The sequence below is a fragment of the Haliotis asinina genome, chromosome 1 (genome assembly GCF_037392515.1).
Source record: "Haliotis asinina isolate JCU_RB_2024 chromosome 1, JCU_Hal_asi_v2, whole genome shotgun sequence".
Lineage (NCBI taxonomy): Eukaryota > Metazoa > Mollusca > Gastropoda > Lepetellida > Haliotidae > Haliotis > Haliotis asinina.
In genome coordinates, this window is record NC_090280.1 from 82,532,971 (window position 1) to 82,605,059 (window position 72,089).

At 40.2% G+C, this 72,089-nt stretch overlaps 2 protein-coding genes and 1 pseudogene across 5 annotated transcripts; 1 reads left to right on the forward strand and 2 right to left on the reverse strand.

Moving 5' to 3' along the window:
- Window positions 1-7,114: 7,114 nt before the first annotated feature.
- On the reverse strand, window positions 7,115-14,512 carry LOC137276317 (acyl-coenzyme A thioesterase 1-like; annotated as a pseudogene).
- Window positions 14,513-21,857: 7,345 nt separating this feature from the next.
- Window positions 21,858-39,219, forward strand: LOC137298101 (acyl-coenzyme A thioesterase 1-like). Of its 3 annotated transcripts, none has more exons than XM_067830182.1 (9): window positions 21,858-21,971; window positions 24,177-24,445; window positions 26,340-26,603; window positions 27,199-27,368; window positions 28,012-28,125; window positions 32,735-32,823; window positions 33,915-33,999; window positions 34,833-35,034; window positions 36,394-39,219. In XM_067830182.1, coding segments are annotated over exons 1-9 (1,323 nt in total). In that variant the 5' UTR covers window positions 21,858-21,969; the 3' UTR covers window positions 36,522-39,219. The 3 variants fall into 3 exon arrangements, with proteins under 3 accessions (XP_067686283.1, XP_067686302.1, XP_067686291.1); XM_067830201.1 differs by having other exon boundaries at window positions 21,868-21,971; window positions 24,144-24,445; XM_067830190.1 differs by having other exon boundaries at window positions 21,870-21,971; window positions 24,167-24,445.
- Window positions 39,220-40,758: 1,539 nt separating this feature from the next.
- LOC137283511 (matrix metalloproteinase-19-like) lies at window positions 40,759-54,307 on the reverse strand. 2 transcript variants are annotated; one of them, XM_067815063.1, is made up of 12 exons: window positions 54,227-54,307; window positions 52,112-52,217; window positions 50,439-50,521; window positions 49,465-49,631; window positions 48,880-48,955; window positions 46,757-46,902; window positions 46,054-46,311; window positions 45,327-45,467; window positions 44,160-44,330; window positions 43,559-43,683; window positions 42,739-42,890; window positions 40,765-42,193 (listed from the first exon to the last, which is right to left on the reverse strand). In XM_067815063.1, exons 2-12 carry the CDS (start codon window positions 52,205-52,207, stop codon window positions 42,094-42,096), a joined length of 1,515 nt encoding a protein of 504 aa, XP_067671164.1. In that variant the 5' UTR covers window positions 52,208-52,217; window positions 54,227-54,307; the 3' UTR covers window positions 40,765-42,093. The 2 variants fall into 2 exon arrangements, with proteins under 2 accessions (XP_067671156.1, XP_067671164.1); XM_067815055.1 differs by lacking the exon at window positions 54,227-54,307 and having other exon boundaries at window positions 40,759-42,193; window positions 52,112-52,573.
- Between the last annotated feature and the right edge of the window lie 17,782 nt (window positions 54,308-72,089).

Sequence of the window (72,089 nt, forward strand, 5' to 3'; positions counted from 1 at the left end):
ATAAGGATTTATAATTGCTATATTTATGTTTCAGTTGATTATATTCTTGTTTATACTGTAATTCATTGGTTTCTGATTTTTTAAATGTCGTTAATGTTAGGTCAACTTGTGGCCTAACCATCTGCCAAGGAGGAGAAGAAAGAAGACGGGAAGTTATGTTTTCCAGCTCAATGCTGGCAGCAGAAATAAGTGGTTTTATTCTTAAACCAAGAGAAGATTTCTTATTGTATAAATCCTCATACAGGGGATTGAAAACACAGTTATATGCAGGGTTTGACTCATTTGAATATAGTTTTGTTACATACTGTAAAGCTAATTTTATACGTCGCTGCTCAAGAGATGGTTCATCAGCCTCGACATACAGGCTGTCAACAGGTGAAGTTCTAAAGGAGCCAAGACAAAGTCTTAGACCTTGATGATGGACTGAATCTAATAGTTTTAAGTTGCTTGGCAGGCTCCACCATAGACAATGGAGCCATAATCAAGTTTAGAACGCACGAGAGATCGATATAGATGGAGAAGGGTAGCTTGATCCCCTCCCTATTTTGAATTTGAAACCACTTTCAACAAGTCAAGTGCTTTCAGGCATTTAGCTTTAAGTGATTTAATATGCGGTAAAAACGTTAAGTGTGAGTCAAAAATAAGACCCAAGAACTTAGCTTCCTTCACAACTTGAATTGGTGTGCCATCTAGAGATAGTTCAGGGTCTTTATGTGCTTTATATTTACGACAAAAATGTATACAGTTAGTTTTCGATTTAACACAACTGTAGTTGTCGACCTCGCAAACCGAAAGCATGTAAATCTCTCAGAATGCCATACTTCCAGGTTGTGTCATATGCCTTCTCAAGATAAAAAAAGATAGACACAGCATGTTGTTTATTAATCAGCGCGTTTTTCACAAATGATTCTAAACGCACTAAATGATCGACAGTACTTCTGTTTTTACGGAAACCACATTGTATATATGTGATAAGGTTATTTGTTTCCAAGTACCAAACACGTCGATTATTTATCATGTGTTCCATGGTCTTGCAAACACGGCTAGTTAATGAAATCGGAAGATAATTGGATGGATCCGTATGATCACGTCCAGGTTTAGGTATTGGTACTACTATAGCATCACGCCATGAAGAAGGAACTTTCCCGGAAGTCCAAATATCATAAACAATTGACAAGAGCGTCTCTAAACAGGATTCTGGTAAGTGCTTCAGGAGCTGATAATGGATGTTATCAGGTCCAGTAGCAGTGCCATGAGCTTGATCAAGAGCAGTATGGAGTTCATGAATAGAAAAAGTTTCATTATAATCTTCCCCATTATCAGAATTGAAATTAATAGTTTTCTTTTCTTGTTGTTTTTGATATTGCTGAAATTTAGGTGTATAATTCGAAGAGGAAGAGTGTTCAGCGAGAGTTTCGCCCAGTTTATTCACAATATCTAATTTATCAGTAAGTAATTGATCTCCATGTTTAAGATGATGGACAGTAGATTTAGTACCTTTACCTTTGATTTTCTGGACCATGTTCCATACCTTGGACATGGTTGTCCGAGAATTTATTTTGGACACAAAATTTTGCCAAGATTGCCGTTTGTTCTGTTTAAAAGTACGCCGCGCTTTAGCATTTAAAATTTTAAATTTATTCAAATTATGCACCATGGGATGGCGACGGAAATAATGTTCTGCCTTTTTCCTGGCCTTCCTAGCTTGTTTGCACTCATCGTTGAACCATGGTTTTCTTATGTTTGGAACTGCATAGGAATTTTGTATGCACTCATCAGCTATGGAGTTCAGTTGATCAGAAAAGCATTTAATAGCATCAGGAACGTCAATAAAACGTTCAGGTTTAAGTTTCTTAGCACCCGGTGTTTCATATAAAGCCCAGTTAGCCTTTTTAAAATTTCGCCTTGGTGATGGAGGAACATCAGATGGAGTTACGGCTTTTAATACAGTAGGAAAATGGTCACTTCCACAGAGATCATCGTGGACTGACCATTCGAATTCATTTAGTAGTTCTGAATTTGTCAATGACAAGTCAAGAGCAGGATAGGTCCCTGTCCCAGCGTGTAAATATGTGCTGGAACCATCATTATAAATACATAAATCATTGTCAGAACAAAAGTCCTCCAACAACTTACCTCTAGTGTTTGTAGTTATACTACCCCAGAGTGGGTTATGCCCATTTAAATCTCCCATTATAATACAGGGCTTCGGGAGTTGGTCATACAGGGCTTGAAGATCAGTTTGGGCAAATGTTGAAGACGGCGAAATATAGAGTGAGCATAGCGTAAACGCTACATGTAAAGTAATTCTCACAGCAATAGCTTGCATATTAGTATTTAGTGAAACAGGGCTTTGAATAACGTTTTGTCTGACTAGAACGGATGACCCGCCAGTGGCTCTATCACCCGGAGGTGAAAAACAATGATATGCATTAAAATGACGAAGGTCAAATGTATCTGTTTGTTTTAAATATGTCTCTTGGAGACATATCGCTGAAGGTGTAACATCTTGGACTAATAGCTAATTCAGGTAAATTCTCAATCCTCTGCAGTTCCACTGTACAATGTTATTGGAATAAACTATCTTTTGGGAGGATTTATTGGGGATCTACCTCGCACTCTTTTGGAGGGCGACAAGCTATGAGCCCTAGAATGGACGTTTTCAGAAACGTCCATATCTTCAAGAGACCCATAATTATTGTACAATTGAATTTTATTTTGTGATCCTTTAGGAGCTCTGCCACTTTGTTGTTTTGTTTTTGTTGTTTACTTTTCACCGTTTGTTGACTATCAGCTGTAGATTGAGACTTTGAGTGTGACTGAGATGCTGATTTGTGATCAGAAGAAGTCTTTGAGGTATTAGGAAGTGATTCCTCAGTCTGTGATGACATAGCAGTGCACAAATGCTGTGGAGAGTCGCAATTGACCCAAGTCAAGGTAGTTTGACAGCCTGTGGTTGACGTTGTTTTAGAACTAGACCCCAATGATGTTTTTGCTACTGTAGCATAACTTTCTGAAAGTTCAGATCTCTTTACCAGTTTTTTTGGCCTCAGAAAAGGAGATATTTTGTGTAAATTTTATTTTATTGATCTCCATTTGCTCTTTCCAAATTGGACACTGTTTAGAAAAGGACAAATGGTCGCCTGAGCAATTGGTGCATTTTTTATAATCACTGTCACAATCTTCTGTTCACAGTGAGCACACACAACAGACAATGTGCAAGTATTTACACCGTGTCCATATTTCTGGCATTTAAAACACCTGAGCGGGTTGGGGATGTACGTATCAACTGGAATGTTAAAGTAGTCTGCCTTCATTGGTTTGGGTGCATTTGGAGATGAAAAAGTAAACAGGTACGTATTCGTTTTGATGGTTTCGTTGTTTCTCCGCGTTGAAAAGCGCTTGACATAGAGCACACCTTGATCCTTCATTTCAGATCCTATATCAAGTTCCGACATATCATCCAACAATCGATCACGATCTCTCACAATACCTTTACTTGTATTCAAGGTCTTGTGAGCAGAGACCGTGACCGGTCATGTTCATGAGGTTCGTTGCTTGTTGCTTTTTCCCACATTCAACAAGCAGGGCACCCGAACGCAAGCGTCTAATGTTTGTCACCTCCCCAGCAATACCTTGAATACCCTTGGACACAGCAAAGGGGTTCAATTTTATTGGTGTCTTGTCAGGTGTCTAAATCACAATGAAACGTGGCCAATATTCAATCGATGCAGATGGTCTCTCGTCAGGATCAACAGGGTCAATATCAAGTGGACGTTTTGTTTTTTTAAGTGGTATTTCGTAAGCCATGGTTAGTGTAATATGGTTCATCATCCGAGCTCCCCACCCACCACGGAGTATCACAAGGACAATGCTAAAGCAAGCGGACCTCCAGCTTGCAGCACCAAGGATACCCGGATGATATACTCCAGCAGAAAAATTAAAAGATTAATAATTCTACCAGATTGGCCGATGAGCCACCGCCTTCTGGCACTGGACTCTAGGCAAATTACAGAACAACATATTTCAAATTCAAAAATGTTTTAGATTATAAAGCCAAGACCAAATTTACAGCAATTCCAAATGATTTATGTGCATTGATAAATATAATAATACCCCATGCAAAGGGCTTGGCATGACCAGCTGATTGGTCGAACCGGCCCATTCGACCACCCGTCTAGGCGAAATCAGGGCCAAAGTGGTGTATTGAGCAACAGGAACACGGTTGCAAGCTCCTGTTGCCCTCAACCACCAGGATCCCTTCCTCTGCCAACACAGGGCTGCAACCCACGGCAAACGGGTTGGTGGACCACATATCCCCCCCCGGGTCCACTACGGGGGTGTCGGCGAGCTCTTAGCGTTACCCAGCACCCACCACGAGGAGGTGGCTCGCCACGGGTGCCTACAGGAATACGAACGTAAAAGCCTACACAATCACACGGGGTATCCTGGAATGGACAGAACTTAGTCACTGTTGAAGGGTTTGAGTTTGCGGGCCAGCCCATGTATGAGATGCAGTCTTGTGTTAGACGCTTGAGGAGGAAGTATCTTCCAAAAAGACGTCATCTTGTTAACATCGAGACAACACCACCAGTAGAGTTGGTGTGTACTGATTCTCTTTCACTGGCACCCAAGGACGGTCAGCAATATGTATTGGTTGTCACCGATCACTGTATCAAGTATGCTCAAGTTTACCCTTGTAAGAACACCTCAACAAAGACCACAGCGATTTTTTAAACAGTTTTATGACACAATAAGGGAAACCAAGAAGAACCCATTCAGACAAAGGACAGAGGTTTGTAAACTGCTAGGCATCGACAAGTCGTCTACTAACCCACACCACCCAGTAGGTAATGGCATGTGTGAAAGGTTTAATACGACGATAGTTGCAAACAGTAGAACCGAAAGACCAGAAATATTGGAAGAAGCAAGTAGCTCCCTTAGTGCAAGCTTATAATTGCACAAGACACGAAACCACCAAGCACCCACCATTGGTCGACCCCCAAGGTTATATATAGACCTTGTCTTTGGTGTTTATATGTAAGTTCTACATATGGTTGCTGCAGAAAAGGTGGCAAAGTCTCGGACTTGAACATTACAAAATTCTTCACCAGAATCTTCTATTGCCATTCGGATCACTACCTCGAGATGTTCAGGAAGCACAGAAGATATGTCGTGAAAACCCAGTACCCGAGCCGCGTGAAGCTTTTCCTTCACATGCTACTCGTAAGTTGTCGTCACCCAGAAGACAGAAAGGACAAAACCTGAAGATAGTACTTGACGATTTGGCTGTTGTCCCCATCAGGGCATGCCACGGTCAGTTTCGAGTACACATGTGCACGAAGGGCCAACTGATGTTATGGCAGAAGAGAATGGAGATACTTCCGCGATGGATGCTGATGATGTAGAGGAAGAGTGAGTTTTTTTACACCGCACTAAGCAATATTCCAGCTATACGGCGGCGGTCTGTAAATAATCGAGTCTGGACCGGACAATCCAGTGATCAACATCATGAGTGTCGATCTGCGCAATTGCGAAACGATGACATGTGTCAATCAAGTCAGCGAGCCTCACCATCCGATCCCGTTAGTCGCCTCTCACGACATATATAGTCGCCTTCTGTGGCAAGCATGGGTTGCTGAAGGCCTATTCTACCGAGGGACCTTCACGGGTCACAGAGAGAAGAACCTACATCAGATCAAGAGCAGGTTAACGAGTCATCATCAGAGCTGGAAACACTGCAGAGGAAGATTCAGGTGTAGCTGAAGATTCCTCAACTGTTAGTACCCAGCCCCCTAAGAGATCCACTCATGGATCACGACATCAGTGAATGAGCACCGGAGACTGTGTGATGCCAGCTTCAGCCAGTACGAATTGGATCAGACGTCCAGTCGTTGATTGGCAGGCACCAGCGTGGTGGATGATGTGACTGCCAGAAATGCTTCAGTTAATTTCTGGGACCTGTAAATGGTGGGGACATCATGTCAATGCAGGTGGAGAATGTAATAGGGTATAAAAGTATTAAAATGTCCATTTTAAGATACCTACTACAGTTGTAAGATTATTCCAATTAATATTTGACAAAACAAAATTGACAAAAAAAACCACCCTCGTTTTTGTCTTGTGAGACCAACCCTACAGAACCCCACATGCCCCCCCACAGCCATAGCGGAAACTCTGGCAGTTTACCTGGAACCTCACTTTTCATGCTGACTAAACGGTCGCGTATAGTCCATTTTTAAGACAAGTCTTCGCCTACACCTACAAGCTATATTGAGTGAGTTAAGTTTTTAGTCACACTGGCAATATTTCAGCCGTGTCGTGACTGAAACATGTTACTGGTTTATGAAACAACTAGACTATCGCAGATACACATTTTAAGACTAGTAATGAAATTTAATACATTTTAACCATACGTGACCGGACAATATAAACAACAGGCTGTACATCGCCAACGACTGAAGGTAGAACATAATACTAGAACCATGGGGAGCAGTAAAACGATGATGGTACTGTCGCCCATGTGGAAACTAAGCCCTCAGCTCCAAGTACAAACAGCTATTTTCGATCCAGAGGCATTCGACGCGCAGTCGATCTCTCCAGCGGATGAATACGCTGGTGGTCATCCTAGGAATAAAGGCAGCCATAATATTCAGTGCCAACTTTAGGGAGTCGGTTTGCCATTAATTCCTGTAAGTGAATTATGCACCCAAAGGGTGCCAAACAAACACTGAATGTCATATCGTATGCTTCTGTTATCTAGAGTTACTTCTAAGAAAATCCACTCGTAAAGTTCGGGTTGGAACTGATCTTCAGTAACCCATACATAAGACGCGACTGGTGTGATCGGGTGGTCAGGCTTGCTTACTTGTTTAACAAGTGTCATTGTATCTCAACTGTGTAGACTAATGCCAATGCTGTTGATCACTGGATTGTCTGGTCCGGACAGGATTATTCACAGACCACCACCATATGTTTGGAATATTGCTGGGTGCGGCCTAAAACAACCCATTCACTCACTAAGTGTACTCTACCCGAACAGGTTCGTTAGGATGTTCTGAATATGAGATTTAAGCTAAGAACAAAGTCTTTGTAGGGAACAGTGTTGTGTCGGTTACAGTCGACAGAGTGGGAGATGCTCCTCTGACAGGTGCTTGTGGAGGAAGTGGAGAAGTCGTGTCCAGGCATCTTCTTGGGCTGCGGCATGAGCTTCAACTTGTCCACCCATCACTAGCGTTATGCCTGATGACGAAATCATTCCAAAGTGAAAATGAAAAGTAGAAAATGTCCATGATGACGATTCCTGTTTCATTGAAATCAGCTAATTTATAATGAAAACCATGTTCTCGTGTGCCATCAGATCTGGCAATGCTTATATCACCAACTGACTCGCCAAGCAGGATAGGATAGTCGTTCTGGGAATACTATTTGATAATAATTTATGAACATATAATTTGTCTGAATTATACCATGGACTCTACCTTTATTAGGGATTTAACAAGAAGATAAAGTCATCAATATCCCCCGCAATGGTCAAAAAATCTTCATGAACATGTCTACCAGTTATGATTATGTCAAATGTATTTTGTGTATATAGCAAAGTGGAAGGAGAGCATTGATAGGTATTTAAGTTCTGCTCCATTGAGAAGCAACACAAAATTCATTCGAGTAATACTTGTTGCAGTGGAAACACACACAAGAATATTTTGTTCAGAATTCCCAAAACTACCAAAAGGCACCTGTGCCCCACCAGACCTATCCATGTGCCAGATTTGGTGTAAGTTTTTTGCTCCGGAAAAGACGAATGTGCACTGACGGACACATGGACGGAGGGCATTTTAATACTACCCGCAAAACATGTTGCGGTGGATAACAAAGGGTGTCATCGGTAGGTGTCATGGTATTAAACATACATGGACTGCCCCCCTTCCTTTTGACACCTAAGACCTATCATAACCGATACAGCCGTTATCATCCGCTTTTGGAAGCGTAGGCATTGGTAACCCAACGTTGGATTGCTGATGGCGTATAGCTCCTGTTTTAAAAAGTCGGATTTTATGTTGAATCGGAATCACAGAGATGTTACTAATGATTTATCTGTGTATGGCAGTAAACCATTTTCACAGTAAACTATTGTCATAGCTACATAGCTGATTCAATGCCGACACGATCGTGCTGCGTTTATAACTCAACTATTTTTTCTGCATGCACAGATTTTTCCCTGATAAACCGCAAAAGAAACGTTACCCAATCCAATATTGTGCAATATATGATTCATCGTAATTTTAATAATTTTTTTCACTCTTATATGTTAACTAGAACCGGTTCGTAGCCAATGTTCAAGAAAATTTGGTTGTATTTGATAAAAAAACATGTCCAAACGTCCAGTTACTACAGTGATGATGGGCTGAGGCGTTTGTGCGTTGTTCATGAAAATGACAAACCTCTCCCCTATGAGGAGAGCCACCGAACATCATTCACTGTTCGACAATAGCAAAATGCCACGATTATCAAGGAACAGAGGGACCAAGCTTTAGGAAGACTGAATGCTGGCCAGACATGTTGCAAATCATATTTTTCTGTTCAATACACCGACTTCGTCAACGAATCCAAGCCACTGGAAGCACAGCCGACCATCCTCGCTGCGGAAGACCATCTGTGACAACGCTGAGGCAAAATCGGCAGACTGTCCGTGATCACCAGCAAAATCGTATCGCTAGGGCTGCGGTAACTGCAGGGACAACCATTGGCAATCACCAATCACCACATGCATCCAAACACTTCCATGGCCTGCCCTCAGCCCAGACCTAAACCCGATAAGACACTTGTGGGACGAGATTCAGAGGAAACTAAATGATGTGCGACCAACGCCGTCAGCTGCAACTGCACTCTCTCAAGGCGTAATACCGAGTCTGGGCGGAAAGTTCCTCTGGCCTTCATCAATCTTCTCATTCACTCCATGCACAGACAATGCAACGCTGTTGTCAAATCTCGTGCAGGCCATACACGTTTTTGGATCGTTTTCGTTTTCGGACTTTCGCATCGCACTGTCGCACCACCTGTTGTCATTTGACTTGTAATTGTCTGAAATTCGGCTTTAAGTATTGGTGATCAAACATGTCAATTTTGAAATCTTTCCGATAATTACTATGTTATTTACATGTTTTCAAATCAAACTGAATCAGAATACCAATTTCAAAAAGTGAGTTGAGTCTGCACCGGACAATCCAGTGACCAACAGCATGAGCATCGATCTGCGCAATTCGGAACCGATAACATGTGTCAGCGAGCCTGACCACTCCATCGCGTTAGTCACCTCTAATGACAAGCCTTTTGTGGCAAGCATGGGTTGCTTAAGGCTTATTCTACACCGGGCCTTCATGGGTTTCCAATTTCTAAAGGGGGTGACGTTTCACTTGCGGTTCAGTGTATACACAAGGTGTTGCGTCTAAAATTGAAGATATTTACACAGCTTTATTGTTTACCTGAAAGATTTGTAAAATGTAACGAGCGCTTCAATGACACTGGAAAAGTCATGGACTTGCTCACCTGCAACCTTATGGAACGCTGCTCTACAGAGAGGCATATATGGTGGTTCAATGAGGTGACCTGCTCCTGGATAGATGACAAGTTCAATGTTTTTCCTCTTTTCTTCAGGACACATCTTTACGAATGTTCTTGCGTGATCAGTCGACCATGTCTCATCATCGTCACCACACAAGTACAATATCTGGGCATTATTCATCCACGCCTGCATGCATAAAATGTACAAATTATCTTCCATTCGTATTTTGAAATTCGGCGGTGCACTTTTGAATCACAGGTAACTGTTGATGTTTTTGTTATGTTTCATGGCTGTGATTTCAATCAAAAACAGTTAAATCATCACCAATTAAATCTGTTTTTGCTAAACACTAATTCGTCAATTTCAAATGTATGAAGGCTACCATTTTAATAACTGACAACGTAATTGTTAGGATTTGTCTCTACTGAACACTCATTGCCACAACAGTATGTTTCCAGAAAGGTTCAGCATACCCCAGAATCAGGGAGAAAGCAACAAACATGCTAACCGGAATGACCTCGCTGTCACAGACCAGACCGTTTTTGTGGTGCACACCTTCATCAGAATGTTTTACTTTATTGGTGTCAACCCTTGAAAAGAGAAACATGGAATTATCCAGTGGTATGTCAAAGGACAAATCAAAATGAAATTGTAGTTTTGAAGGCGTGCAAGTCCTATTACAGGATAAACGTAAGAAATCATTGAAGCATATGGTCTCAGAATGCATCCCTTTTATCACACCTCTTCAATTCCCATTTTTGGTAATATCCAAGCAATAACACAAAGACACCAGAATAGAACTTCACAATCTATACCCAAACGAAGGATCGAACGTAAGTCATCAGTGACAGCGAACACTAGACTACATTCCCAGTCTACTCTTTTTGTCACTTTCCTTTGTTCATATAGTACTCAGTAATAATGCAATCATAAAAGTGACTGTTATGCAAAGTGCCATGCGTGGAAAGTCTCTTTGTAATGCAATGGGCATTCCACAGACAAATTGGGCATCTGTGTTAGGTAACAGCAACTGCATGTTTTGGTGTTCCATGGGACAGCAAGGAGGCTCTGCTGAAATACGCTTTTCTGACCGAGAAATATTTCATTGCCACGTGCAACCAGAACTTACTTCACTGCTTTCCAATAGATCTGTCCAGAGTTCTTGATATCGTATTGCAGTACAGATGGAAGACAGTTGATGCTCACCAAAGCCTTCACCTTTTGAAGGTTTTAACGCTAATTTGATTACATGATTAATATATAGCATCAGAAACAGGTTGTATGGGAGGAAAACGAACCTATGAAGCCATGAGTCAAACTATATAAAATACTGTTAACTGATGGCTGGTATTGTAACGATAGCAATAACGATATTGTTAGATGGTGACATGCACCATTAAAACAAGCAGGGGATATTCCATTTTCCGAGCATACCACTGGCCACTGCCAACACATATATGCAAAAGTAATATAGAAAAAGCAATTAAATAAATTGTCACATTAATTTCTTTTAATTTGTCCTCCTCATCAGTTTCCTCCTTGACTTCATCATTGGCATTTTATCAACCTTGTAAAACCAATATCCCCCTTCTTAAATTGTATATAAGCTTTTTCGGAAAACACTATTGATTATTTTGGGAATACAAATAATGTTTTTACTGTTTTAACCAACTCAGAACATTATAATACGAAAATAGTTTACTGATTTTTATAACAATGCTTACCTTATTAGTGGCCATTCCCAGCAGGAAGGCTGGTTGAGCTCCCTTTGAGACTCCAACAATTCCAATACCTGAACCCCGTACCAGTGGATGAGAGGATATCCAGTCAACAGCATTCTAACCAAAATCATACGGTTAGTCATGCCAGTTCAAACGGTTTATTGTACAAAAGACATCCGGCCTATATACAAGCGAGAGAGTGAATTTAGTTTTACGCTGCACTCAGCAATATTCCAGCTAAAATGGCGGCGGTCTGTAAATAATCGAGTCTGGACCAGACAATCCAGTGATCACAATATACAAAAGAGTATGTACATTTCATACTGTTTCACACGTGAGGTATCACGGTCTTTAAACATTCCATTTCCAGTGCATGTTTGGTAAATAGTGAAAGGTTTAAATATGAGATTCGTTCTCAGTTTTTCCAATATGTACGAAAGCTTGCAGTGGCGGCATCCTTTATCGAATGATCTTTAATATATTCCTTTCGAAGGTCACCATAAAATGGACAGACGAACACAAAGTGAAATACATTCTCTATTTCTATATCACATAACTGACAAATTCGTTTCGAATGGAAAGTTTTCGTACCTCATTTTCAACAAAGTCTAATACACCTAGCCGATATTTAATAAAATGGTTCCTTAAAGTTTAATGGTTATTTAGAATGCTGCAGTGTAAGGATGATATAGTAGTATATTTCTTCAGTGACTCATTTGTAACACAAATATGCAGAGCACCTCTCACATTAGAACACTTTGTTTTGTTCGTTACAATATCCATTAGACTGCCTAATCGTCATCAGTGTTAAAAGGGAATTAAAGATTCGGAATCTTACGAAAAATATGAATGTAAAATATTTAGCAAAAGCAAGCAAATATCAATACAATGTATACATGTATACAACACATTTAGGCATGGGCAGCCTTGGAACTGTATTCCTCTATTCCTCCAAAGAAACTCAAGCATACTGAAAGTGGAACAACTTACAAGAAAGTAATTAATATCAAGGTCGGACAACGAGCTTGGGAGATCATCGCATCCAAAGTAGGCAAGGGTAAAGACCGCAAACCCCCTAGAAGCCAACAATGCAGCACGAAACTCTACCAATCCTCCAGTACCAAACATGTCGATCACTCCAGGAAAAGGTCCGGCACCTTTGAATAACCATTCATGAAAAATGTCTACAATGTCTGTATCACACATGCGTTACCGAAAGCTAATACCTTCTCTGGTATACTGAGTACTGAAGTAGTGAAGTTTCAGCAGTACACGATTGCCCCAAACGTTAAACCTCAAGGAAAGCAATAGTCCTTGATCCGTTGGGCAATTGTTGGTAAACGCGGTAACCATACGGAAAGTTAATGTCACCTATAAGTAAATGAAATGAGGACTTCTGAAAAAAAATATGAAATGATCATCATCCTGGTGTTGAAATTTAGGGATAGGACACATGACAAGAGGTTCACAGCCTCATGAAAACCGAGGTCCGAATATTCTTGCTGACCTCTCTTGAGTTTCGTAAATTTTGTCTTAAACTAGAAGTATTAAAACACAGGAAGGTTGTCAGGAAGATTAATTAGAGGTTTTATTGTTGTTCGTGAATAGGTTAGCAATCGTCAATAATCTATAGCCTCTCCCTTCTGAACTAGAGGAAAATGACGCCTATAAAACGTCATCAGCTCCAAGTAACAGTATTGATATAAGTGGAATGACATATTTTGAGTGTCAGAGTGTTTTTAAAGACGTCATCATTGTTGTGGGTGCGTGTACTACTTTCCACGTTTTCATGATGAAGGTGGTTTCGTTCGCACTTGATTAACGTACGGAAAGCAACGTGTATAGTCTGGTAACTGCCATATATTACGACGCAGGTGTACGCCTGAACAGATTATAATCATCAACCGATCAAATGATGTGACAAAACAGTGACAGTGATGTCTCTTTAGTACTTGTGTGTCCCTGGTGTCCCTAATTGTGTCAGCATCTGCATATTCTACAGAGATCTACACCTCGTGATTTTCTTAAAATAGTTATGAGGATATTAGGGCGTACCTGCGGGCAAGAAGAGACTTCCTCTTAGGGAAGCTTCGCATATTACGCTCCTACTGACACTCGAATGTTTGTACCATCTTTTTTTAACTCGCCTGCCGTCAGCACATTTGTCTTTTGAAGGTGGAGATTGGACAAAGAGATGTGGCCATCTATGACAGAGATATAGAAGACCAGATTTGTTGTCACATCCATCTGTATAAGACGAGGGCTCATTGACACCCCTGGAACAGACTTCATACTCCAGAACAGGCCCATGCTGTCAACGCCTGAGAACGAAAAATACATAAAGCTAAGAAAAGAATGAATGTGAAGGAGATACTCAGTACTATCCAACACAGAAATTGTGTCTGAAACACACAAACGAGAATGTGATCAGCTGCAGCAGCGGTAAGCGGTATTTTCAGTAATATACACATCTATGCTTTGTGATAATCAACCATTGTCTTTTCCTTCCATTGTACCGACACATATGCATCGGCATGCCAAACGAACAACATGAAACGTTTCCGCTATGCCACAATGTATGATTAACACTGGTACCTATGAGCACATATCATCCTTAAAACACCAGTGGCACATAAGAAGCAGAGTCATTCACTCGTGTAAAGATTACCGATATACCTACTGAACAGTTGATTGGCCAAATGTAACGTCCATTTAGACAAACAGATTCATGGAAAAGAATTCCAAAAGATGTTAACAGTTTGCATTGGTTGAATGGATTTCAGGATTAATTGTACAGTATCTCGTCACAATTAACGTCCACGCACAACTGACCTAAAATGCATACAATCTGTGCATTTGACAAGTTGTTCACGCTATTCGATCTTTGAAGACCAAGACAGCAGGTGAAGTCGCTCATTAACAATTTCAATAGCGTATGTTGGGCAAAACAATTACCTACCTAGTGCGAGAAAGCCGGCCAATTAATGTGTTGAGTCTTTATCGAAAATGTTGTTCACACTGGTTTACCTTTGTATGTTCCTCCCATAGAAGCATGTTGGGTAGGATCGACATGTCCGTCCTTGTCTGCTAGGAAATGTGCACAGGAGCTGAACACCGCCTTTCCTTCCACAACAAGTGCTTGCACCGTCACGTGGTGTAGGGGACGAAGACCAGTGACTGTGATAGAAACTCTTTCGTCGATCAGAGCCTCATCTGGATTGATGTTGAGACATGCCATGGTGGTATGGGTTTGATCTTTACTGACGACCTAAACATGCGTGTACAAATGTTTGTTTAAATCTATTCTGAAAACATTTAAGACAAATATTGTATCTATTAGCCGAGTCTTTTTTCTTTTTTCTTTTATGTGCTGCAAAATGGCAGATGACAAAGTCTAGTACTAGGGTAAAAAGTAATATGTATTGTATATCACACAGTTAGCTATAGCATATGTGTGGCGAAATGCATGATGACAAAGCATGATGCTAGACTAAAGAGTAATATTGTATATCTCACAGTTCACAATTGCCTATATACCTTTGCTATGTCAGGAAAACCTGTGCGAGGAAGCTGCATGTTGCACAGAATTAATATCATTTTTCAGAAAATACCTTGTATCGCAAAGTGGTATTATAGTGCTTCATGAAAAAGAGTGAGAGAGTTCATATTTAACGTCACATCGGCAATACTTCAGCCATATCGTGACGAGAACATATTTGACATTGAAATTTAAGATGTTTATATTACATATGATGTAAAAACCTGTCGTCAAAGGACAGTAAAACAACTAGGATATCACAATTAAAACTAAACCTAGTATGGAAAGTTAAAACAAGCAGCACTATTTGGCCAACACAATATAAACACTGGCTATAGATGGCCAGCAACTGAAGGTACATCACCACACTAGGGACCATGGGGACTTACAGTGCTTTTGCTTTCTGCATGGAGCCAAGCTGGATTTATATCAACTCTTCAAAACCGCTGGCAATTGTGGTCAAATTTCGCTCAAATTAAAATGACAAAAATACTACATTTAAATGGTAAACTTCAATTTTCCTTTGAATGTTTCTGGACTTACGTACCCTCTCGGAAGGACAATAATTTTACAATACTGCAACCCCTTTTGAGGGTACAGCCACGAACAATCCCAGTTACTAATCTAAACTGCCAAGAACAAAATAGTTATATATTCACAAGTCGTTTGACAAACCTATGTCTTTTAAAGTGAGTGAGTGAGTTACGATTTAAATCACTTTGACAATATTTCAGTCATAACGTGAGTAAAACTAGTTCTAAATTCATAATACAGACATAGAATAAAAATTATATAAAAACCTGTCGACGAAGGACAGTAAAACCTCTAAATTTTCACAGATTGAGTTAACACTAGCATGCAATAAGTAAATGAGAGCTGATATTGTCAAAAAGATCCTTCATAGTTCGTGATTTGATATAGCTGTCCCTCATTAATGATGGCGGTTTTATTAACGTTCCAAAATGACTCATCGGAGTTTTGTCACAAGCACACTTCGTGTAACGACAAAACATAAAACATATGTCATTTTTTGCCCCGACAGTAGTCAGTGGAATACGAGAACAGGAACAAGTGTTGAGGTAAATCAAGGAAGCTCCTATTTACGCAATATATGAGCTTCATGTCATTTCCATGAACATGCATGGGCCATTTTGGAGGTCCCAACCGTCCTCTACCAGCAAACAAACATCTGCTCGTCCTTTGAAAGAAGGGCATTCATCATCTCAAGCAACCCTAGGGGCACAAGTCGGGTCACTGAGAGCCTGATATGCAGAGTGCATCAGGAACCAGTAATGCATGTGACCATTCATATTTTCTGTTTACAGAACTGATGAACTCTGATTTATGTTTTCCTACTGTTTAGTATTGTCGCGATATGTATGAAATGTTGCTATATTGACATTGTAGCTCACTCACTGTCTACATGAATAAACACAGAACTGGCGAAGTTGTTACCTGCAGAAATAACATCGAATATTCATGGAGATCAAAACACTATGAACCTTTAGTGCTGTGTGAGACATTAGTTGGAATATTGTTTCAGGAAGTGGGGTTTGCGACCAAACTTGATCAATGCTGTAAAGTGGTCGTGACCACTAACATCATCATATTGTGTCCAGCAAATAGTTGAATAACTATACAATGACTGCAAAACACTACAACATGCGCATATTACAAAGAGGAATCAGTTTGAAAAACATGGAGGAAGTGACTCGACACCTGCCTTATTTTATTCTCCAAAACCCATTAATACTGTCGGGTTTCTGATGGTTTCGTTGTGGTATCTGTATATAGTGGTCTGATTCAGTCTCTAGTCTCGCTTCTGATTAGTTTGCTTAAATGATGTCAAGAAAACAATAGTGCTATATTTGAGACAACCATTTGGCTTCTGAGGTGTGTTTATAGAAAATTGTAATGTGAGAACTGTACACAAATGGTTCGTGTGTGATCGTTCCCAACAGCACGTATACAAGACGCAAATTTGTAGGATTCCATGGACCACGTTTGGTAATTACACCTCGTTATGTCAAAAGGGCAACCACAGCAAAGGATGATCCTCATAGGAAACTTATAAAGTAACGTAAATTGTCAACCAAAGAGTAGGAAAAGATGTTATGCAAAGGATATTCCGTCTTAAGTGTATCAAGCGATACCACCACAGTCGTCACGCACAGGTTGAATGCATGCAAAATAGTTATATGGCATTCTACTTCTAGTAATGACATAGTCCACTAAAGCCTTTTACTTTCACATTTACTTGGGTGATTTTGTGTTTAACTATCGGGGAATTGTGACTTGTTTAAACCTAGGTGCCACATGAATCATTCCGCTTGACATGAAATCCATCGTTGAAAGGTTTGTCATTCTGTTGGTTCCATTTCTAAGAACGAGCATGGAAAGTGTATTAAAACACATTATTCCTGTTTAGCGCATCATGGTACAGATGCGTGATTTTCTCCTACTTTCAACTTCATTCTATGATATTAGAATATGCAGAAAGCAAAAGCACTGTAATACATTAGCCAGTGTGTTGTTGCTTTCTCATGCAGGTGTGATGTTTTCTTTTGGGGGAAAATGTTACGAAAAGGCGATATTAGGACTCTTCGCTGGGGAAAAGCCAAGGATATTCCAGCATGGTTTGTGTGAATGTCAGCCTTGTGTGGCACTTGTTGACGAAAAAGTCTCCATTTCCCTCAGAGGTCTTCGTCCACAACAGCGAGTGACGATACAGTTATGGGTGGAGAAAGGAAAGTCAGTGTTCAGCTCCTGTGGCCATTTTCTGGCAGATCAACAGGGACAGGTCAACGTTTCTCTAAGTGGAACGTACAGATATGCAAACATGGTTCCATCACTGAACACCTTGGTAGCCGTTATGATACACAGCTTTAGATACGAATCAGCAAGTCTGATAATTAACATCTTGACGATTGACCTTCGATAAACATTGCACATATTTTCATTTATGTGTACAGTACTTAAGTTGTTCGCATTAACTTCTCTCTTTCACGATGACGTCTACTGATACCGCTTTGTATTAAATCTGGAGTCTTATTACTATGTGCAAATAGTTTCAGATGATGGCAAAATTGATGATCTCAAATCATCACACTAAAACTAGTTTTTGTTCAAACACACACTCCAACACACTGTCCAGTCTATATGACGTCTTTCCCAGCCCGCGTCGAGGAGTGAATTGGGTGTTTGTAATAATGATAATGATAATGATAATGATAGGTGTTACTGTGTAGTAAGAGGTCGGGCCTCAACAAACAGGTTTAATCGACCATTTCACTTTGAACACAGTCTTAGAATTGTTTTCGAACTGAAATTCGAACTTTGCAAACGACTCATCCAAAAAGACTGAGATAATGATGTTAAATTTTGACGTGCACGTTTCTCGTCTGTGAATTGTATCTGTTGTTGTCTTGACTAAATTGGGAATTAAAACTGATACTTTGAAATATTTTATGCAAAGGCCCCATTGAGCCTTAGAAAACTGAAACTGCATGGACGTATATTCAGATGACCTGCACAAGACGTACTGAGAAAATCTCTCACTGTATATGTGAGAGGTTTTGTAGCCAGGATAACTTCCTGTGCTGTACAAATGCACAGGCCATTTTCATTCCTTCCCTCAAATACACCATTATGTCTCAATATGCAGGTGTTGACAGCACGGCAGTTTGTAGCCTGTCCCAGGGACATCAAAGGAGCCACTTCTCAGAAAGATGTTACGACACCTCTAGTCTTCAGACTCTCAGTCTTTGCTCTTGCCTACTTTAGATATGATGATCTGCCCTCTTCGCAAGCTTATATTGACTAGGGCTACTTTCTTGTAAGTTGTTCTATACTGACTATGCCTAATTGGTAAGTCTGACATAGGAGTTATAGATGTTGTTAATCAGTTATGGATTATTTTGAAACTCTTCACCATATTTTACTAGTACGTTTGCTGAGGTAGGGTGAAACCAATCTTACCTGTAGACAGTCTCCGAAAGAGACAGGTCACGTAACCTCTAACTTACTGTGCTGCGCGCCTTGCATGCATAATGTCTGACGTATATAATCTGCAGGTTGTTGTAAGTTTCCTTTATGTTCATTTCATGTGTTGATTGATTGCTGAACAGTGTGGTACAAACGTTTCAGTATTTTTGTATGAACCCGCAATAGGCCTGTTTACCCCCAGACATGCATTATGTTAAAAATAATTGTTGTTAGCCTTACGTATTGACTATAATCGCCAGGGGCTGAAGGGATGGGGTAAATCCAGCCAGGGCTCGGGCTGGTAGCAAAGGTACTGTAAGTCTCCATGGTCCCTAATATGGTGATCTGTGACCTGCTCTTTATTGTATCGTCCTCTGTAGTTAAAGTGAGTTCGTGAGTTAATATTTAACGTTACATCGGTAATCATTCAGCCATATCGTCCCAATCCTCTATAGTTAAACTTGTTAGATTTTAAAATTGTTAATTAAATCTAAAAAATAAACAAACTAAAAAAACTCTGCGATAATCCAGCTGTTTTAATATTCTTCCTGGACACGTGTTTGTATTTTGCTTTTAATAGTTACTAATCTATAACTTGATTTAGTCGCGATGTGGCTGGAATATTGCCGATGTGACTAAAACCGTAACTTACTCATTCACTCACTCACTTGGGTTTTGGAAAATCTATACATTACATAGACAAAATTATGTGTTAGAATTTAGCGTTGCTTTCACGAAAATTTAAAACTTGAGACTAATTAATTTCAGACGCTCTTAACTGAAAAAGTCGCTAAAACTACTGTACAACTCACTGTAATTCACAGGTATGTCGGATTTTCAAGAAAATGAATTCCTGTATCATATACATGTACATGTTAATTTACGATGCTGGCTGTTGTCTCATCCCAGTGTCCAGCCCGGGTGTATTGGAGTGGTCGGTACGTGCAAGGGAGGTGAACAGGCCTCTTGCTTGGATGGTAAACTGATCAAGTGACTCGGATTCAAAACTGAATCACTTTTCAATTACAAATTCTGAGATACAAAAACGTAAATTTCGATCACCCTTCTTCAGTTTTCCGAACTTACATGCACGGATTTTGTGAACGGGATTAAAGGCTATGCAAGAAATTATGTGTCTAATAATGTTTTCTTAGTGTCAGGTTTCGTAAATTTAAATAAATATGTAAATATTTCGTCATGAATGAACGGTTTTTAGAATGTTTTTTTCTGTTTAATGGTTAATGTTCCCAAGTATAATCTACAGACTCGTGCCAGTTATATTCGGACACTATTTCAAAATGGCGGTTAGCACTCGACTCAAATGTTTAAACATAGATTGTGTGAAAAGTAGTCAGTGCTTACTTCTAATATTTTGTCAAGTGGCTGTCCACACTCAGAACTTCTCGAATCCTCCTAGGAATGCTCTCGTAGGGACTTTGAACGTACTCCGCAGATATATTTTTCCAGGTGCGGTGAAGTTCATCAAAAAGTTCGCCTGTGGTGTTGATATCGCGATTGCAGTTTTCAAGTGCTCTTTTCAATTTAGCCAAATATTTTCAATAATATTCAAATCAGGTGATTGTGCAGGCCATTCTAGGAAATTGATTTCATTTTCTTGCATAAAAGCCTTGGTGATACGAGCCCGGTGAATGGGGGCATTGTCATCTTGGAATATGAAGTCATTTCCAGGGAAATGCCGAGCTACCACAGGTTGGAATCGACATTGTTGATATATTTAGCAGCATTTATGTTGCCATCAACAGCCACAAGTGTCCCTACACTGTGAATAGTAATGCAACCCCACACCATAACTTTGACCACTCGTCCACTTGGTGGGCACACGCATTCTGGCCTGTATTTCTCGTCCGCTTTTCTCTATAAACAAATTCGTTTATTTTCGTCAATTGCCACCTGTGACTCATATAACAGTACTCCAAAAGTTGTCAACAGTCTTTCTTTTCATTTTGCGACACCAAATTCTGCGTGTTTTACGATTTACTTCTTTTACCACCATTTTCTCCTTTGCGACCCTTCTAAAATACCCCTTTGAATGCAAAAGGACAAGGACACATCCTTTCCGGAGTTATAGTCATTAGTTATATCTCTCAAGTTCTTTGTACGATTTTTTTCATGAGTTTCAAAAGTGTTGCACAATCCCTTTCATCCAGTGATTTTCTCCTCGATTTTCTGGGTCGATTTTCGACTGAGCCCGTCGTTTCAAACGTTTTTAAAATAGACTGAACGGTAGACCTGGGTATTCCCAAAACCTCACAGATTTTTCGAACAGTGGGTCCATTATTTCTTAATATGACAATGCTTTCCTTGACCCCACTCGCTAATTCTTCGCTTTTCCACACCATTCCATGAACGTGGATGCGTAGCCAATGTAAACAAGCAGACGACACTTTCAGTCCATCACGTGATTAATTTTGCATCTAAGGGAGCTAACTGTGACGTTTTATTGAGAATCTCGATAGCTTTTACGAGCGCTTCAAAGTTTAGCCTCATAACGTGTCTACGAGCGCTTCAAAGTTTAGCCTCATAACGCGTCATCAAGTGAAACCCGGAAGTGTCCGAATATAACTGGCACGAATCTGTACATCCAGATACAGTCTCGATCCCGGATTTTACAAAATCAAAACTGAAGTATTGCAACCAACTGTTCAGAGAAAACATTGCTTAAATGTTTCAAGAACCGTACAAATCCACATGGATTAAACATATTTTGAAACTATTTACTAACCATTTAAAAACGGTAATTTTAAAACAGTCAAATGTTTACGAACATGTAGAACGTCTTTTGAACCACGGAAACTTACGTGAATAAAACTTTCCGAAAAAAACAGCACTTTTCGAACATTTCATGAAACTGTTTTTGATGTTTTCATTATCCCAATTTTGACAAGAAAACGTTTCTATGTTTTGAGAGGTGTTGAAAGTAAAATTGTAATGTTTATTTAATTTCTAATGTATGAATACAGTCCTGCGGTTTTAACAGGATAAATGGCCTGACCCAGTGTTTTTTTTTTTTCACGGCTTGATAAACAACAAGCGGTTAGAGTTGTGTCCCTTAGACAACACTACTTATGATCGCTCGAAACCAAGATCCGAAGTTAGGGATGTGACTCAGTGACGGCAATTCTTTTTGCAAGAATATAAAGATGTAAGTAGACAGTTACTCAGCGTTCTTTCGTACCTATGTCTAGAAATATGTAAACAAGTTGGATCGACCTAGTATAAAACATTTGTGGGGTGAAAGGTTGACTTGCGACTCCATTGGCATTGACCCGAGGACGCCAAAACACCTGGAAGTAAAGTAGATTTAAAACCAGCAATTGAAAATCATGAATTGTTCGATAAATGAATACTGGGATCAGAGTTCCACTTCAGAATTCCGTTCGTACGTGCAGCGTTGTTTTTTGTTTTGTTTTCTATTTTTTTTTTTTTTTGTGGGGTGGACTTCAGACTCAGCCAGTGGGTTTGGGTTCTCGGCGTCCGTCTCAGCAGAGACCATATAATAGATCTATTATATGGTCTCTGGTCTCAGCTAATTTCGAATTGCCCTAGATATAATTTATGTTTTTAGTTAATAAAAATAATATACATATCAGCATTCCTTAACTTATTTTATGAACAAATATTGCTGATGCCATATGAACTGCAACAGCGTGAAGATCAAATGTTGTTATTATTTCTTCTTTTTTATGTTTGATACTTTTTGGTGATGTCTTACCTCAGTATTTCAGTGATGTGTCCCTACGATCGTATTATTTATGCACACGCCTAGGGATCTATACTAATGCTTAGACAGATATAGTAACAAACCAATTTAAATTGAAAGGAACCCCGATGACATTGGAGATACACCCTGAGTAAATCTAGGCTTACTTCATTTGGAGCTTTAGCATTGCAGGGATGGCCAGGCAGTAGACAAAATAATGTGGTTCTGGGACTGTGATACAGACTACTTGCGATCAAGAAATACAAATTCCTATTATAATTAAACTCTCTCACTCACTCACTCAAACACATCACATACTCTCTGAAGTTTGCTCATCATGCTGAAGTACTACGTTTGATTACCCTCATGGATACTATGTGTCCCCCCACCATGATCTTGCTGGAATATTGCTAAAAAGCAGAGTGAAACTAAACTCACTCACTCAGTGATGTCGCATTTATTGAACACAAACTTTGCAGATGACATCATGCAGTGATGATACAAAATATGTTTCAGTGTGCAATAATATTTCAAGTTTTGTTGATCAGCTACAATGCAAAAGAGTAAATGAACTTTGATTTCAGCATGTGAGTAAGTTTACTTTTGCTCCACTTTTAGCAATATTTTACCAAAATCAAGACAGGGGACATCAGAAATGAATGGGCCTTACAGATTGTACCCATTTGAGGAATCAAAGCCAGTTCTTCAGCATGACGAGCAAACGCTTCAACCACTTGGCTTCCCCACTGCCCTGTTTCCAGGATGGAAGTTTTACAGATCATAGACACATTTTGTGCTCAGGACCTGTTCACATCATCTGTGCATGTTTATGTAATGATTTACATCAATCATTTAAGTATTCTGCCTGAATTTATGACATGTATTGTATCAAAGGTTCCAAATCACAGTAACCACCTTTGATGACAAATTGTCCAAAGCCAGGTGGAAATGCAGTGTCAGTGTATATTTAGGGCTTTTTTCTCAAGTAAATTTGAAAATTTGACAATAAACTAAAAAGTAAAAGCTTTTAAGTCCCCCGACTTGACCATGTGAACTAATATTTATTGTAAAATAGTTCTTTCTCTGTCCCTTTTGGTGAACTTTTATCCAAATATGTGTTTTGGTTCTCAGAAACCCATACTTGTTGTAAGAGGCGACTGACAGCATTAAGTGTTTTGGTTCTCAGAAACCCATACTTGTTGTAAGAGGTAACTGACAGCATTTGGTGGTCAGATTTTTGCAGACTAGGTGACCGAAGTAAACATATTCCCACAGCATAGATTGATGCTCATTATATTGATCTCTGGATTGTCTGGTCCAGACACGATTATTTACAGACTGCTGCCATATAGCTGGAATATTGCCTAGTGCAGAGTAAAACAATATCGGCTTCCTTTGACTTGACCATGTGATCTAATATTCATCATTAAATATACTGAACAGGAAAGAGCAACACAACACTAACTTTTTGTCAAGTTTCTAAATAGAAGACATAAACATGAAAGCTTTTGTAAGATTTCATTTCTTTGCAACTTGCATTTCTTTTGATGTTTAGTATGGTGCTTCATCAGTCCCTCCTGGTGAACATTTTCGAGTAATGATGCACATTTATAGGTTGCCAGGTATGATGCTTGCAGTGTTGCACAGGTCCAGCACCAGACTAATGGCGACACAGTTTACTAGTGGAGGCCAGACATGTCCAAGCAGGCCTTGTGTCAATGTCAGCCCTGGTGTGGCATTGATCGATGAGAGGATTGCCATCACAGTCAGCAGCCTTCGTCCACTACAGCGAGTGACCGTACAAGCATGGGTGGAAGAAAGAAAGGCTGTGTTCAGCTCATGTGGACATTTTGTAGCAGACCAGCAAGGACAGGTTGATATTTCCCAGCTTGCATCCTTAGGAGGAACATACAAAGGTAGGTGTGGTATAATAAAGGGGTGGGCAATAATAACAGCTAACCGGTATATTGGAATTTGAACTTCACAATACAATAAATTGCAGTTCACCCAATACCATCATCAATTTCGGTGACTATGATGGGTAATTTTAATGATGTAGTCCAAAATACTTACAGCATTTAATTTCCCTTTATGTTATTATACATTAATAGTTTGAGAATGTTTATTAGTCATATAGTTGTGTTTGCTTGACTTTTAAACCGTGTAAATAGAAAAAATAGATTGTTAAAATCACAAACCAAACATTGTTGCAGGTGCTTTTGCTCGAGTTTCAAACTTTGGTGTGAAGTCTTCAGTTGGGAAAAAGTTTCAATTCATCTCTTGTATAATCACAAATGAGTCTTGACAATGGTCAGTGACATTGTTTCAAAAGAAAGGAAACTGTAATTTCAATACTAAACAGTGATGGTGAGAGATGTATTTAAAAGGTTATCTAATCATGTCCCACCAACAGCACATCTTAAGAACATGCAAGGGTACGTCACTTGTTTATCTGAAACATGAGAGCATATCTTACAAGTGAAATATGAATGTTACGTACATGTCTGTAGTCAACCGTTTTTGAAAGTATTACTGTAGGCTTTGATTTTGTAACTCTGCACAAATGCTGACCAATGTAAGAGTCGTCTGTCACCATTCGAAACCTTCTCAGAAACAATTGTGTCACACAAAACCAAAGCATCACAGCGTCTAGGGTTACTGAGTGACTTTAAATATGACAAGGATCTCACATGCATCAGTATACGACCCAAGCTTCTTTAAATCTTGTGGTCCAGAAATCAATACCTTCAATCCTGAGGTACAGAAATGTGCTTCACACATTGTACCCATATGGGGAATGGAAGCCAGATCTCCCACGTGAAGAGTGATTGCTTTAAACACTAGGCTACCTCACAACCCCTTTCCCTAAGCATTAAGGAGCAGAATGTTTGGCATGGTCCATCTGTTGTCCTTTCCTTTTAGATGAGATGTCAGATCTTTTACAAATGGAGGTATGGATCTTTACCCAGTTTAAGCTGTAATGGCACATGCTATACATTTGAACAAATGTACCCAACAGTTTGAGCCAAAAGACCAGTACCAAATTCCATCCATGCATACTTAAGCAAAACTTATAAACCTACAGTTCTTAGGGGACACTTTTTCAGGAAATATCCCTCAAATCTGATACAATCTCACTTCCTCGGGCAGTTATCTAAATAATGTCTTCCCGCTGTGGGGATTATCTTAACAATGTCCCTCTGCTCTGGGATTTTCAGAGGAATAGCCCTTAATTTATTTTGTGTTGTGAACATTGATACAACTTTGTTTTGTCAGCACTGAATGCAATCTTATAATGTGACATTATTGACAATTTCCAATATGTAGTGCTGACCCTTGGCTTTCAAACTTCCAAACCTTCACTTACAAACTTGGCGGTTTTATCCACTAGGCTAAATGATCATTGTGTAGAATGAAATTGTTTGTTGGCATGAAGGCAGGCAGACAGTGCTCGTGCAGGGCACGGGTCGTACACGCAGAGCACATGCATTGTGAGGTGTCGGCTGCCTGTCTCATCCTGGTTGATTTCAACAGTAAATATTGAAATTATATCTAAAGTATAAATCTTCGGTCAGTTTATAATTTGAATATAAAACGAACTGTAGGTATTATTGAAAAGTAAGCCAGCTTCAAGCTTCCCAAGTGCCAAGATTTCTTCAAATGAGGACAGGGGTGGTGGGGCAGCATTCTCTCATCACATCAAAAGCAGGGTTAAGATTTTCCACATGGCTATGACATTGCTGGAATATTGCTGAAGGCAGTGTAAAACCCAACTCACTCACTTACATGAGTCCATGTGTTTCCATACAGGTGTCGACAGTATGGGACTGTTCTGGAGCCTGAAGCCAGTTCCAGGAGCATCCACAAAGACACGTATTATTGCATCAGATGTGACGACACCTCTGGTGTTCAAGCTGTCTGTGATAGATGACCACATTCCCTTTGATGACCTCCAGCTGCCCACAACAGTGGTGCTGGCAACAGGGGAGGTAAAGCGCTGGTACAAACACAGCTCCGTGAGGAGGATTGTTGTGCGGGAAGGTTCTCTCAGAGGAACTTTATTCCTGCCTGCTGGTGAGGAGTTATGTCATGTAGGATTATACATTTACTAGATAAACATATTGTGTTGGAAGATCAGAGGTATTTACCGAAATTATAATAGCTCTAAATTTGATTTAAAACTGAACTTATTATAGCTCTAAATTTAAGTTAAAACTGAACAAGCTGTGTGAGGTTTTAAATGAAAAAAATTAGAGCTATTCTAATTTCGTTATATACCTCTGATTTTCCAATACATTAATTTCCATTCTGCCATAACTGTGTTATTCAGATTTGAAACATCTTATGAACGCACCACCATTTCCCTCTGTTACCACCCGTAAACACAACACATGATATGCATGTGCACAACGTAGTAGCCCCATACATGTGCATGTTGTCCCATTCTTGATTTTGATGTTTTTGTAAAAATATCTAGTCTCTAAATATGTTATTTCCTGTGATTTTGAATCTTATTGGATAAAATTTACTTCCAAAAATATACAGGGAGATACATTCCTACACACAACATAGAATTGCAACTGATAATTTATTTCAACAAAGGGGTAAACATCTACGATATGCTTCATTTTAGTATTTCATCACTTAGAGTAATGTTTCACCTGTCCAGGTGTGGGCCCCTTTCCTGGAGTGATTGACTTGTTTGGTTCCACTGGAGGACTTCTGGAGTTCCGAGCTGCACTGTTAGCTTCTAAAGGGTTTGCTTCCTTTGCACTTGGCTATTTTGGTTATGACGACCTTCCCAAAACATTGGATGACCTTGAACTGGATTACTTTCTTGTGAGTTTTTTGTTTGAAATTTAGCAGAGTCTGTATTGCACACTGGCATGTATATTAGTTTCAGGTTTATGACTGGAAGTGAAATATTGATTGATGAGTAATAAAACAAATTTAGTTTTGTTGTTGATATTTATATTTGTCCAGGGAATGAACTTAATTCCTGATATGTAATCACTGAATTTTAATCTGTTGCAAATCATATGCATATTCATTACAATAGCCATTTTAAAGATTTTTATTGATTCTGCGCATTGAAGACATGTAATACCATTTAGAAAGCATTTTTCCTTGCACAATATGCTCAGTGCTCGGAGTGTTGAAACAATATGTCTGTTAATATTGTCCCAGATAACCCAAGCTGCCTGTTAGGTGCTAGAACTTCTAGAAGGTTATGTTCTCATGACTTTATCCCACCGGGTACCCATTTTCAGACTCAGTTTTGAATAAACTCACTTGCCTTAAGATGAGACCACACGTATCATATGTGGTTTGTTGTGGGGCTGGACTGAAGTCCTAGAAACACACAGGAGTCAAGCTAACAAACATGGTCTCCCATGTTGCATAACTTCACGTGATATGCTACTTGCTCCATGCACGGGACCACATGCCACCATGCGTTATTTGTTTGTTCCATTTTGTTCAGGATGCAGTAGATTGGCTAGCTTCTCATCCCAGTGTCCAACCTGGAGGTATTGGAGTGGTCGGTACGTCCAAGGGAGGCGAACTGGCCTTTGTGATGGGAATGTTCAGTGATAAGGTGAGCTTTCCTTAATTCAGTTGAACCAAATTGTTTTCATTCACAAGGTGAAAAAGATAAAGAATAATGTAAACATTTAAAACACACTCCAGAAGAATGCTTCAATAACCAGAGGTGATATCATGGCTTGAGGTAATTAGTTTGACTCAAATAATTCCCCATCGCCCTCGTTGACAACGGACAAGTTAACATTAAATGCCTTGTGTGTCACATCAGCACAAGTCACCAGCAGAGGAGGGATAATTGTGGACACATATTTCCTTGTATCGCTTAAGTTGGTACTAAGTTGATGTAACATGTGTTCTGATTGGATTGAAATAAGGGAGATAATTCGTGTTGCAATTTTTTTTAACATACTGTTTGTATATTGAAATACTTGGGGAAATTTTCTCATGGGTTGCCACATATGCAGGATGCATCTGTGTTTAAGCCTATTGTATTACCAGTGCAATCAGTCATTGCCACATATGCAGGATGCATCTGTGTTTAAGCCTATTGTATTACCAGTGCAATCAGTCATTGCCACATATGCAGGATGCATCTGTGTTTAAGCCTATTGTATTACCAGTGCAATCAGTCATTGCCACATATGCAGGATGCATCTGTGTTTAAGCCTATTGTATTACCAGTGCAATCAGTCATTGCCACATATGCAGGATGCATCTGTGTTTAAGCCTATTGTATTACCAGTGCAATCAGTCATTGCCACATATGCAGGATGCATCTGTGTTTAAGCCTATTGTATTACCAGTGCAATCAGTCATTGCCACATATGCAGGATGCATCTGTGTTTAAGCCTATTGTATTACCAGTGCAATCAGTCATTGCCACATATGCAGGATGCATCTGTGTTTAAGCCTATTGTATTACCAGTGCAATCAGTCATTGCCACATATGCAGGATGCATCTGTGTTTAAGCCTATTGTATTACCAGTGCAATCAGTCATTGCCACATATGCAGGATGCATCTGTGTTTAAGCCTATTGTATTACCAGTGCAATCAGTCATTGCCACATATGCAGGATGCATCTGTGTTTAAGCCTATTGTATTATCAGTGCAATCAGTCACATCACATGGGTTATAAGTCATACTTAAACTATGACTTAAAACTAAATATCTGACAAAGGTCATTAAGGAACCACTGACTCATTGCTCTTTTGCAAAACTAAAATGATGCTGTTTTATACAATGTTGGCCTGTACTTATACCATGTACAGAAATTCATGAACTCCAGGACAGTGAGTTGAAAGGCTGTTTTGCGCACCTACTAAATACAATGTCAGTCTGACTGTGTTATGAACGAGGGCCTCTTCACTGAAGAAATACTGTCTGTCTGTCTGTCTGTCTGTCTGTCTGTCTGTCTGTCTGTCTGTCTGTCTGTCAAACAGGAAGCAGGAAATAATATTTGTATAGAATCTTACACTTATAATGACATTGGAGATGAATTCAGCACCTGTCTTTTCACTCCCCACATGTGGAATTCAACAGTGTGCCACTTGTGTCATTACTGTCAAGTTGGATGGGTCAAGATTAGATTTCTGTAGTGAGTTAACTCCCTTGCTTTGATATATTGCCTAGGAAACCAAGTATCTTTTAAAGATATATTTGTTAAGGTTAGTTCAACATATGTCATGTTTTTGGCCTTGCCATGATAAAAGGACTTGCTATTGTCAATACTTTTGTAGACAGAATGTTGTCTGGTGTGTTGAAGGACCTTTTGTCTCTTTTGTCTATCTGTTTTGCATGAGAGAAGGTGGGATAGCCAAATGATTGTTGTATCTTCTCGTCATGCGTAAGACCTATGGTTCATTCCCACATTGCTTATAATTTGTGAAGCCCATTGCTGGTGTACTCAACCTTTGTTGGAGTACTGCTCTCTTAGCAACCTAAAACTGTACACTCATTTTCAAGGTCTGTTTTAGCAACATTCCAGGAATATTATGGCAGGGGACACCAGAAATGGGCACATATTGTACCTATATGGAGAATCAAACTCAGGATGAGCAAATGATTTAAACACTGGGCTATCCCATCTTGTAAAAGTAGTTCTCTGTTATTCCCAACACGAAAGATCAACTTCCACAATGCCAGACCTGTGATGGTCCCAGGGTAGAATAGGCCTTCAGCAACGCATGTTTGCCATAAAAGGCGACTATGCTTGTTGTAAGAGGTGACTAACGGGATGGGGTGGTCAGACTACCTGACTAGGTTGACACATGTCATCGGTTCCCAGTTGTGCAGATCGACGATGCTCATATTGTTCATCACTGGATTGTCTGGTCCAGACTTGATTATTTCAGACCACAGCCATATAGCTGGAATATTGCTGAGTGCGGTGTAAACTTAAACTCACTCACTTATTCCCAACACAAAAGATGTAGTTTGAATGTGAAACTAACCCAGTGGTGTATGTTGTTACTCAACTTTCAAGGTAAGCAGATATGATTATGGATCTTATGCAACAGTAGTGGTTATCATGCTGGCCTCTCATGCCAAAGGCCAGGGTTTGAATGCAGGCGGAGACACCAAAATTTGTGACCTGGGTTTCATAGTGTTTTGTGTCCCTGGGCAAGGTGATTCATCCACATTGTACTCAGTCCATCCAGCTGTTTAAAATGGGTGCCTGAAAAAGCAGATGTACAGACCAATACAGTCATGCTTAGCACGTAGTAGCAGCTTTGAAAATACAATTCCATCAGGGTGATAATGTGTAGCGCATTGAGCACACTTGATGTGTGGACTATTGCACACTATACGCATCCACATTATGTTTTACAGATTAAGATAGATATGCAGCAGAGAGGGTTTGGGTGATCCTGGCACAGTCAGGCTGGTAAGGCTCATCATCAGCTCAGGGCCCTCGCCCCCTCTACACACAGCCCAGACAGCGAATGGGACTTCTCCCAGGAAACACTGCCTAGTCGAAACCACCAAGAACTTTCCGGAGAATATGAAGATTCCCCAACACTGCAGCCTTCTGCATTACCCAGATTGTCAGAAGGGCTGTGCTCCCAGTGGAGAACCTGGGCATTCTTTTGATCTGGGCCAAGAAATCAGGAGGTACTAAACCAAGGGCACCAAGAACACTGGGGAGCCTGACGACAGTGTACTTATATCCGCATATTTATAAACCTTTTAGAAATAATGAAAAACAATTTTACAGGCAACTGAAAACAAGTGATGAAGGTGAGCATGATAAATGGCCTCCCATGGTTGCCAGTGAAAGGCTCTGGAAACAGATGTGGTCTGTACCCGGCGACTGTAACCTGGAGGCACCATGGTGACTATGTCCATGCAATGTATGAGAAAATATCTAGGTCGTTTGTCTGTTACATCTCACCCGATTGCCTGAAGAAATATATAACCTGAAGTGAATTCCAGCCAACAAACCTGATCTTGTCCTTTTTGATAAAGCCAATGAAATTATTTATATCATTGTGACATCTGATTGGCAAGATTCAGGAAAAGCATGATTTTGTTGGATAAATTCGTCCTTCTTTTCCCATTTTTCTTTCTTTCTGTTCAAACTTTTTTATTTTTGAATAAGGGAATCGACAATTAGAGAAGCACCTTTTCTTTTGTTGTCATGTACTGAAATTTCAGTTTTCTCCAGATAGCCTTTTGCCGTTTTGACATGGCACTCCCTGATGATCGTAGCTTCAGGCATAGCTCTAACCAGTTTTTCTTTGGTCTTTTGTAGGTATCATTAGATGTTTTGTCTTTGGAAACTGTGTGAAGTTCCTCCAAGGTTTGAGCGGCAGCATAGACACAACAATTAACTTTATGCAATGAACAGTCCACAGAAAGTTTTAGAGAGATAACTTCATTAAGTAATCAGTTTCATTTTTGGGAAAAGAAAGGTTTAGTTGCTTAATTGGCATCCGTTTCTCTGAAGGTAAATCACAAATTTCCTCATAAATAGAACTAAACAAAATATATACATTTATAAATATAAACAGGATTTTCAGAAAGGTATGCAACTGAAGAAGAGGAAGAGTGAGGGTCCAAAATTTCGGGGCCAGTTGGCTTTTTGTCGGAAGAGTTTCCATCAGCAAGAGGAAAGAGGTTGACACAGACGTCCATCAGAAGTTTTGGGTCAGCTGCCACTTGAGTAATTTGCTCTTGTGAAGGTTCCTTAGGGACACCAGTTGTTTGTTGAACTGGCTCACGGGGCATGAGATGTTTTAGCCGCCGGAGTTGATCTCGGAGATTTTGCTCCGTCAGGTAAGCATACATGGGCATGGCATTGTCCCAATGCAGCTGAAGCGACTTGCCATTTATGCGTGGATTATCAGACCATCCTGTTGCCTTCGCACACTCAAGTAGTGTGGATTTTAGATGTTCTGACCAAGATGTTCTGTGCTTTCCACTAGGGCAAGTCCCATCTCCAGTGTGGTTGGTCGGTAACCCAGTGGAAAACCAGCTTTGAGGGGTCAGCCCTAACTGGGTAATGTACATTCAGTTCAGGGAATAAAATTCCCCTATCTAGGCCCACCACGGAGAGGCGTACATCATCAGACCCTTGCTATTATCTGTATGCAGCTTTGTTTGAAAAAAGAAACACTGTATATATTTTCTCAGTCTTATTCATGTTGCTTTTGTCAACAGGTTAAAGCTGTGGTAAACATAAGTGGGTCTCCCGCGTTTTCATTTGCTGATCTCAAGAAATCAGGAAAGTCCCATATAAAAGCATTGACGTAAGTACAAATATGTGAGTTTTGGACCTACTAGATTGTGTTACTTGGTCTGTTTTGTCTATTATGTATATTTCTCTGCTCATGAAAGTAATGGTTATTACATAGAGAATCTCACCCAAGTGTTTACGGATATCAATCACATGAACAAGAGTTGATAATGTTAAAACATCCAAGGCTTGATGAGGATATTTTTACCTTTATCAATGAGTGTTGTCAGGTAACCATTGAAATTTGACCAATCAGAGTACAGCTTACCAAATCGCCAAAGTGGACGTTTGCACGTACCTTTTCAACTTTTACCCAAACAAAGGTTTGTATTTGAACTATTCCAAAAGCTATTACCCCTACGACTGCCTCTGGATTATGCATATGGAGCGCACCACGGCAATGAGTAAACAGTCGCTGAAAATAGTGTTTTGGGAATATTAAAGGATGTTAGCACGCCAAAATACTAGCTAATGGTAACCATGTCAACAGAAACCAAAACATGTATGAGGATTTTCGTTTGTTGAGATATCAGTGTTAGTGACCAGTGCATTATGTAAGTAACGCAGAACCCTAAACAGTAACTGTCTGCTTGGTTAAATCAGTTTAGTCGTCTCAGTTTTGACTGGACACTCACAGGTTGCTTCAAAGGTAACCTGACATGACCTCCTACTAGGTTTTGTTAACGTTAGACCCAGTGTAGGAGTGTAATGAAGAGTATCAACCAGTGTTCATAGTATCAACCACCTGTTTGTCTGTTTCTGAAAGTACTGACCCAGGAAGATCCTCATTAGAACTGATCTTCAGCAACCTTTGCTTGTCGTAACGGGATTAAGTGCTCAGACTCTTTAACTTGGTTGAAACATGGCATCATATCCCAATTGTGCAGGTTGATGGTCATGCTGTTGATCACAGGATTCTTTGGTTCAGACTGAATTATTAACCAACCGCCACTGTATGGCATGAGCACTGATCTACCCAGTTGGGTTATGATGAAGTGTGTCAACCAACAAACCAATCAACACGGTTTGCTGATCTCTTACCTGGATCTTCATATGTCTTCATTGTATTTTTTAACTAATTTGTGTGCTTTTAATGTATTTCAGAATGGACTTCTCTAAATTGGATTATACTGATGAGGGTGTTATTGCAATAAATTCCTTCCAGTATGACAGTTCAGCATTTATTCCAGTGAGTAAAGTTATTGGTATAGCAACAGTGGCTACGATAGCAGTGTTTGCTTCTGAGGATGAACAGTGCTCCCTTGAGTGAGTTTAGTTTTATGCCACACTCGGCAGTATTCCAGCCTTATGCCGGCGATCTGTAATTGTGTTGCGTTGTTGGTGCCTGTTTGGACTGTTGGACTTACTGATTGAGTGACTTTTGTTCAGGTATCCATTTTTTGACATGTGACTCTTGAGTACGAGTAATGCTAGTAATTAGTCATTCCTCACGTTTTGTTATTGCTTAATATATGTATTGTCTAGATCTATTGTTAATTTATATGAACTGGTGAATAATAAAGTGAAGATAGGACAGGTTGTTCGCTGATTATTCATTGCATTCTACTAGCAAATTGCGTCATGATATTTTTGCGAGCTCAAGTCATTCGCAATTTTTGCAAAAATATCATGCTCGCAAAAATTTAATGATTTACAGTAATTGAATTTGGAGCAGACAATCCAGTGATCAACAGCATGATCATCAATCTATGCAATGGGGAACCAATCATATGTGTCGACCAAGTCAGGGAGTCTGACCACTGGATCCTGTTAGTCTCTTCTTATGACGAACATAGTGACCTTTTATGGCAAGCATGGGTTGCTGAAGATCTATTCTACCCCGAATCTTCGAAGTTACAATAACTCGAGTTGGTCAATACTGCCATGACAGAGAACCATTTCGTTAACATATGTTAGTAACATCCCTATTTCAAAACAAATTCTAACCCAAAAATTCATGGAGATTTTTTTTCAACGAACAAATTTTGTACATTACTTCACAGAAGTATATACCTTTTGTAGGTATGGGAGAAGAATGCTGCAGTGTTATACTTGTGTGGTGAAGAAGACGGCACGTGGGAAACAAAACGTGCTGAAATGTTCAAGGCCAGTTTCCCAGAAGAGAAGAGGGACAACATTGAAGTAGTCATCTACCCCAGGACGGGGCACCTCATCGAGCCACCGTACATGCCTTTATGTAGATCTTCCTATCACAGAATTCTCGGTGAGGGTTTCAGCACATTCAGGGGTTCAAAATCAGATTGCTTGACACCCGGGACAAGTCAGTTTTCATTTTGGGCAATCAAATAATGATTGATATCTTACTTGTCCATGGACTAGATAATTTCCATTTATGGTTTCAAACTGCAAATAAACTTGGACTTCATTTCATATCTGCTCATAATGTAGCTATTATGATAGTAATTTAGAGGTATTGTTCTTTGAAATTTATCACTCTTCGATAAATAGTTCCGGAAACATTAACATTAAAGAAAATCAGGGCAAGTGGAAATTAGTCACTGAGCCCTGTGGCAAGAGCCTTTTTCAAAAGAAGTGAACCCCTGACATTGTCAATAACCTATCGGTTTTAACATTTCAAGATTACCTGTGGGTAGGGGTGACTTTTGAGGGGGAAACGACTTCTGCAACAGTAATAGCCTACTCCAAAATGCTGTTTTGACAGCCTATTGTGACCAACTATTACAATAGGTTTTTCTCCTTGAATTGTCTCATTTGAAGTCATGTCATTTCCCAAATGACTGAACAGTGTATATGAAATATAAACAAGCTGAAGTTGTTTCATTCTCTCTTAATAACTGACAAGATATTTGAAACCCAGATCAAGTAAACAGTTAAAATATGACATTATTGTTGTTCACAGTTTTAAATTCACAATTCCCCACATGGGCACTGTATGTGAAGTCCATTTCTGGTGTCCCCCGCTGTGTTATTGCTGGAATGTTTGTGCATATCACCAGTTGGTAGCCGTCTGTATCCTGTATATATTCTCACCTCAACATCATCAACCTGACATACCATGATATGTAATGAGAACACTGTCAAATATTGCATTAAACCCTCTCTTACTCCCTTTAAGGTTGTCTAATGAGGAACTTGGATCAAGTTCCTGTTGACTTCTTTGATTGGGCATTTTAGAAGTTGAGTTGATGAAGAATGATGGCAATTTTTACCACAAATTAAAAGAAGTTGTATGTACATAAAAATTGTCATCATTCTCCAAAGTCCATGCTCAAAGGCTTAGTGGTTTTGGATATTGAATGGCACATCTGGTGTGATTGCCGATAAAATGCTTCAGCGCAACACTGTAATGTAGTCACACAAGATCATAGACAATTACAGCTTAAGCTTGATATGCACTTTCTTGCAGCCAAAACATTTAAGGCATCATGAAATGTCCCTTCTTACATCTGCAGTTTTCTGAAAGTGATATACGTTGAGAGATTGAGTCAAGTGATTCTTCAAAATATTTTTCTACTTTTAGAAAAAACTTGAGTTTGTGCAATACCTTTTGAAACATTTGACTCTGAGCCAAGAATTTTATGACTGTGTATCTCTTTGACAGACATGGTTTTTGTGTGGGGAGGACAACCTGAAGCTCACGCTGCAGCCCAGGAGGATGCCTGGAAAAGACTTCTCCACTTCCTCCACAAGCACCTGCCAAAGAAGCATCACACAACCAGTCGGTTATAGCTGATACTGTGTAAAGTGAGTGTGTATCTCTTCGACACACATGCTTATTGTGTGGAGAGGACAACCTGAAGCTCACACTGCAGCCCAGGAGGATGCTTGGAAGACTTCTCCACTTTCTCCACAAGCACCTGCCACAGAGACATCACACATCCTTACAGTTATAGTTGATACTGTCTGAAGTAAAGTGTCTTACTCTTTTGAAACATTGGGGAAAATTGCTGCAGCTTTTTCCAGTTTATTCCTATAGTCCACTTGGCTCAAAAGGAGACTGATGAATTGGAATCTAGCTCAAAAACTAATAAGCATAACATAGCCAAAGAAACGTTGATCGTAATCAAAACATCATACCAACTCTGAGGTTTTTGTAGATGTTTTGTCCTAATAATAAAATCGTTGTTTAACAAGCTATCATTAATATTGACACAGTTCCCTGTTTATTATGAGGGAGGATTGCAGAGAAAGCCACAGCCAGGTGTTCAAGAAGCACGTGCACAAGTGCCAAGAAAGCTATATATTCAGAAACCTCTACTGTGTTGTCTCCATGCTTTCTCACACACCTGGCTGTCCCTTTCTCTGCATTCCTCCCTTGTGACAAATAGTGAACTGTCAGTATTTTAATAACAGATTGTTAAACAACTTATTTATTTTTAGGAAAAGAATTCTGCAAAAAACTCGCAGAGTTCATATGATGTTTTGATAATGATCAGTGTATCATTCAGCATTTTATGTTTTCAAGCTAGATAGCACTTCATTGGTCCTCTTTTGATCCAAACGGACTATTGTGATGGCAACAAGCAATCATTCAGAGAATAAGCACATGATGTGCGTGCATACATTGGCTGCTTTGGTGTTTACACTTGCAAATAGTTAAATTTCGTTTTTCCTGCAAGGGGATTGCCAGACTGTGTGCCTTCAGAAGAACTGACAAGGCTCAAAAGGCTGCTATGTACGGGTTGCATCAAGGATTCTCAGGTCCATGCCAGTGTCACAAGCCATGATGGTACTCAGCTTTAGAAACAGTGACGTTATACACTATCCAATGTGTATTTTATTGTGTGTGTGATTTAATGGGTCCTTTTAATGCAGTTACTGGTCATCACAGTTGTGTTGTAGATGACTCTATAGATTTTTTACCAGCTGATGATTCCGCCATAAAAATACTTTTTAATTAAGTAGAAAGTTAAATGATATGATTGTTAACATGGAATGAAAATGAATGTTGGAATTGTTTTACATCTACATGCTAATTTTCAGATTAGGGAAATATTGACAGTATTGCAGATATAGTGTTTTAAGTTATAAGTCTCCGAGTTTTATTATGAGAATATAGTTCCCCTGATAACTTAAGGCCCAGTTTTATGGTTTACTAGATGAGAGCTTTTAGAAAACCTTACAAGACAATTTCCACACAGTTTCAACTTAGTAAGGAAATGCAGAAGGTATTGGTACAGTTGTATTTAGAGGTTGGGTTTCATTCCAAACTTTTTCAGTTTTCTACAGTGTCAGATATGAGGATCTGTTTGTGTCTCTTTAATCAGAGATGTGGAGACATTTGTCAATAAGTGCAGGGCTCGATTTAGTGCTTTGTTACTTGCACTGGTGCAGCCCCAAATTACAAGGTGCAGCCTAGTTCCTAGTTATTAGTCTGACCAGAGACCATATATCGATATACCACAACTGGTAGTCTAGATCATGTTTTCGCCAATTTTACCAATACTACAGCAATAAAATGTTGGGGGATGCCAGAAATGGTCTTCACCGGTTCTTCAGTGTAACAAGTGAACATACTTTAAGCATTCAGCTACCCCACCAACCCTCTAATGTAACCTTGTAAGTAAACTTGAACAACTACCAAAAGCTATGCAGAGACAGTCTTGCCATGAGTTATCTATTAACTCAGAACACTGATGTATTGTGTTGATTTGATAAGCAGAGCTGCCAGATTTTCAAAAATGGTGAAATTGAAAATTCAACATGTTTAACTATGAGCATTTCACAAAAAGACAAATATCAGGTTTTAATGATTTCCCAGAGAACATTAATATCAGGATGAAATATTTACCCCAGTAATTTATAATCAAGCTTTTTAGAAAGAGTACTGCCCCTCAAATTGACTGATGACGATAATCTAATTCAGGCAGTCTCTATTATTCATATATTTTGAACAGCAAAAGAAATGCACCTCTGGCTTTTTGTCAACTTTCAAAATAGAAGACATAAACATGAATGCTTACTTTGATGAGATTTCAGTTTTTTTAAACTTGCATTTCTTTTGCTGTTCAGTATATATTTGTAAGAGAACAAATTTGAACTAATTCTGTGTTTTGTTAGTTGTACCACCTACACTTATGATGTTCATTGTAACAGATTTTGTCTTGACCTGAGCACAACATGCTGTTGGTCGTTTGGTCACATATATGAAAGTTTTTTCGTTCCATGAGGAAGTCACATAACTGATTTGGGAGGGGAAGAAGGGGATCATTTGATATTCTGGGTTGGGGAGCATACATAATTTGTCCTCGAGTTTTAGCCCTCAAAGGAAATTGGTCACAGGCCGTGGAAAATGTCCAGTTGATGTTTATGTAACTACATATTAAACTGAATTATTAACAGTAGTGTTACTTAAAATATCAAAAGTTAAGTGATCCAATATTTATGTTGATTTTGAATGATATTACACAGTAAAAAGTGAACAGAATGAATGATTTGAGTTTTTTATTGTGACACTTTAAGTTACGATAATGAACGTGTGAGGTGTAATCAACTTACAAGTTCACTGGCAATGAACATCTGTACTGGGTCAGATTCTCCACAGTCAGAGCAACCCAATGCTTGGTCTGATCTCCACAGTTGTAGCAGCTCAATACCGGCCCTGAATCTTGAATCTCCACAGTCGGAGCAGCTCAGTACCGGCCCTAAATCTTGAATCTCCACAGTCGGAGCAGCTCAGTACCGGCCCTGAATCTTGAATCTCCACAGTTGGAGCAGCTCAGTACCGGTCCTGAATCTTGAATCTCCGCGTTGGAGGAGCTCAGTACCGGCCCTGAATCTTGAATCTCCACAGTCGGAGCAGCTCAGTACCGGCCCTGAATCTTGAATTTCCACAGTTGGAGCAGCTCAGAACCGGTCCTGAATTTTGAATTTCCACCGTTGGAGCAGCTCAGAACCGGTCCTGAATCTTGAATCTCCACAGTCGGAGCAGCTCAGTACCGGTCCTGAATCTTGAATCTCCACAGTCGGAGCAGCTCAGTACTGGGCCAGAATCTCCACAGTTTGAGTAGCTCTATACCGGCCCTGAATCTCCGCAGTTTGACCAGCCAAACAGAGGCCCTGATCTCCACTGTGTAACCAGTTTAATACCCGCCCCTGGCAGTTTTGGCAACCCAATGCTGGCCCTCAGTCTCCAAAGTTAGAACAGCCCAATACTGGCCCTGTATCTCTACGGTTAGAGCAGCTCAATACTGGCCCTGAATGTCCACACTGTGAGCAACCCAATGCTTGGCCTGATCTCCACAAGTGGAGCAGCTCAATACTGGCCCTGAATATCGAATCTCCACAGTCGGAGCTGCTCAGTACTGGGCCAGAATCTGCACAGTTTGAGTAGCTCTATACCGGCCCTGAATCTCCGCAGTTTGACCAGCCAAACAGAGGCCCTGATCTCCACTGTGTAACCAGTTTAATACCCGCCCCTGGCAGTTTTGGCAACCCAATGCTGGCCCTCAGTCTCCAAAGTTAGAACAGCCCAATACTGGCCCTGTATCTCTACGGTTAGAGCAGCTCAATACTGGCCCTGAATGTCCACACTGTGAGCAACCCAATGCTTGGCCTGATCTCCACAAGTGGAGCAGCTCAATACTGGCCCTGAATATCGAATCTCCACAGTTGGAGCAGTCCAGTACTGGGGCAGAATCTCCACAGTTGGACCAACCCCACTGCACCATACTAGCCCAGAATCTCCACAGTTGGACCAGACCCATACTAGCCCTGAATCTCCACAGTTGGACCAGGCAAACAGAGGCCCTGATCTCAGCAGTGTAACCAGTTCGATACGCGCCCCGAATCCTGGTAGTTCGAGTAACCCAAAACTGGCCCTGAGTCTCCACGGTACAAGTAGCCCTCAGACTGATTAACCAATGCCAATGCTGAACGTTGAGACCGGTACTTTGCTCTACCTCTCCTTCCCTAACCCCCAAGATAACGGCCAAATAAAGCAGCAAATAAACAACAAAACAAAAACAATCTTCACATTTGGTTTAATATGACACATTTCGTTGTATGTATCCATTAACATGTTCAAGGCAATCACATTACATCTTTCTTTATACTCCTGTGATAATAAAGACATGTGTATTCACCCGTAAACCGTGAATTTCTCCCTACAACATGTAATCGGAAACATTTCTGTTTTTGTTTGTTTACGCTCTTCTTTATTCACTTTTCTCCAAGTCTTAGCAAAATGTTGCTGCAAGTGAACCGATAACGTATGAGCACGACTTATTCGTTGCTAGGAAGTCAATACCTTGTCTTGTTGGAAGCAGGGAGACTAACAGAGGTGTAGAGTATCCCTGCTGGAAGTTATTGTGTTTTGTGCAATACCACTGTGGGTGACGCTAGAAGCGGCTTTCGGAATGGTACTCATGATGCGAATCATTGTATGACCATTTAACACTTCCTATTGGGGTCATTTGAAGTGTCGTTGTTCAGCTATGCAAGGATTGTTGGTCGTGGATGAAGTGACAGACTCCATCAGCAGCTCTTGTCTCACATGCAGACGAAATAAGATTTATTGTAAACTTCTATCATACTCTGGAGTGCTATTTCCGAACTGAACTGACCTAAATGATATCATGGAATGTGTTCAAAATGACCGGGCTAACGTACGAAGTTCCATTTCTAATCAAAATGGAAAAAATAGCCTTCCAAGTTATTTTTTCGGTCCTCTCCGAATGATTTTGACAATGTTCTTTAGAATAAAAAAACGCGAACAAGTTTTAAGGACCCGTAAGACTCGCGATACGCTACTTCCGGTACCAGACTGCCGGTGCCAAGCGTATGTTCGAGAATCTGTTCTGGTTTCAAATTGCGCGGCCGCCAAATATGACTCTATTAGACCGTATAACGTGTACAGCCATGCGTGGCCGTCACAGATGTTGACAATCGTAATTGTTGGCTAATTTGGTGACTGTTGGATCAGAAATGTGTTATCCCTGCAAGGATTATCCACTCCTTATTGTCAACTGACAACCATGAGAAAATTCGAAAAGTTATGTAACGTTGTTTGTCACCGGAAGTACTAAACAACGTAAGGTCTCGCAAAGTGCCATGACCTACTAACGGGCCCTATTACTTTGAGCACCGGTTCGTTGGGAATAACAGATGAAGGGAAGTCAAGGTCATAACATTTGTTTACAATGTTTGAAACACTCCCCAGTCGGTACGTTCACAACTCGAATAGTGTCACTTCTTTTCTTATACTTTTTGCAACGAGCAGGTGTTGCAGGGTCGAGGATGAAGTGAAGATCTCAAGGCTAGCTACGACTACAGGTCCGGAAGGTCCTCTACAAGGACCTTGCTACTTGGGTATCCTTGGAGTGCAGCCCAGCCAGGCTTGGGACATTGCCTTGGGGTAACCAGCCTCCACTCGCCCATAGTAGCTGTCGAACTTCCAGTATCTGTAACAGAGAAAGAGAATCCTCGATTACTCATTCAGTGAATGAGTTTGGTTTTACGCAATGTTCCAGCCGTATGGCGGTGGTTTGTAAATATTCGAGTGTGGACCAGACAAACCAGTGATCAACAGCGGGCCTGAACACCTGGTCGCTTCTAACGAGAAGCATGGGTTACTGAAGACCTATTCCAACCCAGATCTTCAAGGGGATTCAAATGGATCATATGACCAACTTACACGTTATATACGGCAACATGTTATGGGTGTCAACTTTTTCTTTATTGTTTACACAATGTTTCTGGGCTATTCCTTGCCCCTTCGTCAGGTGGCACCACCCGACGTTTCTGGGCTATTCCTTGCCCCTTCGTCAGATGGCGCCACCCGACGTTTCTGGGCTATTCCTTGCCCCTTCGAAAGGTGGCGCCAGTTGGACAAGGAAGGGGCGAGGGATAGCCCAGAAATGTAAATAATAAAGAAGTTGACATCCATAACATTTTGTTGTATATTAGAATACCGACTTCTAAATGCCTCTTAAGAACCTCAACTTACACGTTGCCTTTAAAGAAGTAGGTCTCCCCGTCTGTGTACTGGAAGGCTGCCTCAATGTCTGGTCGGACTCCCCTCCAGAACTGTGTAGTTGTACGGGGATAGCCGGAGGAAGATCTTCTCAGGGTCTCTGTCCACGCCGTGTACGTTGAACTCTGCAACGTTGAGTAAAGAAAACTCGTCAATAATGTTTGACTATGGAGCTGTTAACGTAAAATCCTACCTGTTCACTCTCTGTCTCCACGAAGCGGAAGTACTAGGCTACCACCCGCAATCGATTGTATAGTGTAATGAATTTGCATTGTATTATGCCGAATATAGTTGGCCTATTTGTTACCATCGCTTCGTTTTCAGTCAGATCCAAGTCTCCAGTTACTCTTTTTACCGTGAGAATTTTGTGAAAAGGAATAACCATGCTCACGTTGCTTCCGAACGAAGATATGATGGCCAAATATGTAATGAAGAAATCGCCGTCTTTATTACTGCGGTTTTCAGATTAAGATCAAAGATGCAACAGGAACGGTTTGGGTGATCCGGCCACAGTCAGGCTGGTAAGGGTCGCCCTCATCTCAGGGCCCTTGCCCTTCCACACGCGATTCAGACCGCGAATGGGACTTCTCCCAGGAAACGCTGTATAGTCGAACCTACCGAAAACGTTTCGGAGAATATGTAGACTCCCCAACACTTAAGCCTTCTTCATTAACCAGATTGTCAGAAGGGCTGTGTTCCCGGTGGAGAACCAGGACACTCTTAATTCATTACTGTCACAGTTACTATTAATAGTATAGTGTTGATTAGTATCTATGGAGCATTACTGACTTACCATAAATAAGTAGATTCTGCCATCCCGCCACTGAAGGGCAGCCTTGGCGTTTCTGAAAGATGACGGTAACCTCCTGGGGTAGCCCCGATCTTTGCGATAGGCGGTGAACCTCCAATATCTGCCCCCTGGAAAGAAGAGTACTATGATTAGGAAATGTCCATGTTTAGATTCACTACGTCTGTCACGATGCCATGGTGTAATGGATGTAGCGTCTTCTTGGAGATTTTTGGTTGAATATTCTGGTATCAAAAGACGTTAAAGGGTGGTAATTGATGTCCTTTCTTTTACAGGTGTATCCTTATCTAATGTTGGTATAATATAGAGACTTTTCGGCTCTAAGTGAGTGGGGTATCAATGTTTTCTGTGGGGTGGTTCTGCTTAACCGACAAACAAACATCCAATCCTTCAATCCTGTCACCAACTGTTTACTTTAATTACCAATAAAGATGCAATTTACAAATCGATGTTCATGCTCTTGATCAGTAGATTGTCTTGTCCAGTTTCGATTATTTACAGACCGTCGACATATAGCTGGAATATTGTTGAGTTTGGCATCAAACAACAGACCAATAACCAACAAGCTGAAGATAGATACAGTTACCTTTAAAGAAGAAAGTCTTCCGGTTCCTTCTATCGTACACCACGGCTCCAGGTGAGGACGGAGCCCCACGGAACACCCTCTTGCTCGGTCTGGGAAACCCTCTGCTCACCCCGCGGTTGACCAGGCGGTAGATCTTGCTGCCACGGAAGGCATAGGTTTTCCTGTCGTGAGCTGCGGAAGAGAATTACTCTCATAAAAGAAGACTTCAGTTGCCACCGTGAAACACGTCTAATCCAGTCATGAAAATACGCATCTGTTGTTTATAATGAATATATACCACTCAGATGTGTTTGGGGTTTATTTTTTCCAGCGTAATTAAAGTAATTATGCCAGGACAGTTTCTAAGTCCTTTAAACCCACGTGAGACAATTCTATATTAAGCAAACCCATGGTCCAAGAAAGTTACGTCTGTTACGCCCACAGGTCATGTGAAAATGTGATCGTTTGATGTTTGAACAATGGTTTTCTTTTGCTCACAAATAAGCGGAAGATTTACAAGTACAATGCATATACTAAGAATATGACACCAACATTGGTCGTCTGCTTCAACCACATTATCGCCTGTTTCCGAAGTCTTTCATTGTCCTAATTTGTGGTTAATAGAGGCATAAAGGTTATTAATCAGTTTGATTTGTTTCTGTTGAGGTTACTTTGAGGTCAAACCATAGTTTGACTAGCCTGAAAGTCAACGATTCAAGTGAGGTGTAGCCAGTGATCAAGGAAGGTGTGGCATTTGTGCAATATAGTCGTACATAATGTAATTTAAGGTTGAACACAGATTTTGCATTAACCAGGCAACAATTTACATTTAGTGTACTCTTCATTTACACTTAAACGTTTAGCCCAGGCTAAGGAGAGACTAGGATCAAAGCTGATAACATGAAAACAGTTGTTTTTGAAATATGAATAAACTTCATTTAATCGAGGTGTGACGTTTTGAAATCCACACATTCGCGAAGTAGGCTCATGAATCATGATCAGGTCAGAAATAATTCAGCATGACGCATCTCATACTTCTCGTCCAGAGTCCGAGTGCACAAAGTGATCTCAGCAAGGTTCGCACATACAATTTGGCCTACAGCTGTAGTAATGGTGATGCCGCTTCGTGCAAGTGGGCCCGTTCTTCCCCCACCTGAGGTATGACAGTATGACAGTGTGGTTACTCACCTACGATGATGTCATCAAACTTGACGTCACAGTGTCTTCCTCTGGGTGCTGGGGTTGCACGTGGTCTGGGGCGTGGTCGACGTGTTACTGGTGGTCGTGTCGGGCGGGGTCTTCTCCCACCTGAACCTCTGCTATTTGAACCTGTGCGAACAAAATTGGGATGAAAATCAGTCAGCATTTCTACTAACCCTTAGCACGATAATCGCTAGTCCCATGATGAAAAATCGCCAACGGGCACCAATATCGCTTGAAACGCGACAGTTGCTAAATACACGATAATCACGAGGTGCGCCAAAATCACCAAGTACACAAAATTCGCCAATGAATCTAAACGATCGTTCTTCAGTTATCCATGTTTGTCGTAAATGGCGACTGACGGAATCGGGTAGACAGGCTCGCTGACTTGGATGCCATTGTTTTCTATTGCGCACATCGATTTTTATGTTGGTGATCACTGGATTGTTTGGTACACTCTCGATTATTACACCCCCGCCATATATCTCGAATATGGTTGAGTTTAACTTTAAACAACCACAAGAGGAACAACGACAACAAAAATCTGACCCAAGTTTCGCTCTTGCTATATCTGTCACGGGTTTCTCGGAACCATGAATATTCGTGAGTTACAAGGAGGCCCTGGCCTGCATCATTTTTGCTGATAGCCGTGACGATTCGTTAGGGTTGAGTTAAATTCTTGTCACTGGAAAATGGGATCAAGGGTTCTTACCATATAGCGTCTGTATGCCTCGCTTGTCGTCGAGGTGGAGCTGGTAGTTGGGATTGTACCCTTGATAATAGGGGGCCATCAGAGCTGTGGGGATGTTCGAGTGACCCAGACCGAGAGCGTGGCCAAACTCGTGGGCAGCAACAATTTCTAGGTTCGTGCCTGTGTCTCCTCGCATCGTCCACTGTTCGTCCTCATCGAAGTGAGTGTCTCCGCTGATTGGTTGAGTTCCGGGGAAGAACGCATGCGCAAGCGTTCCACCTGTGGAGATGAGACACAGACATTATTTGAACTACATTCAGTCAGTGAGTATTGTTTTAAGTAGCTTTTAGCAATATTTCAGCAATATTTCAGCAATATTTCAGCAATATGATGGAAATGGACATTATTCTAATCTGGGGAATCGAACCCGGGTCTTTGGCGTGATGAGCAAACGCTTCATGCAGAAGGCTACCCCACCGCCCTTGAAATTCAGTTTATCATGTGCGACCAGGTTCCGTATTTTTTCTCAGTTCAGCGGTCGTTAAATCGCGGACATGATCATGTCAAGCTGACTTTAGGTTGGGAATATTACTTCCAACTAATTGTACGTTGAATGATAAATACTGATATTACTTTATATAAAATTATGTCCATATTTACAACCTTACAAATGTCGTAAAGTGATATTTGCGAGGGGTGATACATTTGATGTAGGACCACTAACCTCTTCCATCGAATGAATTACCAGGGCCGTCCCCGTGCTGACGTCTGACGAAGGTGATCTCGATGTCGGCATTGCCGCTCGTCACCTCCCTGAATGTAAGAGGTGTCACGTCGGACCACTTGGAGAACGCTTGCCTCAGTGCTTGTCTGTGTTAAGAAAGAATATCAATTCGTCCATTAAATGTCGCACAGGAGGGTAGTTGCCACTGTCAAAAGACCCCGGACATATACACATGATTTTGAAAATGAAAATTGGGCAAGCCCTTAATACTAACTATATATATTATAAAGCTTTAAATCCCATCGGGCACACACGACAAAACGGCTTGCCACGCGCGTGTCTTATCCTCATGCAAAGTTTTGTCTTTGAACGTTATGGTGTATAACATATGTCATATTTGGGATTTCACTTTCTTTAGTAAAGTACAAATTCTAGTATTTTTTCGGTTAAGTCCCATCTGGGATTCGAACCCGCATCCTCAGAGTCAGGCACCTAATCGCCAGCACACGAAGTCATCCGCTTAGCCCGCTCAGCCACCGTTGACTCTGAGGGTGCGGGTTCGAATCACGGATGGGACTCAACCGAAAAAGTACTAGAATTTGTACCTTACTAAGAAAGTGAAATCCCAAATATGACATATGTTGCATTTGACCACTTTCTAAATGGCATTGTGTAATCATAGTTATGGTGTATGTTCTTCTAGCCCCATAAGAGGAAAACAGTTGACAGAAATAATAAAAAAAATGAACCAGTCACGACAGGCAAACCCTTGTATATTTTTTCCAGGGTGTGTATGACAGACTGAGTACGAGATGCATTGAGCTGAATTTTACGCCGCTTTTAGCAGTATTCCAGCAAAATTAAGGCGAGGGTTCCAGAAATGAGCTTCACACGTTGTACTCATGTGGGGAATTGAACCCGTGTCTTCGGAATTACCAACGAACGCTTTATCCACTAGGCTACCCATCGCCCCGACAGCGACGTTGAACGGAATAAGGAGAGAAAACAGTTTAAACTGATATTATACCAATAAAACACCGTCAACTACATTGTATAGCAGTGTGCTCTACATCAAGAAACATGGCTGGTGCCATAAGGACTTTTACAAGAACTAAACTTGAGAAATATTACAGACAATTTTGAAGTGGGTAAGTGCGTGATAATTGCTTGACGAAATAAAGTCCAAGGTCCAAGCAATAAGTACTAAGGTAGATAACATGACTCCTTTTAAGTCATTTGAAGTAACTGAGTGATTATAGTTACTGTACTTCACGTTTAACGATATGGTTTTCACAAATTAGGCCCAATGGGGGCATGGAACCCGGTCTCCGGCGGGACAAGCCGATGTTTGGTCTGAGTATTAGGCTACCGAACCCTCAGACCTAAACAGAAAGTCTGAAAAAACCTCGATCACGTCGCGCATTATCAACGTGATGGACCTCATACCAGATACCTCTCATTGCAAAGTTGAGCAAACAGTTTTCAAACAGCAGAATTGCCACATAAACATTTAAAAATAAATTAACTTCTGGAACATCCTGGACGTGACGGCTATGCTAGGCATTAAACACAACAAAATCATTGAACAAATCTCGGCTTTGTATCTGACGTTATTGGTGACGTAGGATGATTTCAAAGTTCCAACATGATCAAGGTCAGTTAAAGCGTTTGCTTGTCTGGCCCAAGACCCGGATTCCATTCACCACTTGGGTACAGTGTGTGATGCCCAATTGCTGGAATATTGCTAAAAGCGGCGTAAACCCGAATTTAATCACACACACTGCATAATGACACAAGTTCGTATCTTGACGGTTATGTTGAAGGCCGTTCTACCTCACTATCATCTGAACTCTCCGACTGACGACAAATGATTAGAGACCACTGCCTCCAATCGGAACCTTCCCACTGACTGCAGTAGTATTATAAATACCGGTTTTTCATCCGGTCTCTTTTTTTCTTTTTTTTTAAAAAAAGAAGATACGGCTACCATAAGGATGAAGAAACATCGTTCATCATTGAGGCTATGTAAAGACTTGAAACTTGTTTTTTTCCGTAAAATTATCTTACTGTTATGCGCCTCTTCTCTCACATTTAAGTGTTATGTGTGACATTCTTACACCTACCTCTGATCGGAACCTGCCAGCTGACGGGTATATCCAACGATCTTGTAATCGATATCGTTCTTTCTCCATTTATAACCTGCAGCAAAGAGTGTATCAATTATCATCTGGTCCATTCAGCTTCTGATACTTTTGTGAATCTATACTGTACTGAATTGCATTATTGGAGGAAATATACACTGTTCATTACAACCACAGGAGCTGACTAATAATTATTGTTGTTTTTAGTTTAAAGCAGTATGCAGCAGAGAGAAGCCGGTTGATTCTGGCACAGCCAGGCTTATCATCATCTCAGGGCCGTTGCCTCTTCTACACGCAGCCCAGACAGCGAATGAGAATTCTCCCAGGAAGTCAAACCCACCGAGAACATTTCAGGAGAGTATGAAGACTCGCCAACACTGCAGTCTTCTGCATTACCCAGAGTATCAAAATGGCTGCTGTCCCAATAGGGAACCCGGGTACTCTGCGCCAAGAAACCAGGAGGTACCAAAGCAAGGACACGGAGAACAATGAGTAGTAGAACGAAAGTTTACTGAGGATTATCATTGTGATGGTTATTTTCACCATAACAAGTAAGATTGCCCCTACCTGGGGCATAGAAGGCCAGAGGAGTCCCGGGATCACTCCTGAGCTGTGCTGCTCTCTCAGATGGCCTGACCAGATCAGGAAGTCCGCATCTCGGGGACTGCATCTTCTGGACAGTGGCCGAATCTAGGCGTCCAGTCTCTCGCAGGCCATTGAAGCGCTGGAACTCCCTGGAAAATACGGAGCTTCATTACTGTGCCCATGCATTGACTGATCACTGTCTTGAACGTGAAATATAGTTTTGGATAACTGGTTGGGATTTGCAGTCCGGGTGAAGACTTTCATACTTTCATGAAGTGATTCGACTGAGACAACAGAGATGCATCTGTTACATTGTTCATGTACTCGCATCATCTGTTTGCAGTGAAAACGTACCGATAAATTCACTTCACACAGAAAAGTAAATCGAATACAGTGAAACTATTACTTAATTGCTAATCCTCATAATTTTACCTTGCCAATTCAACCTTGCTAATCCCAGAGTTTTGTAAAACTTAGGATAAAAGCTGTTTAACAAATGATGATAGATTCAAATCGCTATTATTGGTCAGTATTAAAATGCACGTTAAATGAAACACCTAGAACAATAGGGCTTGGTCTATTTTAACGTTCATCATGTAAAGCACGTGCATTTCTTTTCACTGTTCAAACACTCTATGGTAGTTTGTGAAACAACTTTTAGGAAAGTTGAAAATACTTCTGAAATTTAAAGGTTCAAATGTTAAGGTAACATTATGATTATTCGCAGTTTTAATTTCACTTTATATGATTTACGTTTTTGCTTTAAGTGAAAATCATAGGGATGTTTCCACTGCAAACAGACTATAAGAATCATGTCTGTTCAATGGGGATACAATGATTTGGCACACAATCCTTACACAGCCTCATAAAAATCACCCTTGATGTCGTGACTTCGGTCCCCGATACCATCATCTTCCAGCATGCTAATGATGAGGTCGGTCCTCCAAGCAACTTACCTGATGGCTATTGAAGTAGTTTGTGGGTCATGTTGACCTCGTCCTGCCAGGTTGTCAAGGTAACCAAACTTCTCCATAAACGTCTGAAACAAGCATGCACACGTTGTACGCTAAGTTCAAGATGAACACATTGACAAAAAGTTGAAAAGACGTAACCGGCGGCCTTAAGTGTAAAATATAATAAATACCCCTAAATGATGAATAAATTCAAAAGAACTGTGACAAATCTGACATCAATTAGGAATTTTAAGCTGGAAAAAAAATGTTTAAATGTGAATAACCACCTGCCTGAAATCATACTAAACATAAGAAATTATTCCCCGAACTGGTTTACCAAAATATCTGAAACCACACAGTCATAGGTACCGTAGACTGGAGATTATTTAAGAGTTATATTTGTGTTATCCCGTCTTGTTAGGTTCCGCAAATACGAGTAAAAGTTATTGTCCAAGTTCTAAAAGGCTTTTAAGTGACGAATGGATATATCCCATAATCAGAGCAAATCTGGGAATCGTGCGTAATGATCTGTGTGTGAGTCTCTGTGTGTGTCTGTGTCTGTGTGTGTGTGTGTGTGTCTGTGTCTGTGAGAGAGATTGCTTGTGTTAATGCCTGTCATAGTCTCTTTATTCTCAAATTGGTCTTGTAGCTTCAGTTACGGGCTATTAAATACATTTACAATAAGAAACTACCACCTGGTGTTTAGTAGCACAACAGCTAACCCAGCGAAATTAACCTTGTGACACAGGTCGCGTCCCCTAACCAGTCTTATCTGCCTGACCGAAAAACTCCCACTTTCATGTACCCACTGTAAATATACCGTATATCACTTATTGCTGGACTCAAGCCGCTTTCTTTTGATCCACACACAGCAAAGAATTACTAGATTGGGGTTACTAGTTCGCTCTGGTATCACTTTACATTGAAGCCATGTACCTGATAACTGTACTTTTATGAAGTTGAAACATTTCTGATGACTTTTAACAAAATAACTGTAGTTCTGCATCGGGTGTCTTTATCTGCAGTATATTATCCGTTCACAGTAGCTTTATCTGCAGTATATTATCTGGTCACAGTATCTTTATCTGCAGTATATTATCTGGTCACAATAGCTTTATCTGCAGTATATTATCTGGTCACAGTAACTTTATCTGCAGTATATTTTCTGGTCAGTGTAGCTTTACCTGCAGCATATTATCCGGTCACAATAGCTTTATCTGCAGTATATTATCTGGTCACAGTAACTTTATCTGCAGTATATATTATCTGGTCACAGTAGCTTTATCTGCAGCAATTACCCGGTTACTATAACGTTATGGCAACTGGAGTGAGTTTAGTTTTACGCCGCACTCAGCAATATCCCAGCTATTTGGCGGCGGTCTGTAAATAATCGAGTCTATACCAGACAGTCCTGTGATCAACAGCATGAGCATCGATCTGCGCAATTGGGAACCGATGGCATGTGTCAACCAAGTCAGCGAGTCTGAACACCCGATCCCGTTAGTCGCCTCTTACGACAAGCATTGTTCAATGGGGGCAATGTAATGAATATATGTGAAATTTCAGGTACATGGAAAATATGCATTCAAACATATACTGCAAGTGAGCTTCTGCACCATCGAGGCTCTAGCTTCCATTTCTGTGAAACTGCCTAGTGACATTTCTAGGATACTCACGACTGAGTCGAAGTTTCTGTTCGCGTCATCTCTGCTGTAGTCGGTTGGGAGCGCCGAGACCACCCCTATGAAGAGACAAAGGTTGAAGAGAGACATTGCTCTTCACCTGTATCCAACAAAAAGAGAAAAAAAACCCTAGAAGCTGGTTCCTCTTCTATCCTTCTGAACTAAACCAATCCAAACGGAAGTGAGGCTGTTTTGAAAATCCCAGCAAAAGCTAACCGATTAACCTGAAATAGTAGCTCTGTGACCGATATCACGCCTTGGAACGGGTACCAAGGGAGATAACTGGTGGGTAACTATTGTCAACATAGAGCTGTTGGTGTCTTCTTGACACTCAAGTCCCCACTCTTATACATAACGGGAGGTGCCCGGATACGCGCAAATGCGGGCGACATTTCCCTCCCGACCCAGTATAGGAGACGGTAGTGTCTACTCCCCACCAGTCTTCCGATATAGTGAAACCACGTCAAACCAAGTAATGTCTCACGCTTTGACCTTTTAACTTTAACTGCTCCGTGGGAAAATTACAATGAAAGACGTTTGTGACATACACTTCTGAATAAAACAGTGATAAACTCAATATGTGATCTTGACCTATTGTTACAACTTCGATACAAAAACACCACCACCACCACCACCACCACCACTACTACTACTGCTGCTGCTGCTGCTGCTGCTGTTACTACTACTGCTGCTACTGTTGTTGCTGCTCTTACTATTAATACCGATTCATCTGCCTCTGCTGTGTTACCACGGCTACGGCTACTACTACTACTACTACTACTACCACTACTACTACTGCTTCTACAATTACTGCTGCTGCTGCCGCTGCAACTACTACTACTACTACTACTACTACTACAGCAACTACTACTACTACTACTTCTTCCACAGTTCCTAAAATTAAACTATACACAACTGCATGGCTCACAGGGTTCAGCTGTTACCAGTTCCTCACATTTCTACCCTACAGAGCCGTTTGAAGTGCGTACCACAGCACGACAACAGTGCAACCTTACACACTTGATTGTAGCGGCTCTTAGCTTTTAACAGTAGCAGCTTTTAACAGTGCAACCACATACGTCTGATAGTCGTTGCCTCTGTCTACAGATTCACCTGTGAACAATGTAACCACATATGCCTGATAGTCGTGTCCTCTGTTCACAGATTCACCTGTGAACAGTGCAACCACATATGCCTGATAGTCGTTGCCTCTGTCTACAGATTGACCTGTGAACAGTGCAGCCACATATGCCTGATAGTCGTTGCCTCTGTCTACAGATTCACCTGTGAACAGTGCAACCACATACGCCTGATAGTCGTGGCCTCTGTCTACAGATTCACCTGTGAACAGTGCAACTATATATGTCTGATAGTTGTGGTCTGTGTCTACAGATTCACCTGTGAACAGTGCAACCATATATGCCTGACAGTCGTGGCCTCTGTCTACAGATTCACCTGTGAACAGTGCAACTATATATGTCTGATAGTCGTGGTCTGTGTCTACAGATTCACCTGTGAACAGTGCAACCATATATGCCTGACAGTCGTGGCCTCTGTCTACAGATTGACCTGTGAACAGTGCAACCACATATGCCCGATAGTCGTTCTTTGTCCACAGATTGACCTGTGAACAGTGCAACCATATATGCCTGATAGTCGTGGCCTTTGTTCACAGATTCACCAGTGAACAGTGCAACCATATATGCCTGATAGTCGTGGCCTTTGTCTACGGATTCACCAGTGAACAGTGCGGATATTAAATATGACTGTAATACGGTTTGCATTTCTTTTACAACAGACACTTTTTGTCGACCTCTGTCTGATTTGCAGAAACGATATACAGTTAGAGAGAGAAAACAAACTCAAGACTAGACCATGGAGAAAGAGACTGGCGGTATATAGCGGGCTCGGACATGGTGCGGATGTGGGGGAATGTGATAATGAAATAGTGTCTTACAGTTTGGGACACCGTGATGTCACAAGCCAGATCATCGTGAACGGTGACCTCGGCCTCGCTTCCCGGCTGAGGTCAGTTCCAAGGAGGACATCACTTACCCTGTAGTATACATAAATTGTAAATCATGTGTCCCTTCACGTAAACACACTTACCCCAAACTGGCCATTAGGTACAGGCCGATCGACATGGCGTGGACCGTGGGAAATTATATTCCCTGAATCATTCACTGACGTGTTAGATAAGGGCTTCAAGTGACGCCTTCAGTGACACCAGAGTGACCTTGCATGTTTGTCCAGGCATCAGCAGACGGTCGGGAAGATTGTTAATCAAAAGAGTTGACAGGTCGTCAACTGGAAAATTACATTATAGTTTAAAGTCGACTACATTCTGGTCATCCATCTCGTGAAAATCCGGATTAGAATTGGTTTTCAGAAATTCGTGCTTATCGTAAGAGGCGATTGATAGTGGGGTGGCTAGATGGATCAATTGTGCTTTTAATGATTGCGCATTTATTGACTATGCATAATGAAAAAATCAGGTGTGGAGGCACTTATTTCATTTTGTGTATGCCCAGAAGATTTGTTTTGTTTTTAACAAACATCAATATTCCTGCTTCCTCCTGTTATATGCAAGCGATCTGTAAATAATCGACTCTGGACCAGACAAACAAGTGATCGAAAGCATGGGCATCGGTCTACGCAGTTCTGGTATGACGGTATATGTCAACCAAGTCAGCGAGTCTGACCATCCTATTCTGTTGACCAACCCGAATCTTCCTCGATCTAAAATTTTACACCAGCCTCAAACACACCATCGAGTTACACAAACGGCCCTTCACACATATACGCATGGCAAGAATGGTACAGGGAACATATGGAAACGCGCTGTATTCGCTATAGGGGTGTGTGCATTGCTGTGCAGTGCTTTAAGAATTTCAGCAGGAATGGTCAGCCGATCCCATTAGTCGTCTCTTACGACAAGCATGGATTCCAGAATTCAGACTCAAATCTTCACGGGTGTATGCGGATGGTAAATGCTACTTTGCCTATGCTCGCTACTGTTTTAGCTTTGGAAAAGCCAACAATGCATTACAGGGACATTTTTGCCAACATAATAATTACTTACATATTCTGGTGAAATGTCCAGAGAGTCCAGTGTATTGAGTGAGGACTGTTTGGACTTGCATATGTTGTTAGTTACATCCTTCCTTAAGCCACAAGAGGCTACCTCCTGACAAGACGTTGATGCGTGATGAAGTGTCGTCCGGCCGTTAGGTAACATGTTTACCATTTACTTGCTGTATTGAAAATTAAGGCCTTGGAAAATATGTCTTGATCATCCCAATGTTCTGTCCGGTAAGCTGCTTTTCTTACATGGTGTTCATGTGCTGTATACGTTGGTAGGATGGCATGTTTTGAGCGTCATTGCAAGGATTACAACATCTGCAGCTTTTGTTCGTTAGGTAATCATGGCTGAACCTCGAAGTATGATGTGAATACGGGTTTCCTGATGACTGCAAGGGACAAATGAAGTTATAGTCATCAAAGGTTTAGACAGTACCAGGTTTCAACTTTGGAACAGTGACAGCTGGGTCAAAAAATAAAGTATTAAATTAAAAGATTAATTAACTAAAAGATGGCTCTTCTGACATTGGTGTAACATGTGCTGCTATATGTGGCAGCAGGTCACGTTTTTTTTTCAGTGCAAATGCATCCAATTTCTGAAGGGAATGGTTTCTGCTTTTCATCTAATTTCCCACGTGACTGTCGCCTATGTACACTCTGATAGCAGTTCTACGTGGTTCTCTATTGTTTCCTGCTCGTCTTTGTCACAGTCACTGCTTTTTTGAAAATAGATAAAATAAGAGGTACAAGACACATGCTGTCAGTCGGCTTTGTTCTGTCCACAAACTTTCGTTTGCAAAGGTCTCAAACAGCTCTTTTCGTATGGGTATCTAATTTTCGTTGAGGCTAGCACCTCGAAAATATTATATCCATGAATTTTTCCAAACTTCAAACCATTGAGTTAGATTTCCTATGGATAAGCATTTCAACTGCAGCAAACCAGTGACTTCCGGACATGCACATTAACTCTGTAATGCCTGTTTGCAACTAATCTTAACGTTCAGTGACCCTCGACGGCCTGAACCAACAAACAACAGAAAGGCGGTGTCGAGGCTATTTAATTTTAATTATTGGTCCAGAATAACATGTATTACAAAAAAATTCAATCAGTGTCTTACAGGTGAAGTCAAACCAACTCTCAATACACTTGATGTCACTCTCTTACCAAATGGACTGCATCGGCCATGGTTAGTTGTTAAGAAAACGATATCGTCTGAGAAAAATTGGCGTCAAGTTTGAACTCTGCCGAGTGTTTCATGGGTCATTTATCACAACAAAGGATCAAACGTTTGTTTTCATAACTGTTATTGCTGCCATGGAGTGGTATACCCGCAGTCACAACAGTCAAACTTCAGTTATAACTGGATACTATGAGTTTTTGCCGATAGCCCCGTGAGTATTGGTTCGGTGAGTGATGTTTCTGACCACTTTCTTCTAACCTCAAAATTAAATTTGTCTAAAATATCTATATATTTTAGGTGCCCAAACCTGTAAATTAAATCACATCGAAAGCTATACGGGTCTCAAAACCTCGAAATTTTAGTACCTTGTAAATTTCCCGGTATACGGTATATGATGGCGAGCTATTGGATTGCATGATGTAGGGCTGTCCTGTCGTAACACTGGTGCTTTGACCAAATGGCTGTTAGTCCATTTACGAGGAATCTTGTGACCCATGAGAAGCCACGTGGCTACCGGTGAAGTAAAGTGTCGTCCATGTCCTGGTCAACTGAGGAACACCAATGACCATGATAAACTGGCGTGAATTCGTCTGACAACACATCGTTATGATAATCCACGCCGTACAACTGCAATGGGGAGTGGGTGTCTCTCGCACAATTCATCATTATCATCTGAAGGGGTGTGACACCAGAGGCAGAAACGCCTGGTGTGGCGCAAAATTCCAACTTGAACGGCAACTTGAAGAAAGTAGGGTTAATTCGTGTCACCAGGTGATCTATGCAGCTGTACCCATTGGTGATGGTGTGGGACCGCTTTCGTATGGCTGAATCTCATTATAGTACCTGGGGAACAAAAAGGTCAACGTTTTCGACAGGAAGTACTGATACGGCCATGGGACCACATTTTGACATGATAACTTTGCCAATCATCAGATATTCAGGGATGACAACGCTACTCCGTACCGTGTCGTCATCGTTCTGTTAGAGAGCATATCCATCGGAACATCACCATGGCCCTCAACGATAAACCTCACTGAAGATTTTCCGAGCTATGCTTGATAAAAGTTCTAGCTAGACCCCTTCCTGTTCAAAGTCAAGACTTGAGTCACTGACTTTTTCGGGAATGGCAGAGGAATCAGATGGTAATAATACAATGCTTGACTAACAGTATGAGAAGGAGACCGTCAGATGATATACATGTAAGTCCGATGAATGGCTACGCATGGTGATGGTGTGGTCGTTTGTGGTGGTTCATACAATCAGGCCTGGGTAGTCATGGTGACCAAACTTTCCATCATTTTTGATGTAAACGTGTTTGTGTATTCTTCTCAGATTCTATTGTGTGTCACGATGTTTCAATTTCAGTTTTGTTTTTGTCGAAATCAGAATAAAATGTGTTACAGTTACCTTTTTATCCTTGTAAGTTTGGGGGTCAGAGCATATGAACATGTGTCATGTATACCATTATGGACTTGAGTATGAAGTGTCAGATTCCATATCGTAAATTGTCATTAACTTAATTGTGTTGAAATGGTCATTTCAGAAGGAAGCGTGTCGAAAATATTTTGTCTGACATTTGTAAAAGTGAATTAGGCAAAATTGTCAATGAATTGCAAAACGTTAAACGTATACGTATGTATATATATATGTATGTATGTATGTGTGTGTGTGTGTGTGTGTGTCTGTGTGTGTGTGTGTGTGTGTGTGTGTGTGTGTAATGTTAAACAACAATAGTGCTGTTTGGTGATGTTTTACCGGGTGTAAAAACCTTGTTGTCAACTTTGTGTGTAGACTCTTTCAGCGTTGTCACAACCCATAGTGTAATGAACACAAGCACTGGTCCTTGAACGAAACCACGACTTCTTTGGTACATGACCAGAGGACGGTCACATGAATGCGGCATTCAGACATTTAGTTGGTACAACAAAGTTCAGTAAACCTGAACAAAGTGCAGTCCACCTGCTGTGAATGGGTATCCTGTAACGTTTAGAAAACCGCAATAACTCCATGCGCTTCATCTCAGCAAGAGTTGTATGATCCACAGTGAGTTGAGATAATATGATGTTGCGTCGAGACTGACATCCAGTGATCGAGGAGGAACAATACCAACACCTTGAGCATTTGTACATTTATTCTGCTAACGAGCCCTATATAAATATCCTGCAGTAATAATTAATAAATAAAATGATGATAAAATTGTCCCTTGCGAAAAACAAAAACCTCAATTATCTGCCACAATTCCCACCGAGTCTGATAACTAAAAGATTTTATTATTAAGAGTATCCCCAAATCTATGACTTATTATCCCGGAGTTCTTTTGCCTGTATCACGTGTATTTTCAGCCAGTATTTATCAGATGAAACCATAGTATACTTTACCTTTCCGACATGGAGCTCTATAATAAAAAAGCTGTCTGCAACCTGCCATTTTTGATGGAAGGGGCATATATATTTGGAGATTTTGAATTAGTATAAATTAACTATCTTCTGTTCCGGGGCCTGAAACAAATTAATTATGAAATTATTGGTTTGTTATGATTGTGTTTTGTCAACTGCACACGCACATACAGACATTAAAAGTGTGTGCCCCCACTTCTCTTCTTTACACATTGTTCCCATATGGGCAGTCGGACCCGGGTCTTCGGCGTGATGAGCGAACGATTCAACCTCAAGGTTATCCCACCTGCCCTAATCACCTGGGACCAAAAAGTCGTCCTAGTTAGTAGGCTGCTTTGTAAATTCGTCATTTGGAACAACAAAGTATTCGAACAAACCGCTCTATTTGTATGTATGGTTCAACGTATTTTCGCAGCTGGTAACTCGGATACCTGGGATAGGTGGGTAATGAGTTGGACTCGGTGCACCCGTCTCAATACATAGACCCGCTACGATCATGTAATAGTTTGATTAAACAATGTAATATTTTATTCCTTCATGATTAAAACGTTCTACTGTCTTTGAAGCTTAAGACATAATTCCAATCACTTCTTTTGAACATAATAAATGGCTAAGATACAATAACGTACAATAACAATGTCTTACTGTTCAGTCCATCCGAATTTTCTCGTGTGAAAGAAAAAACACATTACAAACAATTCTGGTTACACTGAATTCAAATTTTTTGTGTCACAAGAAAATGGTATTTACCAATGGATTTTAATTTTAAACTTTAATAACACCGTATTTCTATATTTTATGGCGAGATTTAGGCAGCATGACGTCACAGACTGTCACTGTTTGATGAGGTCGTAAAATAATTCACAGTGTATCTGGTTCACTGGTTACACCTGCTATGTATCATTCAGTGTAGTTCTGAAACGCACAATGCGATTGATATAATATCAATATCGTACCAGACCAACAAACTTGCGAAAGAACCACGTTTTGAGATTTCCACGATTTCCAGGTTTCCGGTTGTCAGAACTCGCCATACAACACAACACGTTGTGCACACGACGTGTGTGCAAGGTTTAAAAGGAGCATCGTCTTGCAATATACCTGTATACAAGTGCTTACATGTGCCAGATTACAATATTTTAATTTACAATACAAGATTACAGATTACAATATTCAATATTTATCCATCCAGTATATTAGTCTGGACTGGTTATTGCACTAAGTTGTGCAATAGACCGGAACCAGTATGATGTTTTTACTTGTGAAAAGCTCGAACTTGTAGTCTCAAAGCCTAATTGCGTATTGCCCTTTCTTATCAATTTGATGTCCGGGTAGAAAATTTGGACCCGTGCTAGCCTCACTGGAGGCATAAGCTTTATGTTCCAATTTTTCAACAGCCTCCACTGCGCACGCATCCACAGTCTGAGTGCAGTCACAGTTTATTGATTTTATATCATTCTCACCGACCTGATTTCGCCTTTAACTTCACACCTGTACTTTGAAATCGTCTTCTAAAAACATATTTGATAAAACATTGCGCCTTTTAAACTTCTCGCCTATCCCACCGCCAGGAACTGTCTATTTTCATTTCGTTAGGTCAGATTTCAAAAGTCGCCTGTTCGGTGGTTTGGTATATATGCCTTTTTACTCCTAACTTTAAGTCTTTCATTATATATGACTGATTTTCTAATCAGTTTGAGGTGTTTAAGGTATTGTAATAAGTATTAATGATGTTAAACTACTTACGATTGGACAATTCATGTCACAATAACCAGTCACGGTACGTGTGCTTTCAGTTTACCTAAACTCGGTGCATGTCCTGTTAGTACTGCGCATTGCGCTGCTTTTGTATTCGGACTAATATATTTTTTTCAGTCCGTCAGGCTTGGAATTTAACACTCTTGGAATTTAACACTCTACAACCTGTCCGCTAATATTTCCTTCTGAATGGATTAACGCGAGTTCACGGTTCCCTGATACTAAAGAGTTAAAACGTGAGAATGGAGCAACTGTACTTCCAGTCAGTTCCATAACAGTGTCCTTGAGGTCAACCAAACTGGATAGTGTCACTGACATACTTCAGTGTAATCGGTCCCCCAAGTGTTGTGTGGACACCGCATAATGTGACACAATATTGCTGAAAGCGGTTATAAATTCAATTTAATCCATCACGCCATGTCAACTGTGGTCCTTCCAGACTGCAATGAAAGGGAAGTAACTCGTGATACCATGTTCCGAGACAACTTACCGAAATGATCGTGGTAAATAAAATAGAATATAAATAAATATAATATAATATTTAATATAAATCTTTCGAAGGAAGGATTTATAACTTGGGACCAGTATTCGATTCGGGAACAAGCGTTGTAATGGTCAGTATCTAGCTGACAATATTTTCTGTTCTAATACATTTAATACTACTCGTCCAGTTAAATGTATCTTTGAATCAGGGGAGACAACTCATCCTACCCTAGCGTAGGAATTAGTCACTTTGGTGAACAGGGAAAACTCGGGATGAGGAGAAGTTTTCCCACACTGACAATCAATAAATAACGCTCAGGAATGATTTGCAGGATTGCTTAACAACACGAAAGAAAAAAATATAGGAAAACGTTCGCGTGTTTCTCAGTTGCACCACTGGTTTTGATTTGCATGAATTCTGCGTACCAGTTGGTTAAAGAAAAACCACTAAATAAGTTACCAGATTGTTGATTTCATTATCAATAGGTTCACTGCACGGATGAAGATTGTTTACATATGTGTTGTTATCTGAGCAGTTTTGACGATCAAGTTTTGAAATCTGTAGGTTTTCAAAAATTCATCGTAAAACGTGAAGGGTCTGGAGTGTGTAGAATTATTCAAGTGATATTTCGGGTGCATTAGTTGTGAGATTAGTCTGGTGCCGCTCTGTTTTGTTGTTTTCTTGTTTAATGCCGCACCCAGCTCTATTCCAGCTATATGACAGCAGTTTGTAACTAATCCAGTTTGGACAAGACAATCCAGTGATTAATGACATGAGCATCGATCTACGCAATTGGTATACGATGACATGTGTCAAACGGCTCATCGAGTCAAACCACTCGATCACATTAGTCGAATCTTACGACAACCATGGGTTACAACAGACAAATTCTAACCCGATTCTTCACGGGTCGTCAACCCGTCGGGTGAGCCTCACCACCCGATCCCGTCAGTAGCCTCTTACAACAAGCACAGGTTACTGAACACCAATTCTAACCCGAATCTCCTCGAATAACACCGCGTTGAACATTATATATCACAGAACGTTAGCTTTAACTGGTGGACAGCCCAGCGTGATGCAGGTACTAGACGTTTCCCACGTCGGTGACGCCCACGAATACCTGATAGAGCTGACTAACCTAAAAACCAGGTAAACCTGGATTCGAACCCCCTGTCGTCAGCCCAGACATGTCTAAGGGACGGTACTATGCACAAGGAATTCTGCCACCTTAGACGCCGTGGCTACCCATGTCCCTATTATACGCTCCATGTAGACATAGACACACTGCTTTTTACCGTTGTTTAACGTCATTCCGTGAACGTATTGAGAAACGTTGGCACAGGGTTAAATATAGTCTCTCACAGTCACTGATCAGAGTTATTTTCCCTACTGCTAAAACCTCAAATGAAGCAAGTCTAGACTTCCTCAGATACTCTGAACTTTTGGTCTACCCGGGTCTCGTTTTCAGTTCATATGGGTTAGTTTGTAACTATCAAAATTATATGCATTCAGAATCCATGTTAAATACACGTCGTTATCGGCGCGGGCACTACAGATGTGTACCTGAGGTACGTTACTATATACAGAAACGTACCTCAACCAAAATCAGAATACAGGAACGTACGCTTGCCCGAACTAGAATGCAGTACTGTATTCTACGACGAGTCCATTCTGCCCTGTACCTTTTTCTTGGCCAGAACTGTCATACTGTTGACGTATCTGATTTGAATGCGTTATGTAAGAGACGAGAACAGACGGTAACGAATGTTTCGCTATGCATAACACACGTCGCAATCAGCTGAACAGGCACCAATACATTTAAGGTTTCGGTTTTGGATTGTGGAATATGGACTCGTGCCCCGTTTAGATTACAGGGTACGTTGATGTTATTTTATTCAGAAACGGGTTTCACGCCAACCAAGGCGTTGGCAATGTACAACTATTCATCCTAACCTTCGAACAAAGCATCAAAGATATAGCCTACCAGACTTAGCATAATGATGTTTGCAGCTCAACATTTCTGAAACACTATTCACAATTCAAATATGACCTTCACTTGGAACCGTGTATCACTGAACTGAGAAACAAATATCTAATACGTACATACTGCAAATTCCGAATTTCCCACAACAATATGAAGATAAACAAATTTAGATGTAAGAAAGATGTCCCCATAACGGACAGTATGTAACAGTATGTGTGTACAGTGTGTAAGAAGTTGAAGATGAGAATCATGTCTTTTTCAAATGTAAATATTACGAATCTTGGCGTGAAAAGTGTTTCCTACAACTTTGAAAAGTGTATAGAGGTCCATTAGCCCTAGAATCAATCCTCAAATGAAGAAACAGCCAAGTAATATATTTTACTGCCGTATTTTTGCATAATATATTCCAAACACGATCTGCACCCAGCTGACCACCTTACATCGGTTAAATATCCGTGTAACTGTATTATAGGCCACAATGCCGATATGACTCAAATAAATAAACTGTCTGATATATTTTGACTTTGTTTAGGGTGCGTATCTGTAGTGCCCTGGGCCTAGATTTTCGACGCTTTCTTCGAGCTAAGATATTCGTAAGTTGATGTTAATGTATGGCATCTTACGGGTAAAAGAGCTTCGACAATCTAGGCCCTGGGGTACATTTCTGTATGCAGAAACATGGCGAACACATCTGTAGTCCTCGTGCCAACAACGACCCCTTCAGTTAAAATACGGATCTTCGAATATCATTATCATTCTATTGTATTGTGCAAGAAAAGACTGTCACATTTGTTAAAAAGAGAGTTAATTTGCAAAATATCAGATTCAATTATAGAGCAATGCAGATGGAACACCTACTGTTTGTATAACTATTTTCAGTGCTACATAAGTCCTTCATAATGATCACACTGAAGAAGTTTCGCTGTGCAACTTATCCGAGTAAGCAAACGTCAAAGCAACATAATCACTTTGAGTACAAACTGACTGTCAATTAAAACATAACTATTTAAAGTGGAATCCAATTACTTTATAATTTTCTGATCGCATTCATTTCCTCTCGCGTTATAACACTCTGCTGTGTGATGGCGATTTTAACCATATCATTGAAAGTTTCAGGTATATTAAATTATGTCAGTGAAGCGATTTCAATGGTTCGACTTTGTGCACATGTTGGTCAGCGAGAAATACGCGAATCACAGTGGAGAAACCTTCTCGTAACACACACGCGCGCGCGCGCACACACACGCATACGCACCCACACACACATACACACACATACACACATCTCCCTGGTATTGATGGGCATAATGATGTCATATTCAGGGTGTTAATCTGTATCTGAATGAAGTAAATATCGAAACATCAAACAAGTTTCAAAGAAAGAAATGTCTCCATTCTAAGAGCAAACGCAATACGTAAATATCACATTATCGTTTAAGTTGCCTACCCTTATTTTTTCCAGAGTTTGCTCCCGTATGTGTTTTTTCAAAATGATGCTTTATGAAATTGTAATATTTTTTTTATTGTGTCTTCGTTGTTTATTAGTAAGCTAAATGTGAGTCACTTCTCATTTCATGTTAAGATATAAATATGGTTGATACTCTGTAGCGTCTGCCGAGACGATCAAGTTTAGAACTGGTCTTCAAGAATCCGCGCTGATGCAGGAGTGGTGCTGTCAGGCTCGCTGACTTGGCTGATACATATCATCGCATCCCACATGCGTAGATCGGTGTTCATAATGTTAATCACTGGATTGAAAGCTCCAAGCTCAACTTTTTACGAAGTATCGTCATGATGCTGGAAGTGCGTTGCGTTAATGAATCAAACTATAACTACAAGACTACACCTCGTTCAAAATGAGCTTTATCACTATTTCATAAGATTTTTATGTAATATTTCGTAAACTTTGCAGTATCTCGTATTCTTCTGAAAATTGAACAAGTTCTTAACTTCAACAGTCAATATATTTTATTATTTATTCCGTAATCGCGAGACAACAGGCCTATAGTGTCAATACTTTGAATAACAACTGATCAATAGAAATTTTCAAAATGTGTTTCTGGCTGCTTGTGGAAGCGTAATAGATAGATAATCTTTCTGTATGCACTTTACTTGAATTAGTTAAAATATATATGAAATTATAAATGGCAGGATGCACAAAGTAGATCTTAATATTCTTACTTCTCGGCATTATACAAATGCTGCACATATAAATATACAAAAAAAAAACATTTCATCAGTTAAATGGACTATGTCGTGTTAACGCATTATCAATAGATAGAGTCAAGATTCACCATTATCATTCGACACTGCATTTCGTAGTTGAATCACCATGACAACGCTGTCTGCAGAATGCGCCACAAAACGGAATCAAGGCGGTGTCAAGCGCTTGCTCAATGACATTATGCGTATGCCATTAAATAATCAAAATTTTTCATACCAGCTTCTGTAATTTCACCAGAGAAATAGAATATTTTCTCCGTTCAAGTCCGGACTTTTCTTCAATGGGGATATCGGACTGACCTGTATGAAGCACTCGGAACCAATTGTTGATCGGTTCGTGCTTCATTAAATGAGTTTGTCTGAATACATTGTACTTGGTATTTTTTTGGTTTATCTGCATACATCTCGTGATCTGGGTATGTTAGTGAACTGCTGAATGTGAGGTGGTATCGGATGATTTGAAGTGGTGTTAGATGGTATGGGATGATTTGAAGTGGTGTGAGGTGGTATGGGATGATCTGAAGTGGTGTGAGTAGTATGGGGAGTGGGGAAGTGAGACAAGGTGGAGTAGAGTGAGTTGAGTTGAGATGAGTTGAGTCGTGTTGAGTTCAGATGAGTTCAGTTGACTTCAGCTGAAGAGGTGAGGTTAGGAAGACAAGATGAGGAGGCGAGGTTTAACATCTTCATCGAGATATTACATTTGTAAATCAGCATATAATATTATACGGTATTATTTTGGAGTGAATTTAATTTAAAGTCACATTGACAGATTTAGGCTATTTTCTGAAACCTTCATCCACGTATAATTGCATCCTTGCATAACTGCATCATTGCATAACCGCATCCTTGTATAATATTGCATAATTGCATAACTGTATCCTTGCAAAGTTGGATTTGCACAAATACAAAAAAAAGTTGGAACGTTTACCCGACAAAACGAATACATAAAGGCGATAGAAAATAATCAGATCAGAAAAATAGACACGGGTTTTAAATAACGTGTTCCTTCCTACTTGGATGTTCAACACATCGGAGGGAATGTGTAGCAGTTTTTTCCCGTAATCAAAACGTATATAAAGTTTAGGTAACAAACACATAATTTATGATGCTGCACTCATTAGATTGTTGTATTGACACATAACCAAGACGATCAGTCTGTCTACTGGCAGACGACATTATGAAAATGAATCACGTTTTTCAATTTCTCACGAAATATATCAAAGATGTCACAAAAACATTAAAATCTTGAAGTGTCAACCTCAGAATAAAACGATTTACACTCATGGCTGATGTAGTTCTGGAAGCAATAAGACACACAGACACACGGCACCATGTCAGGACGCTGACATCATCTTTCTCATCAGACAAATGTGCGTCTCATCGCGAACAGCCGTTTATTGTTTATGAAATATGTAACACAAACAGGAAATATGTTATTATAAGTGGAAGTAAATGTGTGAGTGATGTAAAGTTGTACATCGCATCGCCAATATTACAGCCATATAACGATGGAAACAAGGTAATGAATTTTCGACAAAGGGCAGTAAAATTAACTAGACTGTTACAGTGAGTGACTGCAATATTGCAGCCATATCGTGACGAGAATATACATGACAAAAAAGAATATATATGCATATTATGAAGACCCTGTCTAAGACTGTTACACGTATGTATAGTTTAAAAGTAGTAATGTAGTCTAGAAGACGATACAATATGAAAACAGGCTACAGATCGCTACCAACTGAAGGTAGATCACCACACTAGGGACCATGGGGACTTACAGTACCTTTGCTGCCTAGATGGACCCTAGTTGGATTTACACCATCCCTTCAGCAGCTGGCGATGGTAGGACACATTAAGGCCAACACTAAAAGAACAAAAATGTTACGTTTAAAAAATCTGGTAAGTTTAAATCTACCTTTGAAAGTTTTGGGACGTACACCCTCCCAGGAGGACAATAATTTTACGATGCTTCAACCTTCGCGGATACAACCACTAACAAACTCAGTTACGAATCTAAACTTCCGATAATAAAATATGTATCTATTTACACATCATTTAACAAATCTAATTCTTCGAAAATGCAATAATTAAATGAGAACTATTAATACTAAATCGATCCTTCATAGTTCGTAATTATCCCTTGTGACGAAGTGGACGTAAAACCTTGTATATAAATTGATGAATTATCCAACATATTATGTTTCTTCCTAAAGACTTTAATGAACATTCAACGCGAATCATGAACATTCAACGCGAATCATGAGCATGTTGCTGAATGAGTCACTGTCAGATAATGACGAGGTGTCAGGTTTGTTAAAACCCGGCTCTAACTTTCCCAAACACTTGTAAACATCCTGACATGAATCGTATTCTTAGGTGTCCCCAGCATTATTTAAAAAATGTGTATTAGGTAGTATACACGAGCTTGCTCAACTTGTTGCTTTGTGACCAACGACATGGTAAAACTAGTATATGGTCCGTAGCTGCTACATCAGTATTCAACCATGTTTTGAACGCCTTAGTCAACCAGGCATTCAACCACCCTCTAACAATACATTTCAACTTCTCCAAGATATATTCACCATTTTTGCCCTCTCCGTGAATTTGTCTTTCTTGATATTCATCAATTTAAGTTCGACTCCATGACTAATGTAGGTATATAAATATCATAGCCGTGGCTTTTGTAATTTGTGCTGATTAATCTCCAAAGATTTATCACCAGACAGAACTATAAACTACACCAATAAATGTCAAGGGATATACTGGTTTCCAAACTTTGACGAATACCAGAACACTGATAGAGAGCGCGTGGCTGGAAGCCAATAAATAACACAGAAAAACAAACAGAAAGCCAAGGCAATAAAAATATACTTTCGACACATATTTGTTATATGGGATTTCACTTTGACGGGATGTTATTTCTGAAATGCGTTTCTATGGGTGATGAATAATAATCTAAAAAGTGTTGCTATAAATCCTAAACTTAAACAAACGGCCACGATAGAATTCCAGAAAAAAAATCAAAGCAGAAAAAATGAAAATGTTCCTTGGCGCTACGACCTGATAAATATCAAAATGATTAACTAAGCGAATTTGACTAAAATTATGGTTTAATTATGGATTTCCGTATCTAGATATCTAATTTGCTTTTAGCAAAGCGCCTAATAGACTGGAACGGACAAACGGGTTACCAAATTTATGTTTCATCCGCTTTAGTCATGGGCAGTTTTGGCATCCAAATATTCCTCATTGAGGAATATCGTAAAATACCATCGCTGGTTAACCCTCGTATCGTTATGATAACTTGTGTACTCTTCCATGCGTTAAATACCGTTAGTTGAATTATGCACGTGAATCATTCAAGCGACGTACCGGAGGAATTTAGAGAAAATTCGCTCAGTGATTTATTACGTTATTTTATCATTAGCAAATATTTTAGTTACGTCCTATTAAATTAGAGCATGAGTCATGCGGAGATCCACCAGTTGTGGAAAATTTTGATTGTTTAGTGCACGGAATACCCTTTCTATGTCAGTAGTTGTCAGAAGAGTGGAAATAAATAATGTAAATAAGTTTCTGCTTTTTTATGTTTGGATGGTTCCTGGTTGTGGTAGAATGGTCAGATAAGACTAGTAACTTAAAGTAAACGCGTGCATCAGTAATCCCCTGTGATGTCTTATAATATCTACCAATCCAGAGGGCTGATGATAGACATTTTTCGTGCTTAAAGGCCACTGATATAAAATTAATAGAATCTGAGTAATCATTCGATAAATATTCTACTAAATAAAATGGCATATGACGTTTGAATGACGGTAATGTATTCAATACATTTTGTATCTGAACCAGCAAGAAATGTCACGATACACGGGGCTCCTTTATAGAAGAAGCTGCGTTGCCGCTTTCGTTAGCTATTATATATCGCTCCTAAGAAAAGCGATTATATTTTCTTAACAATTAGTCCAAATATCTAAACAAGAGTTTGCATGTTTTTCTGCACCAGTTGGTTTTAAATGGTTCAAGCAATCGTGATTAAAAGAGTCCAAGTCAACAGTATGAAAAAAGCATTTAATTTAGAATTTAGAAAATAACCAGAAATGTACCAGACCCAATTCTCTCATCAACCTTACAACAACACCGGGTCGGAGAAATTTACTGTACTTAAAGACATGGCATCAAACTGTTAGATGTTCCAGAGTCCCGATTACTGTTAGCTCTGACGCAAAATATACTATTCCAAAGATTTGCACATATAACTGGACATCCGTAACCTCAAGAACTGTGTTTGATGCAAACGGAACAGGTTTGATTAACATTGCCACATCTGTACATCTGACAAGTAGTAATTCACGTCATTGCAAGGAGATGTCACTGAAACAGGAACATGCATGGAGTCATCACGCAATGGTTTTGCCCATGGGACTGTGAGTATACGTGCATGTAGTCAATAGTGTTGTATGTCTCTCCACGTTCAGCCAGCAGGGCTTTTCTTGGATCTAATGTACTGAGGTGAAATGAATATACACATGAGACATTTACACACCTGTAATTTTGTTTGAGAGACCACCAGGATCGGTTTACAGGGTGCTTACAGTGGTTCAACAATAACTGGCATGTCTATGATAGAATTATATATGGCTGTAAAGAAGTTGCTATTTGTATACATCGCTTATATTAAGAATCACCAATAACCTATTGCAAAATTATTCATTCTGTAGGAAATGTGCTAAGAAAAATAACGGAAAAAAAACTCGCAGTCCGAAACAATTGCACCGGTAACTTCATTATCAGAACGTTCATTTTTCTCGCATCCCCTCAAAATACAACCAACAAATCTGAATACAGCAGTATAAAATACATTCTCAAGGATTTATTCCTCCTCATGAATTCAAATTAAATGCCCGTGTGTTTTGAATATGTATGTTGTCTATCTGATCCTTGGCAACAATCTTGCGCGTCATATTTCACAGGAAATGTAAGAAATGTGACATATTATGGAAGGAAGGATAGGGTGCAGGAGTGTCTTTAATTGGCATGTAGAAAGGGTGTGTCCTCTGTCAGCATGTCCTCGACTTAACGAGGACTCTGTGAACCTTTGTTCTATGACGTACAATGGTGTGGTGTCGCTCGCTGTTCGAACAAAATCTGTTGATAAATTTTGGGTCCTCCCGGATGTCTACAAATTGTCGCTTATTAGTTGACTCATAAGGTGGCTCTTTTTCCGGAGCTATTGGGTGTGTTTGTTGAATATTGATTGAATAACTGAGATTCAACAATCCAGTGATCATTTTCGTGAGCATCGATCTACTCAACTGGGATACGATGGCGAGCCTGACCACCCGATCCGGTCAGTCGACTTTTACGGGCTCAAGACCAATTCTTATTCAGATCTTCACGGGTCTGTTCAAGGATACGCTATCAGTTAAGGTTCATATCTTATTTCTGGAGAATGAATTGAAAACAACTATATGCAAACTGTATGAACCGCCAAATTCATACTTCAATACCTCGATGAACCAATACAAATATATAATCCCATATTATTATGATTGGATTCGTAAACAAGTGTTATACTCAAAATGCAATGAAAACAATGGCATAATCCAAATCGCAAAAACGATGAGATTTATCGACATTGCAGGTGAAGGAGTACACACTTCGACGTGGGTTTATTTCTGTGTTTTTTTCACTCGCAAAGTCAGAAACACATCACCAGTCAACGGAGAGTAGCATCAACACAAGGTTCATAAAACCTGTCAATGAAGACAAGAAGCGAGACGAACAACAACTGTCAGACACCAATGAACCGGAGTGAGTGAGTATGGTTTTGCGCCGCATCTAGCAATATTCCAGAACTGGGCCTCACGGACATTGTAACCATGTGGAAATGCAGGTCATCGGCGTGACGCTGTAACTAGTACGCAGGAATTCTACAACCGGTTCCATGAGGACAGGCAGACCCACCTAGAAATGACTTATGTAAGTTTTAAAACTCATGTGAGCCACAAAATACACTGGAGGACCCTGCACGTGTATTCTTCTCAACTTCAAGATTTTGACGATTCTTAATAGAATACAGCATTCCCAAATTATACATACAAAAGGCTACTTAATGGGTTCAACATATTTTATATTTAAGATAACACTTTCTCAGTAGGATACTCAACTAGTAAAGTCTAGTGAGAATCAACAGTTCCTGAAAGGTAAGATCGCCGTTGTGTGCTGTTGCATGGGTGCCTTACTCCGCATCTTTGATCGGACTCGACATGAGAAAAGAACTAGAATTTTTACTGAATGTCATCCCAAAAATAACGTCCATCGTGTTGATATTTATCAGACACGAATATAACTGAAATAGCCTGGGTATGGCGGTGCAAGTAAACAGGAAAAAGAGTGAGTGTGTGAGTGAGTTGGGTTTTACACCGCATTTTTTCAATATTCCAGCAATATCTCGGGGACACCAGAAATTGGCGTCACACATTGTACCCTTACGGGGAATCAAACCCGGGCTTAAGGCGTGACGAACGACCGGTAAGCATTAAGGGAATTCCCCCAACAGTAATTACGACTGTCGAGAAATTTTGTAGCGTTGATTTTGTAGTTCCGTTTTGGTGTGTGTTTCATTTGTCTTATTTGTTAAACAATTAGTTTTTAAAAATGAATAACAAGTGGCCAGTTGCCATAAACAGACTACTTCTGTTACCATGGACACGACGAAGATTTAATTATAAAAGCGCCACTATGATTGTCTGAACAGCATGCGTTTTTTACGTAAAGTAACGAGGAAATGTAATTGATTTAAAAGTCAGTAATGTTTGGCAAACCAGTCAAAGTTAGACTCTACGAAACAGTATAATGGACA

Coding starts and splice junctions, on each gene's coding strand:
- LOC137298101 (XM_067830201.1), top strand. Junction 27,369..28,011: donor TTGAACTGGATTACTTTCTT/GTGAGTTTTTTG, acceptor CATTTTGTTCAG/GATGCAGTAGATTGGCTAGC. Junction 28,126..32,734: donor TGGGAATGTTCAGTGATAAG/GTGAGCTTTCCT, acceptor TTTTGTCAACAG/GTTAAAGCTGTGGTAAACAT.
- LOC137283511 (XM_067815055.1), bottom strand. CDS start 52,207: ATGTCTCTCTTCAACCTTTGTCTCTTCATAGGGGTGGTCTCGGCGCTC. Junction 44,331..45,326: donor GTTTGATGACATCATCGTAG/GTGAGTAACCAC, acceptor TCTCTTCCGCAG/CTCACGACAGGAAAACCTAT. Junction 43,684..44,159: donor GAAGACTTTCTTCTTTAAAG/GTAACTGTATCT, acceptor TCTTCTTTCCAG/GGGGCAGATATTGGAGGTTC.